The sequence below is a fragment of the Mesoplodon densirostris genome, chromosome 5 (genome assembly GCF_025265405.1).
Source record: "Mesoplodon densirostris isolate mMesDen1 chromosome 5, mMesDen1 primary haplotype, whole genome shotgun sequence".
NCBI lineage: Eukaryota > Metazoa > Chordata > Mammalia > Artiodactyla > Ziphiidae > Mesoplodon > Mesoplodon densirostris.
This window is the reverse complement of record NC_082665.1, coordinates 30,199,927-30,272,015: the sequence shown is the minus strand read 5'-3', so window position 1 is coordinate 30,272,015 and position 72,089 is coordinate 30,199,927.

The following is a 72,089-nucleotide window of genomic DNA, read 5'->3' as shown; positions in this document are numbered from 1 at the left end:
GCAATCATGATTTACCTACATCATTAAAAGCCAAAATCCAGGGCTTTTGCTATATCTGTTGTGTTTTTTAATATTACTCTCCTTTTTTTCTCAGATGATTTAGAGATGAATCTCATGGCTGCTATTCAGCCACATGTGATATTAGTACAATTATATAAACTTTCTGTGCTTCAATTTCTTTTTCTATAAAAAGTGCTCACACCACATACATCATTATTTTATTGTGAGGATTGAGGGAAAATTCCTGTGAACAGGCTTGGTAAAATTGAAAGACCTATGCAGTCATAAGTAGTTATGATTATTGATTCATAATAGAATACTGAAGTTAAAAATATATGCCAACTCCATTCATAGTTCCAAGATATATCCTTACGTGCCCCTCCTATGGTCCTTTTAAGAAAGCTATCTCATCAGCGTTCTTACTTGTTTCACTTAAGCCTTGTCTGATTTCTCTTTGGCTTTGGACAGTAAGTCATTATTTTCAACTCTTTTTATCTTTAAGCATACTTATTTTAAATATTTTATAAAAATATAAGCCCCCATTAAAATAATTAATGCTTTCAGGCTTCTATGGTATCTATCAAATTCCAAAACATTAATAATTATACTAAATATATGATAATATTGGTATTTATATTGAACATTATTGAACAGCAAGAGAAAGTCAATTTGAATTCATAAAGCTAGTTGAAACTCAGCAATGCTGGTATAAGTCTCATTATAAAATATTGCATAGTTTATAATGGAAATGGAGTAGTCTTTCTCAACAAGGGAAAATGTCAGTTACAACTGGAGATTTATTTCAAAGTCCAAAGCCTGAGTCTCCACTAAGGTGTATGTGTTATTCCCTCTGTGTTGAAAAGATGAAGAAAAGGAAAGGGGACATACTAGTTGGGGAAAACAAATATAAACAATCCAGTATGAATACAACACAAAGTAAAACAATTACTTTTTGTTGTGATTGGCAAAAAAAAAAAAATCCTAAGAAAAGTTTAAATCTTAAATTCACTCCTAAATGTATTACTAATTGTAACATTTTTATGATATTCCCATTGTTAATGGGGTACAAAACTTTATTAGGAGACAATTCTCCATGTTCTGTCATGTTTCTGCACATCTATGAGGAGAGGCCTGATGTTGTTTGTCTCAGAATATCTTTTCAGAATATTTGTATACTGAGCAACCTTGGAAGGAAGAAATGTAGTCTCTCCCTCTGAGCAAAGGGCAGATTAAGTTACAGCCTTTGAAATTAGAGATAGTCTCTCCCTTTGGAGCAATGAGCAGGCACACTTACTGTCCATTATGAGCACAGAATTTCTCTTCTGTAAAGCAGTCCATCAAATGTGCAGGTGTCCCCTGAATCTCTTCATGTCGTCCTGTGAAAATTGGTCCAAAAAAACTGACACAAGAAAAATGATGATGTCCTTGCTACTGCTATTGCTCTGGGTAAGAAAATATCCTTTGTCTCTGACCCAGGAGTCTCATGCCTTCCACCATGAAACTGTGGCAAGGCTAACTTGTTAGCCTGCAACTAGGATAAAATCTTGGAACCTTCTCAGTTCTTGACACATTTTCCAGATAAATGGAACTTGATGCCTTAGGCACACTTAAATAAATCTGATGCTCATACCTCTAAAGTAATGTTTCCTAAGTTTAAATTCAGGCTTTGTTAACTATTATCTGTATGGTCTTGGAAATGTCACATAATCTCTACAGGACTCAGTTTCATCATCTGCAAAATAAGGATAATGATGTTTTTCCTGTCTCTTAGGATTGTTGTGATGAGTTGAACAAATATGTGTAAAGTACTTAGAATAGTGTCTCACATTTAATAGATGTTTAATTATTGCTTATTTTTATTACTTATTATTTTTATATAATTTGGGGGGATAGAAATATGAAGAAGAAGTCCATAAGTTCATCAACTGTATAGGTTGTTATCATTTAGATACTCTTTCTGTTGTAGTTTTTTTTTTGATATTTATTTCCATAATTGTTAGCATGCCTAGAACCATTCTTTGAAGAAAATCTTTTAAAAATATATTACACAGGTTTTATTTAGGCACTTTTCGTTGCAAAGAATAGAAACACATATAGTTTAAATCCTGGCTCTGCCTCTTACAAACGGAACAAAGATCTTGGACAGTAAGATCATCAGAATGGTCCAAAGGAACTAGAAATTTAGAGAAAGATGCCATGTGTACTTGGTTTATTAAGGAATTTCAACTCTTTGAAATATAAACACAGAGCTGCGACTTAGGTTGCTTTTTTTTCAAAATAAGTTTTTACATTCTTTTAAAAAATATTTATTTATTTAATTTATTTTTTTGGCTGTTGCGGCATGCAGGGTCTTTATTGAGGCATCAGGCTTCTCTCTAGTTGTGGTGTGCGGGTTTTCTCTTCTCTAGTTGTGGCTCATGAGCTCCAGGGCGCACGGGCTCTGTAGTTTGTGACACGCGGGCTCTCTTTGAGGCGTGCGAGCTCAGTAGTTGGTGTCACTGGACCACCAGGGAAGCCCTTTAAGTTGCTTTTAATCGTGATATAATAAAGTCCCCTTTTCATTATTGGTGACATTTCACGAGATTCCATACGTTTTTTGCACACTTAAATAACATTACCCAATAATATAGCTGGTTCAAAGTCTTCCCTATCCATGCTTCATAGCAATTTATATTTGTAGTTAGATGGAATTGGATGAAGAGAGGAACAGCTGAGCTGTGCTACACTTTTTTTTTTTGTGGACAAATTCCACCAGTGGTGAAAGCAGAGAAAAGAAATGAAGAGGCAGGTATAGTACATAACTGGTTGCCTGTGGATGTGGGATGTGACCCTGTTTTCTAATTTAGTCTGGTTTACCCTGGTACTAATAGGCTCCCCATAGTTTGCATGCATGGTGTTCTTGGGGGTAATTTAAAGCTTTACTCTTGCTTTTCCTGATGCTCAGGAACCCTCTTAGAGAGAAGTATACTGATTTCCCTTCAATTTTTCCATTCAGAGAAGGCCTCCAATTCTCCTTTCTGCATGGTGGTGAAGTCTTGTCAAATTCTGTATCTTAACCTATGTACTTGAGATGTTAATTCAGATGTCAATTTTTCCCTACGTAAGGTAACATCTAAGAAAAATTCCTCAAAGACAGCACCCCACCTCCCCAACCTGACCAGAGCATTTCCAGCCAGGTAGATAGATTCTCTCCTAATTACTGTCCTCACAACAAGGTGCACTCAGTTTTCTTTCTTCCTCAGTCTTCTTAAATAGACTGATAGTCGACTGTGTAGGGTGTCATGGGTGAGTAGTGGTTGGGCAGATTCTGCAAGTGTCTGAAATCTCAAGGGTGGCAGTTTGTAGCATGTGGGTAGTTTATTGCTTTTCGGTGTTAGCTTTCTTCATCTGTCATTCTTGAACACTTGGAAGAGTCCAACTTAACATCCTCATACAATTGTACATTATCAGAGATATAATAAACACTATTTTAAACATTAGATTATTTCGTATGCAGTATGAATTTTGGGCCTACTTTCAGAAAAATATAAATCCAAAAGTATTATATTACAAAAATGATTTCCTAGTAATTGATTTTCTAGAATTTCCCTGCAATCAATGACCTATTTTTTGTTCGGTACTTCCCTACTTGGTTCCATTCCATGTGCCTAGGACAGGATGGGGCGTGACAAACACTTTTGTTTACCTTGTTTGCTTACTAATTGCTGTTATTTTATTTTTTTAAGTTTAATAGCAATAATAGCACATTTATTAAGCATTTGCTATGTCCTAACAGCTATAATAAATATTTTTAATACATACCTCATTTAGTCTTCATGCTAATCCTGGATGTTATTTTTTCATTATTTCCAGCTTTCTGAAGATATAACTGACATGTAACATTGCTTAAGCTTAAAATGTATCACATGATGATTTGATATACATGTATATTGTGAAATGATTACCATAAAATGGTTAGCTGACACTTCCATCACCTCACATAGCTACCATTTTTTATTGTTGTTGCTGATGATTGTTGTTATTTTAAATACACAACTCTTTGAAAATTATAAAATGATCTTTGGTAAAATAGAGTAGAGCAATATCACACTGAGTACATCAGTTTAGAACAGCAGCTTTGACCATAACAGGCAAAGTTCAAGGACAGAATTCCATTGTTCTGAACTTCTAAATCACATTTACAAACCAGTTTTAAATTCGTAATTTTTAAATAAGTATCTCTCATAATTCAAAAGTGGAAATGCTCACGCGCTTCTACACACACACTAATGACACAACATAAAATGTCAAAAAAACTTTGTAAACACTTTATGCCAAACATAAATAGAATGAATAATCCTTTTCCATGAAGTAAAAATGTCCTTGTCACAATTTTTTTGTCTGCTCTTCAGTACCTAAGGCAGCATTAACTAATAAATCCTGAGGTCAAAGAAGTAGATTCTCTGCCTTAGAGTTAAGAAACATGGAAGGTGATAGGAAGGTGGGTACAGCGAAAAATATATATCAGAATATGAATTGGTACTTCGGTAGTAGGTCTTCCAGTTATTTTCCTGAAAACAAATCTAATTCCCAGCAAGAGCTGTTAATCGTAAAAAGACATAATCCATTTTTTAAAAAAAATTTTGTTTGAATGGTATTTCTCCATAGGTGTTCAGCCACAAAGAGTTATGAACCTTTGCTTCCAATGTATCCATAGCCTTCCTCAAGCTGTGCCTGCATGGATCAGACTGCATCAGCCTCACTTTAGGGAGTATATCATTATGCTTTTATTCCCAATTGATGCAAAGTGGCTCTGTTATAACAGGAAGTCTCACAGGGAGTTTACAGAGTAATCTCCTTTGCTTTCATGTTGTCACTCCGTGAGTGTATCAGGCAAATTCTTGCCTTTCATACTGGTGAAGAGATGGGTAAAATCTCAAACTTCTTAGATCCCTTAGGATGATGTAAAATGTAAGGTAAATTCTCATAATACGATTGACTTGGAAAAGTTATCTGCAAATCTCAGTGGAGAAAACATGATGAATGATTGTCTGGGCAACATGAAATGGTTCCTAGCCATCTGATAGCTCTGGACAACAAAATATGTCTTCTTGATAGACACTGCCCACATTTCTAACTGTTATATTTTGCAACTGTCGACTCATGTCATTAGACATGATTTTGAAGGCCAAAGGAGTAATATTTCATAGAACCAAAAATCAGAAAGTGATTTAAAAGTCAATAACTCCCATCCTGAGAAAGATCTTGACCTCAGTTTCCAAAAGTAAATACAAGGAATAACATAGACTTACCTCCAATGCACCCATGTAAGAGTTACTAACGATAATTATTTGTTGTTTTTTCAATATTTGTAAAAATCTTCTTTGTGAATTATAAAAGTTTGTTGGTGTTAGTGACTTGGGAGAACTAACATTCTTTCATTAGAGATTGCTAAATTCTTAATGAAAAATAAGAAACTAAAGAAAGCTTCTTTTAGAGGTCCCAAAGGGGAAGCTTCCAGAAGGACAAAGCTGATCTTTAGTTTCTCTTTTTGTGTGATCAAAGCCTGAGCTAATTGGCCTGTAAGGACAAAATCTGATCCAATTTAGGACCCCCATAGAGCAGCCTTATAGAGGACAGGGAGTAGATTAAAGACAAACTAAGATCACTTGGGAATAGAGAGTGACTGTTTGAAAGCAGCACTTTTACATTTCAAATAATAAAGTACCTGACAATACAAACTTAGAGTTAGCTATACTTTGAAGTAGAAATGTTAAAGCAAATAAAATTGAATCACAAAGAGTTATAGAAAAAAAACTGTATGAAAGGAAATTTCATAAATAAAACTTTTAGCAATTAAATGATTTAAACTAAAGTAGGAAAAGGAGACATATACTGAAAACTTGTTTTTTTGCTCTAATACTACCATTCACTGTGATGTTCTCTTAGGCTCTAGGAATTATTTTTGGTGTTAACCTCAGGGCAACTTTTCAGACTCTGTAAGTTCTTTTTTCTTATGAAAACTAGGAAGGCTTAAATTTATTTTAGTCTTCAGATATGTTTTACAGCAAAATTCTGAAAACATTTAATCGGATCACGTCTAGGAGCCCAATGCAAATTTCAGCACCCACAATAATTTGCTGTAATTCAACAGTACTTAATTTTATTGGAAATATTTCCTCTGTGCTGAAAAATGATTCTCTGCCCATCTTGATACACACTCACATACTTATACACAAACATGCACACACCTCATTTCACACTCACACATTTTGGAGAGCCTGGTTATACAGAGTGGAGAAAAAAGTTTGCTATAGAAAGAACTGCCCTCCCTGGGCTTCATACAGGCCTGTCCCAAGCCTTGGAGCTCCTGAGGTTCACAGGAGAGCTTTGTTCCTGTTTGAGTTTCTATCTTGGCCTCATTCACATGGGCATTCCTTCCCCTACACACCTCCTTGTATCTTAAGTTCCTTTCTCTGTTTTCTTCAAGCCCTTGCTCATTGTCTCTGATTTTCACTTCATTCAAAATTTAAACCATTATCATAAGAGATAGGAATGCTTGGGAGTTAAGAATATGCAGCCTTCACAGTTATACAGATAAAGGTTGAAATCCAAGTCTAGAGAAATTGAGCAGTAATTATTAAATTATTTAGCCTCACAAATGATCAATTTCATATATATGTAAGTATCTAAATATGAATATGAGTATACATATGAAAATATATTTGTATGAATACCTACCACATTAGGTTTAAATGATTAAAAATAGTAATGTATATTAAACTCCTAGCATAGAATCTAAAATATAAGCAATCATAAATAGTCACTGCTATTAACATATCTAGATGTCTCCCAAATCATTGACTTTAACATTTCTCTCAACCCATTTTTAACTGCCCAATGGGACACTTTAACTCAGACTGAGCACATCATTTCCTAAACTACATTCACCTCCACATATTCAGCCTAAACCTTGAAAGCATCTTTTCCTCATCCTTTCATCCTTCATTCCTTCTATTTAATCAGTGACCAAGTCATAGTGCATTTACTGAAACAGGTCCACATGTCACACACACTACAAGTGTCTCCTACCTGAACTTCAGATTTTTAGAAGTACTTTTAATCTTCAGAAGTACAGCTCAAAGAATATTACTATCTTGGTTGAAAAGTTCTGGTGACCACAATACCTGCTAGTTTTGAACAGAGTGGAATTTCATCTACGTCGTTAAGGTCTTCACAAAATCTTTCCTTACACTTTATATTCTAAGCAGATAGAATCACTTCCTCACGTTTAAAAATTTGTTTGTATCACACCTTCATTTGTTATATGATTTGTTTATTTGTATTCAGAAATATTTGGTGAATCAAATTCCATCATAAAAAGCTGAATTCTGAACACTCCTGGATGCAAAAGGTAATCTAGAATATCAGTCTGTCAAATTTTAAAAGGTTCTTTTCTTACAGCCCATTGTTTTAAGTCAAACAAATCAATTCTCTTCCAAGATAATTCTCTTAAAAGCTAAAGTAGGAAATTGATTTTTTAAAAATGCTTAACAATTTACTCACATATATAGCTAAAATTAATAGAATTCACTGACACATTCTTATACAAAAGAAAGGAAATAGCTAGAAAAGGATGGGGAAAAAAGCCCAATTCTGAAAATAGGTTTAAGGTATATCAAAATGCTAAGAAGTGAAAATCTAAATTTGCTCAGGTTTAAGCAGCCTTTGGGCACAATGAGATCAGAATAGAAGTAATGAATAAGATTTTGCATCCTCATTTTCCTGAAGTGATTGATACAAAACTGCACCTTCCTCAAATGTCTCTAGAGGTCTCAAGGGCTTTCTCATTTGTGCTTACCACAAAAATCCATTTCCACAGACTCTCTACTGCCCTGCTCGGCACAGCACTTTCCTCGAGGTCCGTTCCACTTCCAAAGGCCCCTGAGACCTCACCACACCAATATCACATGGTACCATGATTTCCTGACCTGTGTCTTGCTTTGCCACTTAAATATCTCTTCAACAATAAGCACGGCAATGTTTTCGAACGAATTTAAAGAGGGATTATGCAGGGGTCACAATGCCTAGCTTTCTAAAGCATCTCTCTTTCCCTTTGACTTTTAGGTTACAGTATATTCTGCAAGTTCTCATGTGCAAGACTTTATTCTAGAAGGTCTCCATCCTGCGTGCAAATCAGCTCATGCCTGTGGACACCTGTGTGCAGCCAGTCACTAATTTACTAGACAAATATTGAATTCTCCTTTGCACTCAACTGGGAATATCTGGCTACAGATGAAAGCATCCAGCATTTTTATCATTTGAAGCCAAGAAAAATGGAAGAATTATGCTTGTAACACAGCAGATATGTTGTTTTCATTTTGCTTCTTCTTGGATAGTGAGCACCAATATAGATCATTCTGTATGTGAGAGTTTTATTGAGTCAGTATACCATACCACAAGTAGTGATTTGCAACCTTAGCTGAATTCCAGCTTGAAACACGTCTGCAAGTTAGAATTCTAAATTAGGGAAGAGTTTCTGGTAATTGATTACAAATTATATTCACTGAGAAAGACTTATATATGTTTATCTGTGGGATATTTGGATACCATTCAATAAAATTTGAGTCACAACTATGGCTGTTTACAAGGCAAACAACCTAATTACATGTTAAAACTATGTAAATCAATTTTAGTGAAATCTAATCATTCTGCACTGACATAAAGACGGTCTGGCAAACAACCATGTCAATACTAGAAATCATGATTTCAGTTTTCTCCCATAAACAGCAAGTATAGATTTTAATTAAACTACCCATACCTTCTATTAAATGTGCTTCCAATACAGACCTGTATATTGCTAGACAAATTTTGAAAATATAACAATCTAATGATAATAATACTGGAGAAAAGTTCTCTGTGACTCTTTTGAGATTTTACCTGTCCTGCCAGTGTGGCATTGACTGCCCTTAATTCTAGACTGTATTCATGAGGATGTTTGCAGGGTGAACAGCCTTGGAATATAGAGATAGTGTTTTTCTTCAGTGTAAAGGATGTGTTTGCTTACTGCCTGTTTCCTTCTAAAGCTAAGAGCAGGAATGCTTATATATAGAAGACTCAGTTTCCCTAAGCTCACAGTTCTCCTGAAATGCCAGCCATTCACCTGGTCCCATCTGTGTCACTCCCATAGGACTTAGGTTCAAGGGAATTTGATGCACACATACACATTTTCATGATGCTTATGGTGCTGTGAGTAACAAAGTTCTTTGTCTCTGACCCAAGAGTCATGTATCTTCTGCCAGAATCCATGAAATTATAAAAATCTAAGAACCTTCATAGTTCATGATGGTTTTGGGGGATGGGACTGTGATGCTGACAGAGACAGTCCAAACAAAGCCCTCATAGGCTGAATAACAAGATTTGAGGGAAGTCCATGGGGATCAAGAGTGATTATTGGGTTACATTAATTAAAAAAGAAGACCATTAGTTCATGATGGCTCTAATGCCATGGTGGTCTAAATAAGCAAACCAAAACCTAAACCTGTAAAGGTTTCAAGGTTACAAAATCAAAATGCTAAGGACAGCTAATCAAAGACAGACAACTAGGCTTTAAGCTATAGCCAGTTAAATAATTTCCTTTCTTTACTTCTGTACTTTCTCTATATAAGTCTTTTCCCTGGTTCCTTTTGGCAGGTAACTCCTAACTGCTTCCAGTTGGTTCTGCCCAATTTGAATCCATTTTTGCTCAAATAAACTTAAAATTTTTAACATGCCTCAGTTTGTCTTTTAACAATATTAAAGCAAATTGTATGGTCAAACAGACAATAAATAGTCTTATACTTTATTGCCTGTAAACAAAGAGGAATTGAGAGGTGGTTTTAGGCCTAGTAGAGCAGAGTAGGTTCAAAGATAGCTGCTAAAAATAGTGCACCAAACTACTGATTTATGTTGCATGCCCTTGACTGACTGTAAGTGGATGGGGAATTATTTATTCACCTGGATTACTGGAAAGAGAGGAGAACAGCAGAGACTAGAAGTGTCCACCATAATGAAATGTTCATTCCAAAATTTCTCTTTCAAAATACATAACACTGCTGCATCTGTTGCAGGCGGTCATTTTGTTAGTCACATTATAAATATGACAGAGGCTAACTAGTTATTTGTCAGACTATTTTCCCTTTCCTCTTGAGCATCTAGCTCAACGATGTCTCCTAGTTTTCCTTTTGGTTGGGTCTGGCCAAGTAACTGAGTTCTGAACAATGGAATACTGGTGAAAAGGAGAGATACAATCTGCAAGTCCACAGAAATTTCTGGTGAATTTCCCAGGCATTTTCTCTCTGCTCAGGGCAGCTGGCCTGATGCAAATAATCCAGTGGAGGACTCCAAAGCACTCAGGAAGGGATCAGTACATTTTTTATGGAAAGGGCCAGGTAGTCATTATTATAGGCTTTGCAGGACACATAAGGCCTCTAACACATACTATTCTTTCCTTATTTTTCACAGCCCTCTAAACTAGTGAAGAACCCAAGGCAGGTGACGAGAGAGGCACAGAGGGAAGGAAGCTGCATCACTGCAGGGAGCAGAGACCTCCAGTATTAGTATATGATATGAGCAGGTGATTCCTTGAGATTTTGAAATTATTGCTTTTTTTTTCTTGTAATGGTCTACCTAATACTACTCTGAAAATATTTCTGACAAGTTCAATCTGATGATAAATTTCCTCAGATCATGAATAATTTGTTTAATTGAAGGGGAACATAAATTAAATTTATACTAATTCTGACCTTTAGAAAACACAGCAATACCAGATAAAGAACAGGTAACAATCTTTAAGGAGATAGAAAACACCTAAAAGATTCACAGACAACCAAGATAAATTGATCTATTTGTCTTTATTTTACTGTCAGTTCGCAAACAGCAGATTTGCCCTCAAGTATTTGTATTAAACTAACATATTGTAATATATGTGGCAGGTTATATTAACTCTGATAGTTGCTTCTTTAGTATTTAGAACATGAGCAATGCATTTTTTAGAAATTAAAAAAAAATCCCATTTTATTTGAAAAGTTGACATCTTTTCTATCCATCTGCTAAAGGTAAGAATCACTTTCAATGAATAACTAGTTGCCTGCTCTCCTAACCATTAAACCAGTGTCCTTCCAAAAGTGGCAAATATATAATACTTTAAAATCCTAATATGCTTTGTGACCTAAGATGTGATTTCTCCAAAAGTTAAATGCTTATAAAATGTCAATATACTCCATTAAGCTCTAAATCACGTGTACTGTAAAGCAGTATAAATCCATTCAGGGCTTCAATACTTTAGACTTCACATTACATATACTTTTATACTCAAATTATTCTGGTTAGAAATAAGTCAGTTAGAGTGATAGGCTGACATTGAGCATAGGCTAAAATATTACGCTCAAGACAAACAAGCTTTCTTAAATGTGGTCAAGGAGGTGAAATGTTTGGGTACTGTTCTACCCCACAAGGTTACGGTAACTTGGAAGATAAATGAAATTATCTTGACTGAAGGCTGAGGGAGAGCAAAAGGACAGCTTGCCAGCATGAATCTTCTCATTAGAATGATATGCAATTGCTTTGAATTCAGCTTTGTATTTTTCATCATGTCCATACCATAACTAACAAAATTAATGGTCGGAGTTATTGTGCAATTACCTAGCTTTTGACTACACAACTGCATTTAGATACACAACTTTAGTTTTTTTCTTCTTCTTTTCTGATTTTTTTTCTTTGTAATTAGTTGACTTCTGTTAGAATTTGCATCTAGTTGTTTATACAGTAGTTTCAAGAAGAACTTGGGTGGCATTAAATAACCAATGATTATAATAAAGATGGATAATATCTAGATGTCAAATTTTGGCAATTTTTTCTAGGTCATGTATAGGAAAAATGTTTCTTGAAGAATTACACATATATACATTAATATATGCACAACATACACAAATTCTACAAGTTTGAATTTTCCATGGATTAACAACCTTAGAGATATGAACATGTAATAATATCATTGTGACTTAACAAATATATACACTCAAAAAAGGAGATAACATGAGCCCAAATCAGGCTTATGTTAAAAGTGAGGCCACACATAGCACGTCTTACACAGTCTTAGAATTTAGGAGTGGCCTGGAATTTCAGATAAAATAACACAGACTGCAATTTGCAAGGAGAATAACCAACTATGAGTAAAATTTACACATATATTAAAAGGATGAAGAAATTAACACACAGAGATTAGGTGTCTTCCTCAAGTTCAGAATTCATCGACGTGAAGGACAAACTCCCAAATAATCAATCTATTGTCTGGCAATACCTCACATGTCCAGAACAGGTGACATATCTGGAAACAGTATGTGGCTTCAAGTGTATCTTACTGCTAATGTTTCACTGGAATATGTATCACAAGCTCTAAATGTATTTTGTGGGTAAAATGGAAACTCTTTAGCAAACATTTAAAACATATCATTTAAATAGAATCTATTGCCTAAGTAGCTGCTTTGAAAAAGTAACTACAATCTGAGTCATCAGTATTTACTCTCAACTTTTATTAATAAATAAAAGTTGCTATTAGAAATACAGCATTCATGTAATAAAAATTCTAAAGAGTCCTGTTGAAATGCTGTACTTAAATGAGCTCAAAGAACATTTAAAATGTCATATATAGAAGAGTTTGAAATTTTAAAAAAATATTATTAACTAAGAAATATTTAGTAATAGATTAAAATGCAAAATTCGGTTTTTAAACATCATTTGCACAATTAGGTTTTATAAAACTGCAAAAGATTTCCAGATTTAAGTCACAAAAGCATCCTTATTTAAGATAAAAATATCAGCAGGTCTATTATGATCAGCTTGTCTAAAAATTTTTCTAAATAAAATTCTTAGTTTTCTCTTCATCCTTCCAGATTTTAGCAGAGTGGTTCTACATTGGTAAAATTAACATCAGAAAGAAAAACCAATTTGTAAAATAGCTGTCAAATTGCTTGACGACTAAACAAAATAAATGTGGGCATTACATGAGCAAAAAAATTAAAGGTAAGAACTTGAACATCAAGTTGAAACTCCAAACTATCTATTGCAGAGGTATGGAAAGGAGTGCAAGAGATGATGTCTGCTAAGTTGATACTTGTACGTGAAAAAGGGTAAAGGCATGAATTCACACTCTATTCCATTGAGTGGGTGGAATGAAGTTTAATATGTACAGGTCTGAGGAGGGACCTCCATTCACCACAGTGAAGTGCTTAAAGTCTCAAAAATGTCTACAAATAGCTATTGGGTTTCCTTCTTCCCTTATCTTCCTCTTGAAGTACCATGGAATGAATTGTAACCATCACATATTGTGGGGAGGAAAATGCAGGTAATGTCTATCACAGAAGAGCATATGCTCATTTTTACTGATATTAAGGCAGTGCTCCTAGTTCTACCGAAGTTTTAATAATAAATGAAAAAAAAAAATCTCCTATGGGTAAGTTTCTCTCAAACTTCATTATTTAGTTAATCTTGAACTTTGTGTTTTTTAACAAAACTTTTGCAAATAATGACAACAGACTAATATTGGAGTAAATATAGCAAATTAGATCCCAAGTTATTTCTCTCTATATAGCTAATCAAAAATTGAATTAAAACTATCCAAAATAGCATTGTTTTTTAAGAAATAAGGAATGGATTTTGTTCCCACCTCTACCCTTCACATTCTTTATTGCTAGTCCTCTTTCTTTTTTTTCTCTTTTTCTGCTTCCACTTTCTTCCTCCATATACTAATCATTAGATCCATGACTTACTAGGTATACAGTGTGTACCAAGGCTTTTCATATTGTATAGCAAATTTCACAACACAGATACAGTGTGATGCCCAAGAATGCCATAACCAAGAAAGAGAAAAGATTTGTTTTGTCATCAAAGGTAAATTTTCTCTAAGCAAAAGAAAGTCAATTCTTCTTATCTAATAAATCTCCTTATCTTCAGCTGCAGCCCATTTATTTTACCCCTTCTATGGACCTAGAAATTGGGTTCAAAATTATTCCAAAAATCTTTACATGTTGTCACAACAGGGAAGAGTTCTTTAATGTTTTCTGGTATATGCAGAAAATTTTACTCTATTTCACTGAAGATTCTGCCATCTGTTACTGAGAATTTGTGGTGGGTCAAGAGGGGGTTGATTAGGGAAAATGTCAGGTATTGACCATACTTTCATGTTAACATCCTGAAAAAAACAAACGTTTAAAAATGAAAATTCAAAAAGACATTGAGGGACCTTAAATGCATACTATTATGTGAAAGAAGCCAGTCTGAAAAGGCTACATACTGTGTGATTCCAACTATTACATTCTGGAAAAGGCAAAACTATAGGTACAGTAAAAAGATCAGTGGTTACCAGGGGTTGGGGGTCAGGCATCTAAACTCAAAGAAATTCTGGCTTAAAATAATTTAAACAATGTCACAGACCAGAGTTCTCTGTTAAATATTATGTCTCTCATTGCATTTTTCACAGATCAAGAATTAATTATTTAACTAAATATTTAAAAGTATATCATTGAAACAAAATAGGAGATACATTTTGAATTGGACCATCATAGTGTTCTTCAAAAGCAAATTTAATAATGCCTGAAATGCAATGGTTCCCACAAGATATCTCTAGACAAGTGGCATTGCTGGGATGAGAAACTTGACTATGCAGAGCAGAAACTGCTATTTATCTACCACTCTCCATTCTATCATTTTTCCACTGACAGCATTTTAGCTAAGCATTTCATCCCCACCCCACTCCAAAAAAAGACTGCATTTCCCCACTTCCCTTACTAGGGTGGTTATATGAATGTCTTACAGGAAATGAATGAAAATGTGCAGCTGTGCAGAATTTCTGCATGAAACCATTACCTTCCCATGTTAATCCTGATCTATCATGGACCATTTTGGACCAGGTCCAGGAGGGTAACTTTCCATGTCACTGTTTACCAGTAACACAGAAGGAGCTTGAACCCATGATGACTTTCAGGATGCAGCTAATTATTCGTTCAAACTCTTTAACAAAAGGTATAAATATCTATCTTATTTTCAGCTATGGCTTTCAGTGTCTGTTACACACAACCAAGGAATTTCCTACCTACCTAACAATATGAATATATCCTACTCCATCTAGGTATGCAATGTTAAGTATTCAAGAGGAAAATATTAAGCATAGTGTCCCCATAAAATGGAGTATTACGTGGCCATTACAAACCATATCTTGGAAGATGAGAACACCTCATTATAATTGAAATAAAAACATAAGATTTATTTAATTTTATAATGTGATTTCAAATGTAAAAATGCACAGGAAAAAATAGTATGGAAGGAATGTATGCAAACTATCAATTACATATTTTTACATATGAAAGTTTTAGAGTAAATATTCCAAATAAACCCCAATATATAAGGAGCAGGAATTATTTTCATAATAGGAAAAATTAACCTTTTAAAAATTATATTATGCCTTTTCCCTCAGGTGTCTCTCATCTTTATTATGTCATTAATTTTCCGAATATTGCCACAAGATTAAAGTCTACTTCTTTCTCTTTAGAGTCACCAAAAAGAGCTTCTACATGCTATACTCAGACATTTAGTTTAGGTCAACAATTCTACAGTTACCAGAAATACCTACACTAAGATGTCAACTGATCATTTCCCCTCATTCTTCAATTTTTCTCCATTGGTTAGAGGCTGATACACTCTTCCTGTAATGCTGATGTGACTCTTACTCCCACTTCCCTTTGTGTCTCTCAAAATAACCAGGCTGCTTATAGATCATTAGCATAGGTTCTTACACTTTCCTCTCAATGTCCTAACACTTAGCGTTTTCCTCAACTTGAGTTGCCTTTTCCCTACTTGGGTGCCTGGTTCAAAAGCTTCCACCCCTGTGAAAACTAAGGAGATTTTTCTCAACAGACTTCCATGTATTCATTTGCTCCATAATACACATTTATCACCATCTATTCCAAACATTTCAGAGGGCTGGTATTCAATGATAAATAAAAGAGATCAGACCCTTTCTTTCTCATAGTTAAATACAAAAGAGAAAACAAAAACAATTTTGAATAAACAAGATGACTGAATAAAATAGAGTTTTTAGACCAAAAACCTGAGGCTGTGGGTGATGGGAGTAGGCTTCTTTAGATTGGGTGCTTAGTGGAGAGGGATTCCTCTTTGAGAAGATAAGATTTGGGCTGAAAATTGAATAAAACTGAAAATTGAATAAAAAAAGGAAGCTACTCTGGTTATATGCCTTCTTTTATAAACAACTCATTATAGCAACTATTGAACTGGACTTAAAGATTCTCAACATCAGTGGCCAGGTCTTCTCATTATTATATTCTCAACAACTAGAGCAATATTTGCTCTATACGAGGTAATCAGTGATGTTTACTGAATACCTCACACATGACTAAGTAATTTTTCTTACTCGACTGAAAGCTAGACAAACAGAAGAAATCAAGGAATGTTTTTCTGCTCATCTACTCAGCAAAGAATCATGACTTACACAGGAACACATCTTCAGAAAAGAGAGTTAAAACTCATTGAACAGAGCATATGTGCTACATACTGCTGCTGGCATTTTATATACAGTATCTCAATGACCACAACCACCTTCTCAGGCAGGTAGCATGGTTCCAATTTTACAAACTTTGAAACACTGATTCCAGAGAGATCATAAAAGCTATCCAAGGTCACAGGGCTATTACGTGGTAATGCCTGGATTTTAAATAAGACTTCTTACTCTAAACACCAACTCCAATATACTACTGGTTTTAAAAGTGTGGCCCCAGAACCAACAGCATCAGTATCACCTGTAAATTTGTTATTAAAGCAAACTCGTGGATCTCACCTCCGACCTACTGAATCAGAAACTCTGGGGGTGGAACCCAGCAGTCTGTTTTACCAAGCTCTCCAAATGATCTGAATGTGCACTGAAGTTGGAAAACGGTTTCACTCTATAACAACAGCAACAAAATAACCCACAGAATTTCCTACTCTGCTCAGAACTTTCTTCTATTGCATAACTTATTTTGATATCCAATGAAAGTTTTACCATGCTCACCACAGAAAAATCATCTGGAATGCACTAAGTGTATTTTCAAGGAAAAAATCTATTTTTATGTGGGCATAAAGAGGTGGAAAGTACTAAATTATGCTCCTTGGCTAAGGTAAAGATTTTCTCCTGTCTCCATTCAAAGACTGAATTAATGTGAAACAGTTTCAAAAATTTGTCAATAGTGTTTACCCATCAAGATTATACTGTCTATGAGAAAAAAAAGATGCGGAAGATATTTCTTAAGGTATGAACGAGAGATAAATCCCAGGAGGCTGAACAGAAATGTGATTAAATGGAATTTAGCAGTCTTAAAAATATGAGGGCAAACACATTTGAAATTTTTGATAATGTCTCCCTCAAAATTTTGTATTATTAATCAAACGAAAATTTTAGAGCAATTTGTACTGATTTAAAAAAATGCTGTTTTGTTCAGAAAAAAATGAACAGATGTGGAATGGTCTTAAATTCTGGATCATAAAACACCTTGCTTTATATGTACAATTTGTAGAAAATATAAAGCAAACCTGTATTAAACAGTATTATCACAGGCTCTTTCCCTGCCTGAAACCATGAGTCTCGTTTCATGTGACCTTAGGCAAGGGACAAAGGAGTCATTCATCTCAAAATTTCTTCATGCATGAAACACAAAGATGACTTCTAGTTTTGCCTTTCACACTAGAAATTAATGAATCAAAATATCACATCTGTGCTTCCTATTTTTATTTTTGTAGTAATTAAGATAGTCTCAAGAGTTTTCTTAGTCCAGGTAATGTATTAATGACAGAAAATATTCTATTCATTTAAATAACCTAGGTATTATTTAAATAGAACAAAAATATAGGATGTTAGTGTTTCCCTAGATGTGGGATTGTAGAAGGGACTTTGATGTGGGATGGTTGATGAAGAGATGCCTGGATATCCATAAACATTGATCATGGGCTGAGAACATCAAATCATGGGGTTAAAACCAAGCGACAAAGAATCTTGAGCCATAAAGGAAATAAGAACCAGATAGGCTGAAAGACTTTAAGGAAGAAAATGAAATGGGATCAAGGTTAGACTTAGCAGCAATGAAGGAAGGTAATATATAAAAAACAGAAGCTTGTGGTTGAAAGACAAGTTTCAGAGTCAAAGTTGCTCGAGTGGCTATACGTGAAAAATAAGTTTTCCTAAAAGCTAGAAGCAAGTTACCTCGTGTGATTTTCACAAATGATAAATATTTTTAAATTGCTCTGTATTTTAATTATTTTCCCAAGAACATGTACTATAAATATACAATTTGTATGTTTAGAAACAGAAAAAAAGTTACAAAACCACTTTTATCTTTATTCTTCAAGATAACTTGCTTAGTATTTACTTTATGACTGAATTCTTGGTATGTTACCACCCATGGGCTCCAAACACTCAAAAATCTATATCTTACTTATTCCATTTAAAGTGGTGGAAAGGTGCAAAATGATAAATCCTACTGAAGGCAACTGTAAACAATATTTGATTCGTATATACTGAAACTTGTTATAAGTAACAAATGATTTAGATAGAGCACATTTAACACTGTCGAGCAATGAACATTTATTATGGGAATATCACAGCAGCTGAGGCTGTGGTAGATAGTAAACCATCAATCAGATGTGACCTCACAACAAATTGTACCTCATCAACTGCTTTAATATGTCATGAAGCTTCCAAACAGACATCACTGAACCATTTGTTAAGCCCAAACTACTTTTTCACTGACAAAGCTAAAGACATTTGGTATTTTCATTCATATGTAATATCAAAGTGAATCGATGGGATCTAGTCAACCAAAATAGAATTTCTATAAGGATGGGCCATTGAAATTCAGACCTTAGCTCCTCTACACAAATTACCTTAATGATGGTCTTTTATTCTATTTTTTACAAATGTTGTAAGAATGAGGATTATACTTAGATTCTGAAACTCTAAAAAAGTCAACATTATTATTATATTACTTACAAAGATATGTTTTTTGCTTACGTACACTGGAAGGAAAATGTCCTTTTCACTTATATTCCTGTTACAAACCTAAGTGTTAAGATATTCCCAAATAACACTGCAAGAAGAGCAAACATAAAAATCGCATAGTTGAAGGCTCATATACTCATACAGGCATGATAATCACACCATCAAGAAATGTTTCTTTGTGGTACAAAAAGAACTTATTGCAAAAGATGGTAGTCAAGCTTAGCTTTCTGATATTAAAGAATCCCCTTTATTCCTTTTGACACGTTGATTACTTATGAACTTTGTTTACCTCTGCAATTAATTGGGTTTATTTCTCTCTCTCTTGCAAACATATTGATACATAGTTCTGTTTTATTTTGTGTTCTTCCTTAGACTGTAAGGTGCTTGAAGGTATAGAGAATCTACCTCATTTAGTTTCCGCTCCATAGGGCCCCTCTCAGTTGAATGTACATTTCTTATACGTGTTCTACTGCTTTATAATCATCTCCCAAACGTGGGCTTTAAAAAACGTACATAGATATAAGAAAATGATACTAATATTTATTTGAAAGAACTGTGTTTTCACATTCTAGTATTCAGATAAATGCCTTGGAGGTATATTATGTATTTTGCATGATAAACTGGATACCTGAAAGCCAGATTCTCTTGCTAGTTAGGCCTCTGAAAATGTTCTGGTGTAGCCACAAGGAAGACTGAGTTACAAGATGTCTTAAGGAAATGTACTGCTGCTCCTGAGAAAGTAAATCAAAGGGACTTTGCAGAGGATTTGGAAAAAGGGGCTCCAGAGTGGATTTATGTTTTCACTCCAACTAGAAATAAATGTTTAACGTGAGGAAAATTGCCTTTAAAGTTTCTATTAATTTTTAGACAATAGTCTACTATGAACTCCATTGCTTGCAAGTTCCTGCTGTATGCCAAGCCACAAAGCAAGGCTGCCCCCTGACTCTGAGCTGTTCCTGCACCAGGTCATGTAGGCAACTAAGGAGACCAAGGAGACTACCTTTGCACTACTTATTCCCCCTGGTAGGGAAATTGGATGTTTTCTGTTTTCTATAAAAGATGTTGAGGCCCTGGCCCTGGGTTCCTTTGCAATAGCACCATCTTGCCCTGTTGTGTCACCCTGTGAGACTTGAGGGCAGGGGAAATGGAGCTATCACACTGATGCTCCTGCTGTTTACCATACTGTGCTGTGAGTGTACAGTTTGTTCACTGGTTTGCTCTGACTCATTGAGCCTTCCTGTCTACTTTTGGGGACTACAAATTCTGGCAAGCCAACCTGCTTGCTGACATAGTCATTTCTTTTAGAGTCTTGTTACTCATCACCATTCTTTGTGAGGTTGGGGATCTCCCATGACAATTAAGACCATATCTTATAAAAAAAATACACCTTATATTAGGAAATTAAATACTAATTTAGAGAAAATTTCTCAAAGAGAATTTTGAAAAATATATGATGCTGAAGTGTTATCAAATTTTCCAGTCACTACAATTAAAACTTCTGGAAATGATTTAACAACATATTCAATGAGATTCTGTTTTATTTTCATTTTATATAACCATACAATCTGACAATTGAATGGGAACATAGAGAGAATCTTTCTTAGCAGATAGCCATGCATGATTCCCTCAACCATCTCGTGATAACACATATCAACAGCCATAAGATATACATGTGATTTTCAGACGATTATAGTCATTAGGGCATTATATATGAATAATCTGAAATCAGAGTTTCCTTAAAGTATCAATTAATTTAGCTAAGCTTTATTTTCCTTTCTTTATTCTTCCTTTCCTCTTTTTTTTTTTTTTTTCTTTTGGTGGAACATACATTTAAGCATCTAGGGCAACTCTTTCCTTTCTCTTTGAAGCATCAGACCATCTTTTTCCATCTTTCCACATGACTGTAAAAAGTTATCTGAGTCCCCATTTTCCAAGGTAATCTGCATGTAACTTTTTTTTTTTTTTTTTTTTTTTTTTTTTTTTTTGCGGTACGCGGGCCTCTCACTGCTGCGGCCTCTCCCGTTGTGGGGCACAGGCTCCAGACGCGCAGGCTCAGTGGCCATGGCTCACGGGCCCAGCCGCTCCGCAGCATGTGCGATCTTCCTGGTCTGGGGCACGAACCCGTGTCCCCTTCATCGGCAGGTGGACTCTCAACCACTGCGCCACCAGGGAAACCGTACTTTTATTTTTTTAACATTCTTTATAAGAAAAGTGTTCCAAACTACTCAACACCCTATCCATCATTGACTGTACATTCTATTCCACTGTTTTAAAAAGCATAGCATCTAGACTATTTCCTTCCTAAAATCTGCATATTGTATCAATATAGCCAAAATGTGGATTTACCTACATTTTCTAACATTCACATCACATCGCCTGCTTAAATTAGGATATTTTTCACATGAAGTTATTTTAAGTCATTAAAAACATGTGTGGTTTGAAGTCATTCAGAATTCATCTAGGGATGCGGCAGCACCTCTTTCTCGTGTTTTCTTATCCCCCACCATTTCCCCTTCCTTTTTTCCTCCCTTTCCCCCAGTCTCCCCCCTTTCACCATTTCCCCTCAGAGGAACTTCCCCCGGTCAGGGGCAGAGCCGGTCTCACCCCCGACCCCCGCCTCTCTCCGCCCCCGCCACCCCCAGGGACAAGCGGCAGCGGCTGGAAGAGCGGACGGGCCATGGCCTCAGGTCCAGGGGTGCCATGGAACTAGTTCGCTGACCGACCCACAGGCCGCAGCCATGCGTCGCGCTCAAGCGCTAGACCCTGCGCCCTCCGGCCCGGTTCCCCCTCTTCTCCCTCCTCAGTCGGCCCCGTCGCCGTGTGCTGAGGAAAGCGAGGTGGTAACGGCCCCCGATGACCCCGGTCACCACTGTGAGGCCTACAGCTCTGCGGGGGAGGGGGGAAGGGAGGGGGAGGGGGAGGGGAGGGAGGAGGGAGGAGGGGAGGAGGGGGTGAGTAGAAGGTAGCTACATCAAGCTGGGTGGCAGGCAGATCCAAAGGATAGCATGAAGTTTCCAGGGCCTTTGGAAAACCAGAGATTGTCTTTCCTGTTGGAAAAATCAATCTCCAGGGACGCCCAGATGTGGAAAGTGAATGTGCCAAAAATGCCTACAAATCAGGATCTTGAACCACTGGGCTACTAGGTGTATGAGAATTACCCAGGAGGCTTCCTACGGATTCCAGGCCCCTCCCAGACCTACTTTGCTTGTGGTGACAACTATGGAATTTGTATTTTTAAAAAACTTCATAGTTTTATTGATATGCTTTAGGTTTGGGAAACACTGATTTAGTCTAACCACAAAATTTAAAAAAAAAAAAGTTCTGACATCTCTGATAAGTGATCCTCTACTTTGGATACTTTGTCCATTCCACCATAGAAAAGCTCTACCAATTATTGGAAAGTTTTTCCTGAATTGAACCTGAAAACTGCTTCTTTCTAGTGGCTACTTCCTGGTTCTAGTTCTCTCTGCTGGAGCAGTACAAAATAAATTCATTTTATATTTTAAATGATACTCCTCCCTTTATCTACTTACAGTCAGGTGTTAAGCTCACAAAGTCATCTCTTCTCCTGGTTGAATATCCTTTGTTCTTTAACCATTTTTCATTTAACAAGATTGCGCCTTTTACCATCTCAGTTTTTCTTTTTCTACATATACTCTTTTTTTTTTTTTTTTTTTTTTTGCGGTACGCGGGTCTCTCACTGTTGTGGCCTCTCCCGCTGTGGAGCACAGGCTCTGGACACGCAGGCTCAGCGGCCATGGCTCACGGGCCCAGCCGCTCTGCGGCATGTGGGATCTTCCCCAACCGGGGCATGAACCCGCATCCCCTGCATCGGCAGGCGGATTCAACCACTGGGCCACCAGGGAATCCCTAAATATACTCTTTAATTTACTGTGTTTCTTAAATCATGACATTTGAGTTGTGGTCATTAATGAGCAATAAAGTGAAACTATTACCTCAAAAAAAAATTAACCTAAAATATTTATATGTATGCAGCTAGATTTTATCATGAGCTCTAACCATCATCATTCAACTGGAATATATAAAAAAATTCTTATTAAATACTGGTATGTAGAATCAAAAATGATTTTTAAATGAGGTTCTACTTCCTGTGATATTTGAACTGTGACACTGCTGACCACCATTCTTAAATTTGAAAACATGTTTTTTCCTGTAATTAAATAAAAAGAAGATTAAAATATGTGTTTCAAATATTAAATTAGAAAGAAATTCATAAAATGTAAGCTATGCATAGCTAATAAACAAATATATGTGTGTATATATATTCAAGTATGCTACTAATAAAATAAATTTAAATTTAAATAAGGGAATACCATATTTGTATATCAAATTTTAAAAAATAAATGATATTTTTCTATACTTTTAAAAGCACATTCCATAAGGCTGAATGCAGTTTGGGTCAACATGTAAATTTATACTCCTTTATGCAATGTTTTTTGGCATTTTGAGTCAAGAGCCTTAAAATGATCATACCTTTTGAGGCAATAATTTCACTTCTAGAAACCGTCAAGGGAACAATCAGATTTGTGCTCTAAGATATGTACAGCAGAATAATAGTATAAAATTGGACATAGAAAAAAGTTAAGTAAAAGAAAAATAAGAAAAAATTACACTGTAAGAAAACAATAATTTTGTATACATATACTCTAAATTATATATATGTGCGTTATGTAATGTAATATACATATGTACTAGTATGTGCATGTATGTGTGTGTGGATGCCCATATACAGCTTTTATATTTTTTTCTTGGTGTTCATATACTTTTTTCTTGGTGTTCACATGCATATATGGGCAGTTTTAAATATGGGAAATATGGAAAATAAATATATGGGGAAAATACTAGATGGGGTTGAAGTGATTATCCTTAGGGGGTAGGATAAGGTGACTATTCTTTTGGGGAGGGGTTATGGCAAGTTGGGTTCTCTTTAAGATTTTTCCTGTATTTCCAGCATTTCTACATTGACCATGAGCTATTGTTTAAATGAAAAATAAATTGATCTGAGCCTTTAAGCTTACTTAGGATCTATCATCTGCTAACATGCTATGATAATTACTAAAATTTGTAAACAACTCCTATTTGCCAGACTAGGGGTCTCCAAAACATGCAGAATAAAACATCCAGGGGCACCAAAATTTCAGTACTAAAATATTCTTCCATGTTTTCCAACATGCTTCGTTCTTGTTACCTAATGTTCCTGCAATTATCTTTAAAGACACAAGGTTCAGGGACTTCCCTAGCAGTCCAGTGGTTAAGACTTCACGCCCCCAATGCAGGGGGTCTGGGTTCAATCCCTGGTAAGGGAACTAGATCTGGCATGCCACAACTAAAGATCCTGCATGGCACAAGGAAGACACGGTGCAGCCAAATAGAAAAAAAAAAGACACAAGGTTCATTTCTCAACTAGTTAGACATATATTTTCTACAATACTCTCAGACTCAGAATAATTGAATCTTGAATAATACTCTGATCACTCTCATTTAAATCCACACAGCTTTTGTCACTGTAGTTATTTAAGCTAATGCCATTCCTTTTGGATCAAGGAACAGTTATGCTTCCTCCCCAGCTCCTTTCGAAATGTTTTAGTATCAAATTAACTCACAGGAAAGCTTGATTAATAATAATGTCTTCACACCTCAAGTGGAATTCTTCGATAAGAAAACAAGAAACTTATTCAACATTAACTGCTTTGGCCTATAGACTGACTAAAAGGCAGACAAAGGTATATAATTCAAGCTATACCCAACCTCCACTTATGAATATAACCTGATACCCAACACTCCCAAACATTTAGAAGGTAGTATTTAAATTACTTTTTAATTTAAATGAAGGGACATGTTGAGTCAGAATGATATAATCAGACTTGCTTCTGAACATATTCATGATTTTATTAACTTAATTATTTCCATATCTAGAAATGCATATCTAGGAAACAATAAACTCAGTTTAATCTACAATATATTGACTGTGAACTTCTGCTAACTGGTTCTTTTTTTTGCTTTAGTACCATAATAGTGGACAGTTATAATGAGGACCCTGACCCACTGTGATATCCTGAAATATGAAAATATACAAGAGTTTGCAGTGTAATATTAAACACAATGTTGTGTCTAAGAGTATTTTAGGTTATTTCATAGGCATTCCTTTTAGGACTGATTGATCTGTTTGTAATATTTCTATTAACACTAAAACTTCATTTATCAGAAAACCATATTCTCAGATCATAGCAGATAATAGGAAATTTGCATTTGTGAGGAGTTTTGTTTTGTTTTTTCTTCCTCAAGTAGATGGGGGAAAAACAAGCATTTGGGGGAGAAAAAGTCTCACTTAAAATCAGATTTTATTTTACCCATCAATAAAATACTCCTCTTCTCATATACTTTTTTAAAATGTCCAGATTCACCTGGACATTTAAGCATGATTTTAAATCTACAAAATCTATGTAAATTATTTTTACATAGCCCCAAATAATTATCACATAGCAAACATGCTATTAGGCAATTTAAAGGATGAAGGCAATTGTCAACTGGTTAAATGACAGGGAATATCCCTGTCTACTTTTCTGCCCTATCAACTTTCCAAACATCCATTTACAGAGACATTTAGAAAACATCCCAACTTAGTAGTTGTACATTTTTCTGAATAATGAATTTTATTGTCTATTTAAGCTACATATAAGCAACACCATTAACTGAGTCCTGACTAGAAAAGAGCACAAAACTTCACTTCAAGGAGAGCATCACACGCCATGTCTCAGTAGCGTTTTATTCATGCCTTGTGTTTTTTGAGGCCAGAGAAATTACTTTTTTCCTTTCTTAGTGTTGAACTCTTGACACCTCAAAGTACTTCCGTAAGCACCCATGTTTTCTCTTTCAGTTTCTTCCTTTAAATTGGGTTCTGATGGGCGGGGAAAACATAAGACATTGATACTGACTATTTAGTATGATCCAAGGTTCACTCTATACCAAACTTATCGATTGTGATAATGACAGACAATTTTATTCAAGCTATGCTACAATCCTCAGTAGAACTTCCCCTATGTCTCCATGTTTATGTATTATTCAGACTAATAGTGACCCTGAAGTAGAAAAAGCTTCTTGTCTCTTAAAACTTTTATTTAGAGGAGTTCAAAATACACACAGCTGAGTGCTCTTCTGTGTGCATTTAATGTAGAGTGAAAAGCTGTTTGGTGCTCATTTTAGATTTCACTGGCAACAAGACAGATGAAAAAGTGTGTGCTAGGAGTCAGGAAGATATATACGAAAAATTAAAAGTTTAAAATTAATTTGAACTTATAATGTAATACACCATGTAGAAATCTAAAAATCAATTTCCAAATGGAACAGCTTGAAACTTTTTCTTGCCATCTGGTTTTGGACCTGGCTCATTCAATTCCAATTTTGCCCTTGTGAATACTCCAATTTTATATATACTACATGGGAACGATAATCTTCATGCCACCTAAGCATATCTTGTTTGATTTCCTAAAAATATAGTTTTTGTTTTTCTTTTCTACACTACCAATATTTCCCAAGTGCCCTCTTAATCATGGACACACTTGTCTTTATTTTAAATTAGATGTGCTATTAGTATTTGATTTATTAGCATATTGAATAGCAATTGCATTTTATTGCTAAAATTTTTTAAATGCATGTAACATTTGTACATCTTTAATGAGCCTAAAATACAGACTGATGAATTCAAATGAAGAGGGGGAAGAAAATAAAGATTTGGCTATTTGAGTTGTAAAGTAAGAGAAAAAGTAAGGCCTGATATATAGACAGAAGATTAAATAAAATTATGTATGGCACGCATTGACACAAGGCTGACATACAAGAAGTCCTCAGGAAATGTTAGCAGTTAAATTTTAGTTTGTGTGTGTGTGTGTGTGTGTGTGTGTGTGCGCACGTGTGCTAATAATAGTAAGTAAAAGGTTTGAGTATATTTAATTTTTTGAAGAAAATGTTTATTGAAAAACCACTGTTAGTTACATTATATACACTATTTCATTTGTTCCACACAAAATAACATTGTGAGAATGCTGAGAATTACAGACGAGATCGGGCGCATTCAGGGTAGTATGGCCGTAGATGAGAATGCTGAGAATTACAGGAGTCAAATAGCTCGCCTTAGAGTGTACAGCTAGTATATGCAGAGATGTAAGCAGAAATTGGATGTCTCTATTGTTCGTGGATGACACGCTCAAAGAAGTTTAGCAAGTGTGAGCTACCACACCACATTATTTAATTAGCTTTAAATGTATCTGTAAAATATTGAAGCCAAAATGTTTGTAATCAAAATTGTAAGGATATGAGCTACGATAGGATATGTAAGAGAGCATCTTCTCAGTACATCTACCGATCAGTTTATTTCTTAATAATCCAAGGTCTAGTTGAAAGTGAATGACAGTTACAAGTAAAACTGACTTCGTTGAAAGTGAATGACAGTTACAAGTAAAACTGACTTCTAATGATTTCATCACATGCTTTTAAACTTAATAACTGTAAGTTAAAATTTTGCTTTGGAAAAATATGCTACCACTTCCTAATTACTTAACTCATATACCCATCCACTTGCCTAGATTCTTCAAACAGATGAATAAAATCATACTTTTATATATACATAAAGTATTTAAAATTATAGCAGTATATCTTAAAGATCATCCAATAATGTAATTATGATATGAAGAACTCTTTTTAGAACATATACTGAGGCTTCAAGCAACATGTTTATATCTCTTTGAAACTTCTATAAAAATGTATTGGGGCTTCCCTGGTGGCGAAGTGGTTGAGGGTCTGCCTGCCAATGCAGCGGACATGGGTTCGAGCCCTGGTCTGGGAGGATCCAACATGCCATGGAGCAACTGGGCCCGTGAGCCACAACTACTGAGCCTGCGCGTCTGGAATCTGTGCTCCGCAACGAGAGGCCGCGACAGTGAGAGGCCCGCGCACAGTGAGGAAGAGCGGCCCCTGCCCGCCGCAACTGGAGAAAGCCCTCGCACAGAAACGAAGACCCAACACAGCCAAAATAAATAAGTAAATAAATAAATAAATAAACATTTTAAAAAAATGTATTGTATAACATAACTTATAAATAGCTGATAAATGTCATAACCACATAATTTACACTCACATAGTTAAATGCAGCAACTATAAAATATGGACTATTTATACATAGAATATATTCATATATACATTTATATACTAATTTATATACACACACAAACTAATTTATTGCCATGGTAACACAAAACCACTTAATAGTTTTCATGCAAATTATTTGGCACTGTCAAATAAACCACTTCACAAGATGCTTTGCCCAACACACATTATATTGATATAAGGCAAATAGTTTTCAATAACAGTGACATTGTTAAACTCTTCACAGTGAGAGAAGATCAAATCACAACTTGGACTTTTATTCTAACACAGAATTTGGTGTCACTGCTTTTGTTTTTAAGCTACGAAAACGTACATCTTGCAAAGTTAATGAGTCAGGAATACTACAGAGATCTACAGTATGATGGGTATCCGCAAAATTACCCAGGTAATTGGCACCATGTTTTGTTCCCTAAATATTGCAGTCATCATATGACTTATCTTACCAAGACCTGCAATAGCCACTTGTTTCCAATTCTATAAATTCTAGTTCACTCTCTGCCCGACTCTCAAAGCTATCCTTAACTGATTCTGTTGCTATTACCCCTAATTCTCAACATGCTGCCCATTGGAATCAGATTGGTTACTTGACTGACCCCCAGATGTAGCATACTGTTGGCCTGGATCGGTGTCTGGCTCCAAAGTATACTACTTGATAACTTTAGTCAAGTTGTTACTGTCATATGACAAATGAGGATGATAAGAATAACAAAAACTTTTGGATAGGGTTGACGCAAGCATTAAGTTACAGAGATCAAAGAAATTAACATAACACCGAGCCTGGCACAGAGAATGTCCTTAAAAAAAAAAAAAAGGAAAAAAAAAAAAAACCTTGCTCAGCTGTATATAGCATATAGCTCTATATTTCCCTGTTCTCATTATTCTGGCTATTATCATTTGAAAAAATTTTCCCTTTTATATTTACTTATTTATTCAAAGCCTTAAAAAACTATATACACATAATCTACAGCTCATTTATTTTACTGGTTGTTTTTCCAAATGTTCCTTTATGCCTATCTTCTCTGATCATTTAAATTGTTTCTCTTGAGAGTATTCAATAAATATTTGTTTGAATGAATGAATGTATGTATTTTAGGTTTCCTACTATACTATATAAGCACAGTATATGCATATAGTAGATGGACATAAAAATAGTTTACTAATAGTACAGTACATGTTGGTCTACCTTGAATGTACAAATTACCAACATAACATCTTTGGGGACCCTGAGTGGAAATGCACGATTAGCAAAACTCTCTGTCTAACAGTGAGTCAAATTTAACTCATTTGGCAATCAACAAGCTCAGCCCCAAATCCCTGCATGTGTCTCTGCAGTGGTCCATGCAATCCCTAAACAGGAATGGGACATTGTGTTAGATAAATGAAAATTCATACTAGTTAGCCAGAAGCAATTCTCAGTCCCCTATGGATTCTAGAAGGCACTTCAGTTACATTCTTGCTTGCCCTAAAATAAATTCTTTATTAGCTGCCAACTATTACATTAGAGATTTCATGATGTGCTCCTGTCTCCAGAACACATTCTTGGACTTTGCCCAGCTTGATAACTACTTCTTTGATGACAGAGCTTTTGACATTGATATGAAAGGGATTCTACCAAGCATATGTAGAGTCTATCTTAATAGTCTATGTGGTGAACTCTTCATACATCGACAGAAGGAACGGATTTCTATACTCATCCTGGCAACATGTCAAGAGCTATAAATTGGCAGTACTGAATTAGCTCATTAAACCTTTATATTTTCCTGAGTAATAATACCAGGCAAAATTTTTCTAATGTGAGAATATAGGCTTATTCATTTGGCATTTTGTATAGAGACAGAATTCAAGGTGTAGCCATTCAAATAAATATTATTCATAAATGCATACAGTTTTTTTGTTGTGTCTGCATACTATTAATTGGACAACATCCCACTTATTTCTACAAAAAATTCCATTACATAGTGGAATCTGAAGCATATATGCTAGGCTTAATTTGATGTATAGATTTTTTTTAACAGAATTTGGATTAGATTTCAAACTGAATCTGTTAAGTATAAACCACATACTGCCTAGAAAGTAAAGGGTTCACAACTACTTTCTCCCTATTATCAAGTACAGCTGTTTTCCCCTTCTAATCCTAGGATATAGATTCTTTCCATGACCATATCACCATGCCTTTCTACACACCAAAGTTCCGAAATCGATTATTTAAAGTTTATATATATATATTTTTTTTTTTTAATTTTTTTTTTTTTTCCTTTTTGCGGTATGTGGGCCTCTCACTGTTGTGGCCTCTCCCGTTGCGGAGCACAGGCTCCGGATGCGCAGGCCCAGCGGCCATGGCTCACGGGCCCAGCCGCTCCGCGGCATATGGGATCCTCCCAGACCGGGGCACGAACCCGTATCCCCTGCATCGGCAGGCGGACTCTCAACCACTGCGCCACCAGGGAGGCCCTAAAGTTTATATTTTAAGGTGAGTTGTCTCAGCTATTCAATAGCTAAAGACACTTTGAGACAGCCAGTTGCTTTCTCATTTTAAGAAGGGGGTCACAAATGGAAAAGACAAAGTAAAGAAACATAAAAATCAGTATAAATCATCCAGAAGTTAATAAGTGGTTTGTAGAACAGATTGAATGCTGGAGCTGAGCTCAACCAGTTTTACCCTAAATTGTGGTTTTGATATAATATCAAGAAGAGAGTAAGTTCAGATTATAATTTGGATATTTGTAGTTTTACTCCCTGCTACCCCTCCCAAATGGCACCAAGTCCAACCTTAGTTTAGTTTTGTTGTTTTGTTTTTAACATCACAGTCACCTTATTTGAAGACATACCACTTAAAGGGAAAGAGAATTCCTCCCCTCACTCTCCAACCCTGCCAAAAAAGTAAAGTCTTAAGAATCATAAATTACAAGTTTCTAGAGGGTAGAAATCTGTATGTATGTGTATATATGTATACATGTATATACCATATATATATGTTTTTTTAGTGTTTTTGATAGATCAAGTTTTGAATACCTATTGAATATTTAATAAATAGCTTTCAAAAACCCAATGTGGAGTGAGTATAGAAACCCCTTTTTAGTGTGTGAAGTTGTATATCTTTTTTAAGGTACCAGTTCAGGACTTTGGATCTTTGATTTGATTTCTACATTATAACTCTAGAATTGTCATCTTTCAGTTATTTTTCTTAAATTCTACTCCTGGACAAAGGTAACCGTAAGGACCAGCGAGGTTAAATGGCTGAAGCACACTATTAGATGAGGCCATAGGCCCTGATGTATGCTCTGGTCTCTGAAAATGCAACGACCTTAAGATGTAATGTGTTTATTTTCTTTCCTTTTCAGGAATATTATCTCTTGTTTGGATGACCTTGGTTTCTTAACCAAACAAAAGTCTTTAACATATAAAAGATCCCCAGTCTTAACTGATCAAGGTCACTATTTGATTCACATAATCTTTAATTTACTTAAGCAAACAGACCTTATTGTAAAGTCTCATCATTTTCTGAATTTCTATTTTGAAATTTTAATTCTTTGTCAAGTAACAAAGCCTGTGACCATAGCTATATTTTACTTTTTTTTTTCCTTTTTTTTATACTCCATTAATTTTGAAGGTTGAAGGTTTGAATTTGAAAACTAAGAAGACAAAATTGCTCTCAGATGGAGGCCTAATGTTAGCCATGATCCATCTTGAAGCAAAAATTTTATGGTTCAGTTGTAAACCCTTTGAAAATGTAGCTTATAATGTAAGCGTTGACACCATCTTAACAATGGATTCACGAACCCCTATACTAAGATATCTAAGGTATTTCATTACTGTCAATTTATCTCACTTTTTAAAATTAAATAACCTATTCAAAAATCCTTATTTCTTTTTTAAGTTCCTGAACAAAATTTTCTTTGTGGAATTTGGCTAATGAATCTTCTCCTTGGAGTGGAGAGAGGTAGGAACTAATGGATACACGCATACAGAAACTTGCACTCATACCTGATCAGGGTGGTGTGAGTCCATATATTTTCAGATCACACTTTTCACAGGTATATCCTGACTTTATAAAGGATATACAGCTCCTAAAACTATATGCTTTAAAATGGATCAGCACTCTGCTTCCTGGGCAGTAGTTTTCCCCATTTTGATAAAACTGTGTATTCTATTTGTAAGTTAAATATAAACAACTTCTTTCTACCTATTTTCTAACATAAAGAACACTTCAAAGGAGATATGGGGATGTATGTCTATGTATGGCTGATTCACTTTGTTGTAGGGCAGAGGCTAGCATACCATCGTGGAGCAGTTGTACTCCAGTAAAGATATTAAAAATAAATAAATAAATAACCCACAATCGCTGAGCTGTAAAAAAAAAAGAACACTTCAGGGCTTCCCTGGTGGCGCAGTGGTTGAGAGTCTGCCTGCCGATGCAGGGGATGCAGGTTCTTGCCCCAGTCTGGGAAGATCCCACATGACGCGAAACGGCTGGGCCCGTGAGCCATGGCCGCTGAGCTTGCGCGTCTGGAGCCTGTGCTCCGCAACGGGAGAGGCCACAACAGTGAGAGGCCCGCGTCCCACAAAAAAAAAAAAAAAAAAAAAAAAAAAAAAAAAAAGAATAAAGAACACATCAAAACTCTTTCCAATTCCGCCCCATTTATCATCCAATACAAAATGCATTTTAGTAAGTATTATGTGAATTTTCAAAATCACATGGCAACAAATATGTTACATTAATAATAAATAGGTAAGTAAAATAAAATTTTGAGGTTAAAAGTGAAACAGTAAATTAGAATGGAAGTTAGACCAAAATGACTGTGGATAAGATATACTCAGGTCATAATTTCTAAGACTAAGAAAAGTCTATCATGCTCAAGCATCAAGTTATTCTTATAAAGTTCTCACATATACTTTGCTGATTTTCTCAAATGCTGTTTTTCAAACAGCACTAGAGAACATAAACAAAATTTTCAACAGATCTTAGTATGGTTGTTAAGCATACTCTTTGATTTCTGTATCTAAAAAATACTCTCATTATCTTTTGAATTTATTGGAAAAAACACACTCATTTCAGGCTTAGCTTTGGAATTTACTCTTTAGTTGTAGGGAAGATAAGGTATTAAATCTATTTATTGCATACAGATGGAAATTAAATAATTTAAACAAATGAAAAACAGAAGTGATTATACACAGTACAAAGAACACTCTACATTTTGCATGAATATTCATATTGTTCAGTTTCCAGATTCACAATCTCACATTATAAATTACTTTTGAACAACAACGTTGCTTTCTTTTTTCCTTACTGCACTACTTCCTACATGAGTCTGCCACAATTTTCCAAGTTTTAAAATACTATAAATACATTCATATTTTTCTACAACTAAAACTGAAATTTAAATGATATAGTAAAAGTAGAGTGATAAAAATGATTTCCCAACATTAGAAAGATAAGATATAGCACCAATTAAAAAAAAAAAGTGTAACACCTAAAGTCATAGAATATTTTATTCCCAGTCTAATTTTTCAGGTACTTTGCTTATTCATCAAATAATATTTATTGAGCATCTATTAGGAGCAAGATTGCATGTTAACAAATATGAATCAAAGACAAAATTTCTCTTCAAATAACTTACAAAGTGGCAAACAGACATATATATACGTAAAAACTGATAAATGCCTTCTAATCTAAAGAAAATGCCCTAGCATTCAAAATATGAAATATTACTTTCAGTACGTGGTTGAGGGGCATTTGAACTGGTGGTCAGGGCTTCAGAAGCAATATCATAAAAATGGGCTTATAGGTATTAGGCACCAGCACATAGTTAATTTTCTTTTTAACTTTTAAGGTCTAAAAAAAAAAAAAAACAACCTACCTCAAATTCCAAAAAACGTCTAAATAACTGTCAATATATTATACAGGTCCATGCAAAAAGTCAATAATATCTAAAATAGCACCCTATGAATATTCCTATGTCACTGCTTCAATGCACCATAAAGTAAAATAACATAATGCCATAGAATGCTCATAATACATTCTAACCCTTCACAGAGAGCAGGGGAGATAACTGCCAGAGGGGTTTTCTTTGCTTAGCAAAAACAGACACGGACAACCAGCTGCTGTAATTTATAAAAGGAAGCAAGTATGAACGTTCTGTGAAAGAATCTTTTGAACTGTCAAAAGTTTTGATAACTTCATGCTCTGTTGCCATAGTTTAACTCGTATCATAACTGAGATGCCTGAGTGAACTTGACAGACTCTGGGGAGATTTAAATGGAGTCAAGGTGAACGAGTTGGGTGGGCCTTAATGACAGTCAGGGTTGGCTCCTCCCCTTAGCTTGATCAGCCGTTGCTCTGATTGGCCAGTGTTTCTGTTGGGCCAGGGGTTTGTTTTGACAACCCCCTTTTGCCCTAGCTTCACCCATTTACAACTTTTACACTCATTCTTCTATTTATACATATTTACCTCCCATTTTCACCTTTGAGAGTAGCTATAAAAATAAAAATTTAGCTTAAAGTCTAATTTCCAATAGCAAAATATTTTTTAAAAACGATATAATTTTAAATTCCCTTTATGTTACATATATTGACGATCTACAATGTAAACTTCTCTGTAAAGTTATGCTCACTGGAATGGAGCTGTTTACATCTTTTAGACTTTCTTCCTAGTGAGAGTAATTGAATGCAAAATAATTAGGTCCTTTAACCCTAATGAAGGTGATGCCAGCAGCGTATTTAGGATTTCTGGTTAGTTTATCATGAATGCAAACTTATGATCACTTATGCTATGCTCTGACGAATCAGATGAGACATCCACCTTCCCCTGAGGAGTTCATATATTGTGATTAAATAGAAAAGCATGTGCCTGAGGGAAAACCTGCTGGCCTACTAACCTATATTTGAGATTCATGTTCATTGATGAGCTTAAAAATCCCTTGGTAGCCAACAATAATCAGCATTTTTTTTCCAATTGTTCTAAGTCAGCTTACAAATACCTGTTTTGAGCTGCCAGGCTACATGCTGTCTGTTCCACTCCTCACAGGCCACAGTTATTCACTGATCTAGGATGCTCCTCCCTGGCCCTGGCCCCCTAACCCCTTCTCTCAGAACGGTGGACTCTGTTAATACAACAAAAATTGAAATTGTCACCGTAGGCAGGTTGCCATATGGAGGTTGACAGCTGCTCAATCAGATTAAGACAAATGCACCTAGGCAATGTGAGTGCAAATGATAATAATCATAATAATAATTTCAGAAGAAAACTCTGTTGTTTTGTTATTATTACTTTTCCCAGGATTTTTAGAAACAGAACATTACTTTTGAAGATTGTTCTGTAACGCAGATAAGCTTGAATCAGTATTGATATAAAGCAAGTTTTAAAAGGTAAAGAAACCATCTTTAAAATTTTGTTTTGAACCTTGATCCTCTTTGCTTCTGGCCATAGTTTAATTTAAGAAGCCTCATTCTCCCTTTCCACCCCACCCAATGTATACATATACTTCTCCTAGGTATTCTACAAAATAATAAAACCGCTACTTCTAGAAAGAAAATAATGCTGAACAATTGTAAACTAATGCTTTAAAATACTGCAGAATATGCCAAGAGGAAAGTTAACAGAGTTGTGCAACTGACACAACCATCGGTAGCCAAGCTCATGAATAAATAAATATTTACAACATGTACATATGCATATCAAGGTAAAGCTACTTTGCAGGAACTCAGAATCTGCTGAAAATATTCATGCAATGCATAGACAGTGACAAAAAGAGTCAGTAAAAAAAAAGAAAAAAAATTTAAAGAACAGTCAACATGTTTAAAGTTATTCAGCAACTTGCCTGATCTTAAAATACACAAGACTCTTTTAACAATAAATAAAAAATGTTGCTATGATTGCTTGTTCCTAACTTGACTGAGTCATATCATCATTGCACAGCAGAGCTAGCAAATTTCTAGCTGAGATAGTGTACATTGGAAAAAGCAGTAATATGTTCAAAGATGAAACATTTCAGACCTGATTTACAAATGAAATCCAGTGCATCTGTATTTAAGGCAGTGTGCCATGAATAAATGCCTAGGAACACATGCCCTTTGAAATAAAACTTTCTGACTAGGTTAACAATTTTTCTACAACCTTCCAGCTATCTTTCTCACTGGGTAGCTAAGGCTCCAAAGCCTACTGCTGAAGTTTGTCACAGGAAATGATACTTTTACATGGTAGAACTCCCTACTGTCTTTGAAAAATGTATATAGGAAGTACAAGTTAACACTCCTGACATCCCCTAGAATTGATAACAACATACATCTCTAGATCCCAAGCCAGCAAAAAGCTGCCATGCAGGCTAACATAAATAACAGCTTGCAGTTTGCAAGGAAAAAAATCCATTGATAACATCAGGAAATACAGTAATGTGATGATACAACTTACAAGGCCCAAAGATCACTTGCAGCTCGCACTCCTTGGGGCTGCATCTGCACTAACCCATCGAAGCTAAGTGCCTGTTGGAACTTTTCCCTCAAAGGTACAGTAGGTGGAAGATTTGTAATATCTTTAATGCAACCAAAGGAGACACAGAAAGGTCAAACTGAAGGGTCTCATGTATTTAGAAAATCCTGCTGAAATGCTGTGATAAATTATTAAAACTTCTTGTTAATGTTCATGCTTCTCTTTAACTTCACATTGGAACATGGACAGCCAAGCAAAGGTGGGCAGACCCAGAAAACATTTCTAGAACTGAGATAAAAATATTAGGTGAAAAGGATGTTTCTGCAAAGCAAAATCCTCAGATATCTCTCATCAAGATTCTCCCCCAAAACATGTACACACTGTCTGGAAAGTCTCTCCTGAGATATTTCTGCAGTATCATTTTGGCTTAGAGCATTCACAGAACAGGTACCCTGATAACTTGTGTTTACTATAAACAAATGGCACTCAGGTAAAGCAGAATCAACTGAACTTTATAAAAAAGCAGGTCCAAAGTCTCACAAATTCTCTCTCACCTCATAATTTTTCAACTGCAGGAGAAAATGGATTACAACACTCTGAAGTATTGAAAGGCTTGTTCTCGTTCAGCTGATGTTTTTTTCAATAAAGTTAATGCAATTTATCTTTATTAATACATCAACACTGATGGAGTCAGCTAGAAAATTAGTGTTGGCAGCACCGCATTTCAAAACATCCCTCTGATCATTTCACAGAATCTGCTAACAATTCAGGGATCTGACATAGAACCCATTTCTTTTCTAAAATAATGAAGCTTCCTAAGGATAACACATATATCCTTGCACTAGGGCAACATGCATCTGGCTCTATATGCTCCCTGCTGCAAACAATCCTCGTAATGCTTTGCAAGCCCACAAAACCAAAATTTCCCAAAATATATTTATAACAATAACAGAGAAAAACTCTTCTTCCTAGCCACCTACAACACACATCTTCTTTCTGGAAATAAAAATCTGAATCCGAACAGAAGCAGTTCCTCTACCTTTTAGCTGTCTTCAAGTTCCCATTGACTAGCCTTGCTAACTCCATTTAGATCTTTAACACAAAACTTTCATCACTTACCCCCTTTCCAAGGTTTTCCTTTCCAGGGGGTCCGAGTCAGCTTGCTCAGAGTTGGTCCAGAGAAAAAGAGCATCAAAATGAAGAGAAGTTCAAGCCTAGTAATTTTCCCCACTTTCTCTGATGATAACATTTCCACAAGTTAATGTCACAAAATTCCTCACATCCTCTTCCCTCCCAGTTATTAAAATAGCATTAATCATTGAAAAACCTGAGGTAGGTGTTGTTTTGCCATCTTTAACAGCTGAAGTAGCAGCTCCCTGCTGTAGCCCTGAGCCAAGCTACATTTCTCACGATCCAGCTCTTTCAGCCCGCAGTCAGCACTTCTCCTGCTCCAGGAGCTATAAAATAATTTCTGATCTCCACTTTGCTTTCAGTGGGAATATATTCCTCAGCGTTCTGGGAGAGGCTTGATTGAAAATGATAAAAACAGTAATGTTTGCGTCCAGCAGAAAAGAGAAGAGATGTCAGGATTGTGTGAAAAAGATGAGAAGCAGTTGCACTGACAGCTTTCAGGCTGCTGTGTGATCCTAATAGCCGTGCAACCAACCAAATTGCTCTTTTAAGAGTAATAAGGCTTCAGTGAAAGCCGATGTCACTACCACTTGGGTGGGTAGTGCTGGGCTTGAAAATCACCCAGGAACCACCACAGATAACGACTGCTTCAGTCCCGCTTCAGAATATCAAGGGCTGAGCAAAATATAGTATGCACAGAGGGTAGTTAATCTATTGTGTGAATACAGGAGGATTCCAGCAATGTAGCAGGGAAAGACGCTGAACTTAAAATCTATTTAATTTTTCCTTCATTTCACCTCGTGACATTAAAAGGGGATTGCATCTGCACTAATTACTAATAAAAAGTCTGAAATATTTATTAGAAGGGCATAAGTGTATGATTTTTATCCCAACAATAAAACCGACAGGGCAAGTTCTCAATAGTTTCAGTTCTTTTCTGTATTAACGTCAGTTTATTTGGGCATTTCTGTGTCACCCAAATGAACCCACCATGAATGCTGTAAGCAAACTTTTGGAAATACCAACACAGACACTCTCAGGGCTGTGCTAATCACACTTTCAAGGAAACATTTTTTGTTTGTTTGTTTGTGTACATCACCATGGAAATACAGAAAGCTCTCCAAGTCTCTCAGTCTTTTGTAATTATATTTGTGAAAACATTACTGATCACAAGGTGGGGTTATAATTAACATCCAGGCACCTGACTATGCCCTCAATAAAGAGGTGGGTGAAGGCAAATCAAATAAAAGAAATTTCGTCTGTACTGACTGAAGTGAATTAGCATGATCGAGACATTCTGGCCAATATTTGAAATCTGTCTTAGTGTTATCTATATGGTCACTTATTCCTTTAATCAGTGAGCCACAAGGCATGAATTATGCATTTATGTACTTTAAGGTAATCAATTGCTATATAATGATAACTGCCAATTTTATGACGTTACCACTTTCAAACTGGGTAATAAATTGCCATTTCCAAATCATGTTATTGGAACAGGTACTTTTAGAAGAATAATTTATCTTGGTAAGATTAGCTATATTAAATTTGAAATTACAGTTATTAAAATTTGCTTTTATATACAGGAAACAATGTTTGTCAAAGATATTATACGGGATGCACACAAAAAATTCTCAGATTATTCCTTAGTTTAAAAACAATAATCAATTTATATTCAACTTTTAATTAATTTGAAAACTTCTGAGGGAAGTGAGAAAAGTTCATATGCTTATTTTATAAACAGTGAATTTAAATTTTTATGTCTCTGTATACTTTAAAATGGTAAGTTTAAATTTAAGTTGGAAATCTATTTTCTCTTTACCAGTCATTCTTAATTTTTTTTAACCTGATTCTTTCCTCTGTCCTCATAAGCATGTAAACAGATGTTGCAGATGTTGGTAAAATGATTTGGCCAACTCCCTCACCGTCACTTTCTGAGGAAGATTCTAGACCCAAACTTATTTACTGTCTACTGGCTCCATTCCTCTTGAAAGAAAGAACATAACATTTCATAATTAATGAGTTCTTTATTTTTCAATTACCTGGGCCTTAGGTTGAACAGGAAAATATCAAATGGGTTTAAATATGATAAAAAAGTTAGGAGAGATGTACAATATTTCAGAAGGGCCTGACCAGAATGAGGTTAATAGGAAAAGCATTCTTTCTTCAATATGTGATATAGTTGGCTGGGTTGACCCTAAGAAAATGTCAAGGTTAGATTTTCAAAATTTGCTTCCTTCTTGGTGACCCCCGGTCAACACCAGCTCACAGCTCTCTCTGGTGGAGAAATTAAAGTGGGATTGGAGGAACCAAATCACCATTGCTCACGGAGGGAAAGCCATTCCCCTCTAGAACTCATCTGGCTGACGTGTGAAGTACTACTCAAGCTTTCTACACACTAGAATGAATAAGAGGAAACCTCAAACGGGTGGGAGTACCAAAGAGAATGAACAGGTGTGCAGTTTGAAGAAAAAGAAATATTGAGTGGAAGGGCCAGTTCACATGAGACAAACTTCTACACAGGTGTGAGTGTCAAAATACCTTAAGTTACTATTAATACTAAATTAGCTAACTTATTACAAGTTCTAAGTACTTTACATGAATTAACTCATTTAATTCTTACAAAAACCTAATGAAGTAGGACTAACGATCTCCATTTAAGTACACTAAAGAAACTGAGGCACAGAGAAATTAAGTCACTTGTTTGAACTCAAACAGCTCAGCTCCGAGCCTTTCGAAATCCCCGTGCTATGCTCTCTGCTAAACTGCACTCTCTGTACTCTTAACCCTTTTGAACTAGGTGGCTCTGAAGTTACATCTTTATATAAAAGAAGAGCAAATAATGATTGACCACTCAACATATGCCAAGTTCTATGTGTAAGGCACTAATTACATGCTTTACAGGTTTTAGTTGTTTCATCTTCACAACAACCTTGTGAGATGAACCCATTATTCATACTTTACAGATGATTACTTGTTCAGTATCACATAATGAGTGAAAGACAGAGCCAGAATTGAATACTGCGTGGTCTCAGAGTTTGCCATTCTGCCTCTGTTTTCCAAAGTCTGGTGCATGGGTCTGGGGAAACCATATAGGACCCCAGAGAGGCTGGGGAATGAGAGAACTGAGGGGGCTCTTATGGCATCTGTGACATGGAATCTTCCATGGGTTGTTGGCAGCTGCAGAGAGGTCTAGGATTGAGAAGGTTCCAGAGAAAGTCCCCTGAGAGAGGCAAAAAGAATAAACTTCCTCACCACCTGCATGTTCTCTATGGAAGACACGAGGAAAAAGAAAACCCCAGGGAGACCTGACTTATGGACAGTTACGATAAAACCTAATAAATGTTTTAGTGTAGGCCATAAAAAAATTGTCAGGAAAACTGCAGAGAGAGAGAGTTCTGTAAAGGTGGTATATACAGTAGTCCCTCTTATCCACAGGGGATGTGTTCCAAGTCCCCCGGTGGATGCCTGAAACCAGGATAGTACTCTACCCTATATATGCTATGTTTTTCTTTCCTATACATACATACCTGTGATAAAGTTTAATTTATAAATTAGGTATGTTAAGAGATTAAGAGTAATAACTAATAATAAATAGAACAATTATAAAAAATATGCTATAATAAAATTTATATAATTATGGTCTCTCACAATTTAAAACTTATGAATTGCTTATTTCTGGAATTTTCCATTTAAAAATTTTGGACCAGAGTTGACCACTGGTAGCTGAAACCTCAGAAAATGAAAACATAGATAAGGGGTGGGGATGATACTCTATTAAAACAAAGTGCAGGGAAAGATGGAAGAAAGACTTGATTCAGCAAGGATATTCCAGGCAGAGAAGTTGGCCTTTTGACTGAGAATCAAGTGATAAGCATATATTTTAGAAGTAGGTCAGGGCAGGCAAGAAGCAGAGCATAATCCAGGCTGAGGGAATAACATGAGTATGGTCACAGAGATGCAAGAAAGCCTGAATACTTCCAAGAATTGCCAGGAAGACAGCATGGCTGGAATATCTGAGCATATGAGTGAGTAGTGGGAGATGGGGTAGGAGCTAGATTAAAATTTTTAAATATGCTTACTACCAAAGGTCTTAGGCTTTTCCCTCAGTGATAGCAAGTCAATAATGCATTTAAATCAAGGAAATTACATAAACCAAAATGAATTTTCAAAAAAAAAAAAAATCTCTTTGGCTGCAGTATGGTGGAGAGTGAAATTGGAAGCAGAAAAACCACTCCAAGCAAGATATATTTTCAAACTGAACTAAACCAGTGGGACTAAATAGGAAGAGACTAATCTGAAATAAACTATAAGATTTAGTATCATAATTCATTAATTCAACAAACATTTAATAACCACATATTCTGAGCCAGGCAAAATGCTAGATATTTTAAGATGAATAAGACAAAGGTTAATAAGACCCTATTACCAAGATGCTTATAACCTTAAGAATTTGGGGACTAAATAAACACAGGGAGGAATGGAACACTGGTCCAGTGTCTCTCTCTTCTTTGGATATGTCTTTATAGGTTAGATTTTGTCTGACCTACTAACATTTGCTCCAACTTGGACAGTATTAAGCAAGACTTAGTTATCTTAGCAATTACATTTATTTTTATTCTAATACAACTATTCGTTCTATTCTAATAATATTCCCTAACTTCTTGATATTTATGCTCAACAAATACCATCTTATCTTTTATTTATTTTCTTAACAAGGATATAATCTCACTAATCTCTGATACTAGGTAATAATGGTGTAATGTCAGCTGTCCTGCTATGTTTTAAATTACTGAAAATGTATAAAATCTTTCCTACTGAGTTCGCAGCCAAAAAGTATTACTAAGCATTGGAAAAGAATTAGTGGATTTTTGTGTCAACATATTTTCTTAATCTCACAGATTATACTCTCTCCATGAGATGTGACTGCAGATCAAGCAGGTCATGTTTCCGAAAATTCTGTGAGTTTGGCCACTAGGTAACTAGGGGGTTCTTAATGCAGGGCAATTATACCTTTTCCCCAGGGTACATCTGGTAGTGTCTGGAGTCATGTGTTGGTTCTCACAAGGAGGGGGTGAGAGGATGTTACTAGCCTATGATGGCTAGAGGCCAGGTGTGCTGCCACTATCCTATGATGCACAAGACAGTCCCCGCAACAGAGAACGACCTGGCCAAAAATGTCAATAGTGCCAAAACCGAAAAACTCTGAGGTACCCTCAGCTTGTCTGACCACAAGGTAATGATTCTTCTAGCCACTTGTTTTGCTTAAGTATATTCAGAACAAATGTTCTTCTTTTTTTTTTTTTCTTTGCGGTACGCGGGCCTCTCACTGTTGTGGCCTCTCCCGTTGCGGAGCACAGGCTCCGGACGCCCAGGCTCAGTGGCCATGGCTCATGGGCCCAGCCGCTCCGTGGCACGTGGGACATGGGATCCTCGTGAACCAGGGCACAAACCCGTGTCCCCTGCATCGGCAGGCGGACTCTCAACCACTGCACCACCAGGGAAGCCCAAAAAACATCTGTTTTCACCGCTCTTAAGAAATCTTTCGAAAGATTTTCATTCCTTTTTTGTTTGCCAGTGGTTTCTGCAGAGTGAATATCTCTGAATCCCTCTGATTTAAGATCCTGCGGTACCCAAGGATCAATGGGCTGCAGGAACATCGGTTATGCTATTAGCCCGCAATTATAAGAGATGACAAAGTAGGGTTGACTCTGTAAAGAGATCAGAGCAAAGTGATCTTTCAAACTTTCAAATGAACTCCTAATACTGCACTTTGTCTTTGTTATTGTTTCTTTTCATTTAAAAATTCAAGTGGAGACTTATATGTCTTTATTTAAGGGTTCTAGTTGTGGTTTTACTACATAATATGCTCTTAAAAACTTCAACTGAGAAAGTCAGCTTGATATTTTGCTGTACATAAGCTCGTTTTGAAGAGTGATTCTCTTTTTATTTTTTAAATAGCTCCCAGTAGTTGAGTGTGTGCCAAGACTTGTCAGCATCCCAAAGGGGAGGATCTCCATCAACACCTAGATTTAGGCTAATTGGAAGCCCTGAAGAGTGATTCTAAATGTTGGTGGGTCCATTTGAGTCATCTGGAGACATTATGTGGCCAAAGCTAACTACAAACAAAGTAGTTTTCATTCTGGGTAGACATGTGAGTAGCCAAAATTTGGGGGTTACATTCTTTTTAGAAAAGGGGAGTTTATTAGGCCACAACTCTGTGGTTTTAATTCAGTAAGCTATGTGTGGGAGCTGGGCACATGTGTTTTGAAAAAAATCTCCTCCATGTATCTCTGATATGCTACTCCAGTGTTCAACAACTATCTTGAAAAGAAAAGTCTATCTATGCTTGCTACCCAGTCCATTATGTTTATATACATTTTGATAAAAGGAAATTAGAGTCAAATTTAAAATTTAATGTGTTTGGGGAATTTTAAGAAAAATTAATTTCCAGACTATGTTAACTCATATTTAACCTAAATTGCAAATGATTACATGTCTGTTCTGTAAAGAAGGTGGACTATGGGTCCTGGAGAGGCATCCTAGTGATTGTCTAGAGAATAAGTCTTGGAATCTAGTCAAACATGCCTGAACCTATAATATATACTTTTTCTTCATCTGAGGTATTTTCTTGGGCTTATGTAAAGTTCATTAAAAGGACAGTGCTAGAAAGCTTGCCATGGTCCATTGGCTATGCTACATCTATCACATAAAACGTTTCATATCTATAGGAGATATCAACAGGGTGTTTTTAAAAGAAATATTATTGCTTTTTAATATTTGTACAATAAATTTACTCTAACACGAGATAGTCTTTCCCTCAAAAATATAAAATCAAAATAGTCTTTCTAGATGAACAGCTAGAAAGTCACTAAATCACAGTGTTGCCAAGTCCCATGAGGATATCAGTGGAGTATGTATTAATATATATGGCTGAATCTGCTCTGGCTCTCCCCAGAGTGTTCTTGAGACTCCAGGAATACTATAATGTTGGTTTAATTTCAAGTTAAATGGTAGAGCTCCCGAGAATAAGTGTCTATGTGTGAATGTTGAATATGCCAGATTTAACTGTCACAGAACTAACTTTGATTTTTTGAAAAAAGCAAATAAACTGCAATTCTCATGTCATTTACAAGTTGAAAAATGGTGTAAATTTTAAACAAATTGAAAGTAATATTCAAGAGATGTAAAACTGAATATTTTTGCAATGTCTAACTACCTGCTATGACAAATTCCTATTATCAATTAGGAATTGCTGAGGGATTAGCTGTAGGTTTATCATACAGTTATATATCAGTATAGAGTTACATTTTAATTGTCACAGACAAAAAAAATGACAGTCATATAAAAAATAATTTATTTTTTTCTCATGAAAAAGTCTGGATACAGACAACTGAGTGTTGCTCGAAGAAGTTCTGAGACATTCAGGCTCCTTTTACCTTTTTTATCTAACTTTACTGAGGGAGAGTTGACAATTAAAATTGTATATTTTTAAGGTGTACAACTTGAGGATTTGATATATGTATACATTGTAAAATATTCACCATGAGCAAGGTAATTAACATATCTATCACATTACAGTTATTTTTTTGTGTGTGTATGTGGTTAGAACGCTTAAAATGTATCCCCCTATCTTGTTTCTCCAACAAGTATGGTTTCCATTTTCAAGAAAACTCAGAATTCAAGAAGTTCTCTCCATCTGCAGCTATTAAGTCAGCAGGAAGGAGGACTAGGTAAAGGATGGGGGGAACTGACAGAGGCGGAAGCAACTATCTCAGAGAATGATTTAGGAAAATGGCCACATGCCACTTTTGCTTACCATACACTGGCCATTTTTCTGTTTAAACTAGCTCTAAAGGAAGCTGCAAAGTGAATTCTCTATTCTGGCTGCCATGTTACCAGCTACAATTTGGGGTTCCATCACTTTCAGAAAATTGGAGAATAGGTTTTGGGGAAAAACAATTGTTTTTCTCTGATGTGGGCCTCTAGCATGAGATATTATGACAGATGATAGATCTTCAAAAAAACTTTTTAGTATTAGCTTTTTTCTACTAACCCAATGACCCTTATTATTTTAGAGGCTTGAAATACCACATGTAATGAGATCAAGTCTATAATAAAACTAGCTTATAGTTTATAAACTTACAGCTTATAGACCCATAGAATCTCAGAGTCAGATTAGGCTGAAAACCCACCTAGTTTGTAAAGAACAAAGTGCAAACATTCTACACCAGTGGTGTCTTAGTTTTTGCTTAAATACTTCAAGAAAAAAATATATATATTTTTAAAGACCATTCCTGCATTGATCTCAAATGTTTTAGATGCTCTTAATTTCTAATCATTCATTCTAATACTACCCTTCAACACAATGCCAAAAAATATTTCTTTTGTTAATTAAGACAATTCTTTGAATATTAGGGAAGAGCTGCTTCTTTCCCTTGAGTCTCAATCCCACAATCACTTTCAGGCCAAATGACCTGTTTTTCATGAACACACATTTCAGACTCATTATCATCTAAGTAATCTCCTTCCTTTGGATTTCTGGATGCTATTAAGTCAATCTTAACATCTGATTCAACAGTATGCATTCATACTAAAGCACAAGACATTCTTCATTTCTTCTTTCTTTCTAATTCAAGTTGAACTAGACATAACAGAAGTGGTCTGTCAGCTGTTCCCAGTACTCTTCCCCTTCCTGTCCCCACCCACCAAGTTCCCTTTGCTTAGATGGAGAGCATGTCATATGACAAAAACATGGCTCCCAATTACTTCTACAGTCCATTTGTCCTGTATCCTCTAGCATTAAGCCTAATGATTTTGACAAGAAAACCATCACCTGGCTCTATTTCCTTTTCTGTTGCATTTCAATTTAACATGACCATGGGGACTATTCATCAGCCTCTGAAATTTCTAGGAAGAGGCTTTCATTTTTTGCTTTTACTTTAAGTCATGTAAACTGTTTTAAAACAACTGAAAATAATATTTTAAATAATTATGCTTAATAGTAAAATTTATATACACATATTGATGTATTAATATACATATATATGATATGTGAATACATAAGCACTAAGGCCTAAGTGGGAGAATTTGTTAACTAATCACCCTTAACAGCAAAATAGGTTGCCATTAGTCAAGCCTCAGGTTAATTAATTCACCAGATAATGAATGATATAAGTCCTAGCACTTCCTTCCTAACTGCTTATTATTCCATCCAGAAGACATGTTCTCACTGAGCAGCCTGGTTTCTGCTTCTGTGGATGCTGAATTTTAGCACTAGATCTGATAACCATTTTCTGGGAATAAAAGATATGGAATGTAATTTTTCTTTGACATAGACCTATTTAAAGTTGGTTAGAATAGTGGGACCACTTAGGATTGAACAAATGAACAATTTAGGGAGCAGCTACAGCCTGCCATCAAGGCTGAAGTAGATTTATTCTAAGTAATAGCAACTAAACATTCTAGGCAGTAAAATCTGTATCACTGCAAGCATGACATTCTCATCAGATCCACCTGATGAAATGAGTCACTGAAATGTTTCTTTTAGGTAATGTGAATGTCTGACCTTGTGTCAGTAGCTCCATTTGTGCCCTTGGCTAAGTGTCATTTAGCAACTCACTCCCAACTGCTTAAGGAGCATGTAGGGAAGACAGAAATCCAAACTTTAAACACCAACTTTCAAATATAGCTGGCATCTTGTCCCCAGACTCCAGACTGATATATCCAACTGCTTATTCAACATCTACACTTGGATGTGATAACAGTGAGAATTTAGGATGATTCCCATGAATTTCACCCTTTCATCTTCTCCTACTCCCAATATTACTCTTCTGATGCTGTTCTTGTATTATAAAAAGAAAAAATCTATGAGTGAAACTAATCAAATCACAAGAGATCTTTAAAAGCATAGAGCTTTCTCAAGCTGGCAGCAGAAGAGGAATGCAGATGGTGAACTCAGAGAGATCTGAGTCAAGAGAAGAATTTGATGGAGCATTACTGTGATGAAGATGGAAGGACCATGAACAATGACTAGACAGTGACCCCTCTCATAACAACCAGCAAGAATATAGGGACCTCAGTCCTACAACCACAAGGAACTGAGTTTTGCCAACAATCTGAATGAAACTGGAAATGGATTCTTTCCCAGATTGTACAAATAAGAGCCCAGTTTGGATAGATCCTTGATTTTGGCATTGTGAAACCCTAAGCACAGAACCCATCTGGACTTCTGACCTAGAGAAATGTGAGCTAATAATTGGGTGCTATTTTAAGCTGCTAGGATAGTGGTAATTTGTCATGCATTAATAGACAAGTAATACAGAAGTCTACTAAGTATCTCAAATTCAACCTGTTGAAAAAACAGCTCCTGATATTTCCTCTTAGTCATGTTTCTGTAGGCTTCTCCTTGTATTTAATAGCAACTTCATACTTCCAGTTGTTCAGGCAAGAAAACCTGGAGTCATTCTCAAATCCTCTCTTTCTCTCAAATCCATTATGAAATCCATCTCAAATTTGTTGAATCAATGTCTATAAAATATCCAGAATCTAATTAGTTCCTGGTCTTTTCCACTACTCCCACCTTCACCTGAGACATTAACATCTTTCACCTTTCATTGCACGAGTCAAATAACAAGTCTTCCTACCTCAACCCTACCACACCTTCTTCCTACATATTTTGTCAACACAGGTGACAGAATAATCATTTAAAAACCTTAGTCATATCACATCTTTTCCCAAAATTCTGCATAATCTCCCCATTTAACTCAGAGTAAAAGCCAAAGCGCAGGCGATGACCTGGAACATCTTTCATGATCTGTCCTTCCCCTGTCCAGTTTGAGCTCATCTTTTCCTATTCTCCTTTTCACTAACACTGCATCAGCCATCTGGCTTTGTTAACAGTTAAAGGATCATGTCAAAGACGACGTTTTTGCCTTAGACAGTTTGTTCTAATTGCCCCTATATCTGTAACTTCAGCTTCATCAAATCCCTCATTTGCTTCAGGTTTTTGCTTAGATTGTGCCTTCTCAATGACAGGTATGCCTACCACCCTTGATGATGATCACCATTCTCACTCCAAGCACTCTAGATCTCTCTTTTGCTACTCAGATTTGTTTTTTTTTTTAATTTTCCCATAACACTCATTAATTTTCAACATGCTATTTACTTTACTTCTTTACTGTGTTTTGTATTTGTTTTCCATCTCCCTCTAAATAGAATGTAAGCTCCTTGACAACAGGGATTTTTGTTAGTTTTGTTCACTGATATGTCTAAAGCACCTGAATATTTACTTAGCATACAAAAGAAACTCAGTAAATATTTGTTAAATGAAAGAATGAACTGCAAGCACTTTGGGACACTGATGAAAGAATATCATCTATATATCTGAGGCTCTAGGTTGCCCCTGGCAGAGGAATGTTCAAAGGGACACTGAATAATTATAATGAAACAGAGTTGCCTTGAACACATTAATCTAGCCATAAACCTAATTTAAACAATAATAACAAAGTTTGATACTGCATCTCTCTGGGAATTTTCATGATAGGATAGAAAGAATATGTATTCCTGGCTCTACTACTTATCAGCAGTGAGACTTTGATTAAAATTTTAATCATTCTGTGTCTAATATTCTTCATTTAAAAAATCAAGATAACAATATATATCTTAGAGGGTTATTTTGAAGTTAAAAGAGACCACAGATTAAAAGTGCCTGGCAAGGCATATATAGTCTAAGAATATTAGGTTTCCCCCATTCTGTGCATTCGTTAACTTCAGATTGTTGAACAACTGCCAAGGGGTTGAATTCACCTAAATGATACCATCTGGGTCTTCCCTGGTGGCACAGTGGTTAAGAGTCTGCCTGCCAATGCAGGGGACACGGGTTCGAGCCCTGGTCCGCAAAGATCCCACATGCCGTGGAGCAAATAAGCCTGTTTGTCACAACTACTGAGCCTGCGCTCTAGAGCCCATGAGCCACAACTACTGAGCCCACGTGCCACAACTATTGAAGCCTGCACACCTACAGCCTGTGCTCCACAACAAGAGAAGCCACGGCAATGAGAAGCTGGCACACCGCAATGAAGAGTAGCCCCCGCTCGCTGCAACTAGAGAAAGCACGAGCGCAGCAACGACGACCCAATGCAGCCCCCCAAAAAAGATACCATCTGAGTCCATGTCATTTATTTAAGAGAGCTTTTAAAATACTTTCCCTCATCCTGATTCCAGAATGGGACTCAGAATAATATTCCTAGAGACATAATTTAGAGACCTCACCCCTACTTCCAGAGTCTTAGTTTGGAACCTCAATTTCCCTGGGTCTATACTTGATCCAAACTTATATGACATACTTCCCTCTAATCTCCATTGACTTCTCTCCCACTCCATTTTCCCTCTTCTCTTTACTTCCTCCCCTACCCTTGTACAATCCAACCTAAGTCATCTTTGAAACTCCTATACAGAACCTGGACTAGGTGTTTGCATAGAGCATTATTCACTTAGGAAGTGACCCACACTTCCAGGTCCTCTGTGATGGCATGTCTTGGAGAATACTCTATTATCCCAGGGATTTTATTCCTATGTTTCAGGTCTGGGATTAGTGAGGATTTTTTCCAGCGAGCATTAACTCCAGTCTCTGATGGTCTCCACCTGGGGTCAGTACTTTAGGTACATCTTAAACCACAGTTGCCCTGTGGGAAAAAAGTCAGATAATCTATGTGACTATCTGTGCTCCTTGTATCTGCTCTTCTTTTATGATTATTATCCTTTTAAAAAGTATATGTTAGGGCTTCCCTAGTGGCGCAGTGGTTGAGAGTCCCCTTGTCGATGCAGGGGACACGGGTTCGTGCCCCAGTCCAGGAAGATCCCACATACCGTGGAGCAGCTGGGCCCGTGAGCCATGGCCACTGAGCCTGCGCGTCCGGAGACTGTGTTCCACAACGGGAGAGGCCAAAACAGTGAGAGGCCCACATACCGCAAAAACTAAAAAAAAATAAAATAAATAAAAAATAAAAAAGTATATGTTATAGCATTCAGAAAGAAATTGGAGTCCTACCTTGAAACGCAATTGCTCTTCTAAACACACTCCTTCATTTGCTTATGTTTTTCTCACAAGATCCCTTTGGGAATTAAATTTTTCTTTTTAACATTTGTCTTAAGTGGGATATTTTTTAAAAGGTAAGAAATTGCTTTCTTCTCTCTAAATCACTTTGATCTTTTTTTCTAAGTACAATTCCTAAAGCTGAAGTTATAAACATCATTTCCCTCCCTGAAGAAAGATAATTAGGCATCATTTTAAAAAGAGTACAAGTATGCAGTAAGTGACATACCTTGACACATGGGTATAGTTCTAGGCATATGGCACTCTGCTATGGCATAATTATACAATGAGGAATTTCCATATGATAAAAATTAACAATTGGGTGGGCCAATAATGTCTCTATCTGGGTTTACAGAGGTTGTCAGGGAGATGGAGTGTTCAGTACAAGTGTGGCACGACTATAAAAGGCATTTTTAAATAAATTTATTTATTTATGGCTGCCTTGGGTCTTCGTTGCTGCGCACGGGTTTTCTCTAGTTGTGGCGAGCGGGGGCTACTCTTTGTTGCAGTGCACGGGCTTCTCATTGTGGTGGCTTCTCTTGTTGCGGAGCACGGGCTCTAGGCCCACGGGCTTCAGTAGTTGTGGCCCACGGGCTCAGTAGTTGTGGCTCACAGGCTCTAGAGCGCAGGCTCAGTAGTCATGGTGCACAGGCTTAGCTGCTCCGCGGCATGTGGGATCTTCCTGTGCCAGGGCTCGAACCCTTGTCCCCTACATTGGCAGGCGGATTCTTAACCACTGCGCCACCAGAGAAGCCCTAGAAGGCAATTTTTAGAAGAGGATTTAGGGTGGGCAGCCTCCCCAGTTTGGTGCATTAACCTCTCGTTTTACAGACGATGAAATCCAGTTTCAGAGAGGCAATGGCTTGCTCTCAAAAATTAGGTGGATGGGGCTTCCCTGGTGGAGCAGTGGTTGAGAGTCCACCTGCCGATGCAGGGGATATGGGTTCGTGCCCCGGTCCGGGAAGATCCCACATGCCATGGAGCGGATGGGCCCGTGATCCATGCCCGCTGAGCCTGCGTGTCCGGAGCCTGTGCTCTGCAACGGGAGAGGCCACAGCAGTGAGAGGTCCGCGTACCACAAAAAAAAAAAAAAAAAAAAAAAAAATTAGGTGGCTATTTGCAGCCTTAACTTCCTCATCTATAAGTGGAGAATTTTCTGCATTTTCTGCATAGCATTAGAAAACATAAAAATTTGGGTTCTTGCACCTAAGATCATCCCATCTACCTACCATCCCACGTACACTGTATGTTAGACAATTGCCTCTGTGAACTGACTGAAGGATTCAAGGAGATATGCCGGTTACTCTGGGGCCTCAACTTCTGCTACTGGAGATATATTCCTTGATATCAAGTTTCACATCTCACATCCCCCCACTTTTTTGTTTGTTTATTTGTTTTTGTTTTTGTTTTTGCGGTACGTGGGCCTCTCACTGCTGTGGCCTCTCCCGTTGTGGAGCACAGGCTCCAGACGTGCAGGCTCAGCAGCCATGGCTCACAGGCCCAGCCGCTCCACAGCATGTGGGATTCTCCGGGACTGGGGCACGAACCCGTGTCCCCTGCATCGGCAGGCGAACTCTCAACCACTGCGCCACCAGGGAAGCCCTCCCCCACATTTTAATATTATTAAATATTTTATTTTCCAAGCAGTTTTATGTTCTCAGCCTATCTGAGAGGAAGGTACAGATATTTCCTACATGCCTCCTGCCCCACACATGCATAGCCCCCCATTAACAACATACCCACCAGAGGGGTACCCTTACTATAACCACGAACCTACATTGACACATCATTATCACTGAAAGTCCAAGGTGGTCTTCCCTGATGGCTCAGTGGTCGAGAGTCCGCCTGCTGATGCAGGGGACACGGGTTAGTGCCACGGTCAGGGAGGACCCCACATGCCGCAGAGCAACTGGGCCCGTGGGCCATGGCCGCTGAGCCTGCGCGTCCGAAGCCTGTGCTCCACAATGGCAGAGGCCACAACAGTGAGAGGCCCACGTACCACAAAAAAAAAAAAAAAAAAAAAAAAAAAAAGTTCAAGGCTTAGAGTATACACTTGGTATTGTATGTTCTAAAAGTCTGGACAAACATATAATGATATATTATCATATCATATACCATATTATCATATAGATTACTTTCACTGCCTTAAACATCTTCTGTGTTCCACCCTTAATCCCTGGCAACCATCTTTTTACTGTCCCCATAGTTTCACCTTTCCCAGAATGTCATATAGTTGGAATCATACAATATGTAGTCCAGAACCTTTTTTAATATACCCCGTATGATGTAAATAAATAAAAATAATGTGGCAATTGGTTTTTAAAGACATGTAGTTAATTAATGAGATATTAATGTAACTGCAGTATTTAAAGTTGCTTTTTAACCTTCTCTCTTTTCTTGTAACTGCTATTCCAACAAGTCATCCACTCACCTATTTTTAAGACACTGAATACATAAAGTGACTTCCAAGAAAGCAGCCAAATATTCTATTTGGGAGGTTAGGCACTGGCACTTTATGTAATTCCTCAAAGAATGGCCCTAATCCAGCATTACTGAGTCACAGTCCCATAGCTACATAGGAAATATTTACACAGTGCTGACTCTATTCCAGTAATCATGTAGGTACTGAGGCAGGATAGAAAGATAACTATTGGAATATAATAAGTGTTTTGACAGACACATAAATAAAATACCATAGGAGAAAGAGGAAGGTGAGACTGATCCTTATTGCATGGGGTGGGAAGAAACAAAAGACTTTAACTAAGAAGGTGCTACTGAAACAGGTCCTCTGAGGGTAGGAAGGATTCTAATTTTTATTAATGGAGGAAGGGAAGCAGGAATTAATTGAGCAAAGGTACAGAAATTGTGTATTAATTTCCTGTGGTTGCTTAACAAATTACCACAAATTTCGTGGCTTAACACAATGGAAACTTACTCTTCTCACAGTTCTAGAGGCCAGAAGTCTGAAATCAGTCAAGGTACCAGGGCAGGGGGCCATCCTCCCTCTGCAGGCTATAGGGAGAAGTCCTTCTTGCCCTTTTCACCTCCTGGGGGCTGTCCACATTTCTTGGCTTCCTTGGTTTATGGCCACATCTCTCCAGTCTCGGCCTTCATCACCTCATCATTTTGTCCTCTGTGTGTCATCTGTTCTCCTCAGTATGTGTCTCATAAGGACACTTGTCATTGAATTCAGGGCCAACCCAGCTAACCCAGGTTGATCTCAGCTCCAGGTCTTTAACAATTACATCTGCCAAGACCCTTTATCCAAATAAGGTATCATTGACAGGTTTAAGGGATTTTAGGTTAATATCTTTGGGGGGAACATTTTCGAGTCCACAACAAATGGGAATGCGCTTTATGAACAGCTGTGTACTGTCTTTTTGTTGGGGGTTGATGCATGGAGTTGGGTTCATGGTCAGTAAGGGCAAGTTATTCCTTGAAACACCTTGGGAGTCCAGTATTACACTAGCATTCCTTACCGTGATCCTGTTTTGAAAATCACTAGTTTTTAAGCTAAAGAAGTGTGGCTATTGTAGAAACTCAACACTTCTTTCTTCTTTTTTTTAATGAGGTAATAGGCTCAGGAGGGTTAGACAATTTAGACAAAGTCACATCAGCAATTAAGGGCACCTTAAGTGGCAAATCCAGATGCAAATATAGTCAGTCAACTTTTAATGTCTTCTGGATAAGAGCTTTTAAACTGCATTTTTCCTTTCCCCCCAGATTATTGAAGACAAACCACACACACACACAAAATTCAAACAGAATGGTGTATACCTCACTTTCATCAATGAGTCCTTAAAAGGCCAGTCATAAAGAATATTCTTTTATAACTCTGAGACAGGAAGGAAGGAGGCAGGGCACAACATTAAAAGAACGGCACAATCTTAGTAACAGGATATGACATAAACCTGTTAGAACCAACTAGGCCCAAGATGGTGGAAGACTTGACTTACCAGTAGACCTCGAGCCTCATTATACGCTCATTGTAATATATTAGCATGCTAAATGACACACCCACAGGTGCTGTGACAATTCCGAAGCTGATTATAAAAGGACAGAAAGTGGATGGTGCCCCAGTTCATGGAAATCCCACCCCTTCCCCAAGAATATTCCCCCCACTTGCTAGCCTATGAAATTACCCTGCCCTTAAAACCTGATCATGACCCCACGGTCTGGGGCCCCTCTCGCCTTCTGAGGTGGCCCACACTCTGTCTACAGAGCGCGCATCTCTCTAAACTTGCTTTCACTTTACTATGGCTTGCCCTTGAATTCTTTCCTGTGCAAAGCCAAGGACCCCCACTTGGCGTTCCATACTAGGGACTCACTCAAGACCTGGAACATGACCATCCTCTTGTGCCCCATTTTTCCTACAACAACTCCACTATGCAATGGAGACTTTTTCACCAGTGGAAAACAAGGATGTACATATACTGTAATATTTACAGCAACATATTGTAATTCCTTGTTTACATAACTGCTTCACAGAAATAAAAACTTCTTGAGGGCAGAGACTGCCCAGCGGTAGTGACAAGTTTTGCCTCCAAATCCACATCCCTTTTAAGAGATTCTTCATGAACCTGGTTTTGGTAGCCATTAGCACCATGTGACTACACTCCCAGCCCAAATACCACAAGAAAATTACTCTATGGGTTGAGATACACTTTTTTCAATAAGCAATTGTTATTGGTGGAGTACATAGGTCAAAGGCCATTAATTCTTGTTTTGAGATCCTATTGGCTGCCCCCAAGTATCTTTCCTAAGTGCCTCTTAACCTGAGCTAGTAACAAACTTGACCTTATTGACAGAACATCTCTGCATGAGCTGAATGAGAACATCCTATCTGGGTTAATGGCCTCCTGAAACTCACCTCTGATCTTCATCAAGAGAGAAGTTTGGGAAATGTTACCTGCCTATAAATAAAAGGTCTTAGGGGCACCAACACTCATTTGAGGAATAGGGAAAAAACCACTTTTCATCAAGACACTTTTTCACCTTTATGTTATCCTTTACCAAAGAATCAAATTCATAATCAGAGTGCAAATGCTTTTGCCCAGATCCAACTGACCACTGGCTATTACTTGCAAGGCTAATGACCAGGTGAAAATTCAACGAAGGTATTTCTAAATCTCTGTATATTTTACAGACAAATATTCCACCTGTCACAACATGCCACTTTTGAAAAACAAAACGGATTCTATCTCTTCAGTTGCTGATCAATATGGTGAAGTATCACACCCTTGTGTATTAGAGCAGGCATGGAATTACTGACTCTAGTGTGCAAAAGGAAAATACAAAAATCACAAAAAAGGCATAGGAGGAAATGATATACATGGGAAGTGACATCTGGCTAAAAATTGGACAATGGCTCATTGGGGCCATATAAAGAGAGGAAAGCCATCAGCTCAGCGATGGCCCCCTTCAAGCTACAACATCAAACAGATGCACTGTATCACATATAACTTGCTTAGAGTCTCTTCTCAGAAAAACCTGGTCCTCCCCATGAGGCAGAGACAGTAATGTTTACCAAATATTTCACTTGTTCCCTACATTTTTTAGGCTTTTGGAAGTAGAGTGGAGCTGTATGACTAGAAATGACCAATGCAATGTGAGCTAAAGTGATGGGTATCAATTCTGGACTAAGCAGTCAAATGCATGTATGGAATTCTCCACTGTCTTCTCTTGCCACAGGGCAAGTGGAGGACTAGTGCTTTACAGAGAATAGCTCTGGGGTGATGGAGCTTCAGCCATATCAGATCCCTGAGTGATTTACGAAGTAGAGCCATCTGCATCCCCTCTGCTCATCTCTTACTCATGTGCCATAAGCAAGAAATAGACTTTTATTTTTTGAGATTTTGAGGGCCTTTCTTCTAAACTCTCTGAGTCGAATATGTGAAAGAAAAGCCAAGTCATGGTAAAAGGAAAACTGGGAGTAATAGAAAGAATAGGAACTCAAAAGAAAAGCCATGTGTTCTTGACCTTGCAAATCCAAGGAACCTCTAACCCTACCAAAGCTTGGAAAGGTGATCCTGAGGCTATAGAGTATTTCTTGAAATCCTGGCACTTTTAGCAGAGGCACCACGGTGAATGTTCACATTCCACAAAAGCAACACCAGCCTGCTAAGTATCCTCTAGCCAATGAATCAGGATCAATCAGACCAGCGCTCTTTTCTCTTCCTCTCTGATTTTAACATGCTCTTTTCCCCTTCTCATCCTTTTGGACTCAAAAACCGTGCAACAACTTGAATGGTTGCCTCTATTCCCTCTTGCATAGAACATCTTTCTGACTCACCTCCTGGCATATGGGCCTGCAGAGTTTCTGGTTCAGTCTGGCCCCTTTGGCCTCTAGTGTCATTTCTGCTTAGCAAGGGAGGGGCTCCCTGCCTGTGCAGCTTGCTCATTTGAGGGAGTAGATTTAGCTACTTGACGAAAATGTTTGATTTTTCTGAGCATTTATTTTGCCCTTTCCAAGGGCACCCTTTCTAATTCCCATAACAACAGAGGCTAGCGGACAAGAAGCCAGCTTCAGGTCTCAGTGGATTCTAGCTTGTGTGTTATTGCTATCCCTGATTGCCTGCAGTTTAATAGCCTTGTATAGTTTCCTTTTCTCTGGTGAGAGAACTGTAATACCTAGGGAGATTATTTTTCTTCATTAAAATTTTTTTTTTTTTGTAAAGATGCCTTTTAAAAATTCAGTGTTATAAAAAACCAAAACCAAATATTATCTGGGGAAAAAAATCGAGCACTTTGTGACCTATGACATTCAGAAATCTCATCTTCTAAAAATCATTAAATAGTGCTGCTATTTACCGTGGTAACAGGTAACACGGTAGGCTAATCAGATCTCTACAATAATGCAAACTGAAATAAAAACATGATGTTAAGCTTGCTTTGATATTGGGGAAAAATAGAGAAATTGAGGGAATTATATGCATTATTATACTTTAAAATAATTTAAAATTATCTTCCTCCATTCAGCAAAAATTTCTCCAAACTTCATGAAGATCTTTTCCTTTCTTGTTTAGAATGTGTGATTAATTTGTCATTCTTTGTGACTTCATATTTCCCTGGACTGTATTTTTAGAGCAGACCAATTAAAAAATATGGATGCAATGTTTTCTGGTGGTTCTAAATTTGGATTATGAGGAAGGAAGACAGAAATGTAGAGAGAAGCATCTGCAATTTAGAGACTTTTTAATAAACTATTATTATTAGCAGAAGAACCATTTTCAAATAGCAACAGCTAACGCTTGAGTACTTTTGTTGTGGCAGAGACTATTCTAATGTCTTTTTATATATTAACTCATTTAACACCCACAACCTAAGAGGTAGTTTTATAATGATCCCATTTTACATATGCAAAATATCAGGGTACCTAGCTAATTAATAGTGGGGTGGAATATGACTCCAGCAAACATGGCTCTGGTCCTCTTAATTACTATGCTACACTCCATCACACATAGAACATATATATATATATAAAGCAGAACTTTGTTGATTGAAGTAGGAGATCTCAAGCCTAGAGATCTGTGTGCTCCTTCTGTAGTGGAAGTATCAAACTTAGCAGAGCTGACTTTGATAACCGGCTCTAGACCAGAACACTGGCCCTCCCCAGAGACAAACAGCATTGCAGAGAGATGTGAGCAGCCAATGGTCAATACCAGAAATTTAGAGAACTGGGCTCTCCAATCAAAGAAAGAAATTGAACAATAACTTAGAAAACATTCAGTATTTTTCCAGAGCATGCTACACTAATAGGTTCTTCCTTATTTTAGGTGGTCATTTAGCAATTTTATACTTCTTGGATCAAACTGTATTTTCAAAGAATTGTTAGTCTTGAAATAATTCTTCCACATCTCATAAAGACTGGGTGTGTATATTACTAGGATCGATAAATCAAACTTTAAGATACATTTTTTCGTATTTAAGTGATGTAAGTTCACTTTGAAGTAAATTATAAAAATTATTTTCAATAATTTGAGCAGTTTTCCTCAAAAGATAAGACTAGAAATCTTTTTCTTCATTGTTTTTTCTTATAGCCTTAGTGGGAAGTGAAATATCTTACATGTATACCTACCTTCATTTTCCACCTGCTTTCTGAATGGACCTAATTATGTGTACAAAAATAGTAACAATAGGGATTCCCTGGTGGTGCAGTGGTTGAGAGTCCACCTGCCAATGCAGGGGACATGGGTTTGTGCCCCGGTCTGGGAAGATCCCACATGCCGCAGAGCAGCTGGGCCTGTGAGCCATTGCTGCTGAGCCTGCATGTCCGGAACCTGTGCTCCGCAATGGGAGAGGCCACAACAGTGAGAGGCCCGTGTACCACAAAAAAAAAAAAAAAAAAAAAAAATAGTAACAATAACATTACCGAACACTTACTACAAGCCAGAATTCTCTAAGTGCAGATATACGTCTTAAATTATTTAGTTCTCACAGCAACCTTATGAGCTACATTGTTTGATCATCCTTATTTTACAGATGAGGAAACTGAAGTATGAAAATGTTGAGATAAAAGATCAGGGAATCTAACAAAGGCAGTGTGGTTTTAGAGAACACACCTTTAACCACTATGCAGTGCCACCTCTCAACTTTAAGCCACCAACAAAAGAACAATCAATTAATACATAAAATAATGAAATGGAAATATGTCTTGAGAGTTCCCTAGTGCAATAAATATAAGGGCCTTCTCAAGACCCAGTCTCAACCTGTCCAAAACTGAATTAATCATATTCTCTCCAAAGCTTCCTTTTTTATGTTATATTCCTCTGTATCAGTCAGGATAGATTAGGTTATGGTACAGTAACAAATGATCCTGTTAGCTCCGTGGCTTAGAGGAAGAAGCTATATTTTCAACCAGTAAGGGCTTTGTGGCATGTCGTCTTGCTTCTGGGACCTAGATGGATTGACTAATGTCCATTTGGAACATTGCCAGTCTCATGGCAGAAGGAAAAGAAAACAATGTGAATCAAGTGACTGCTCTTAAAGGTTTCTCGGTGCAGAGAAACATGGCACTCCCAAAGGAGGTCACATGGTCACAAGTGAATCAACAGGTAAGGGATGTAAATTTATTCCAGAGAAAAGAACAAATTTTAGTGAGCAAAATATATTCAACTAAAGTTTCCATCTTACTTTATTAGCACCGCCACTCATATAAGCTAGAAACCTGGAATTTATTCCTCCATTTTATTTCTTCATCACCTTCCACAAGCAAACAACACTTAAGACATATGTAGTCCTCATTCTAAACACTTCTCTCAATCATTCATTTGCCTCCATTCCCAGTGCTCTCTCAGACCTCAAATTCTTCCTCACAATCTTGGCAATAGCTGACTAACAGATTTCTCGACCTCTGTTCAGCCTCATCCCCTTTTGATCATCATCCACACTGTCACCAAAATGATGTTGATAAATTAATTTTTCTCCCTTGATTACAATTCTTTGATACTTTTATCCTCTACAGAATTGATATAAAAAGCATCCCCCTGCCAAGTTTGTTGTCATACCACAAGCCAACCCCCATGAACAGTTATGCAGCAGTCCTCCACCTAAGTCTTTGCAATTCATTGAGCATACCATGACATTTTATGTTTCTTATCCTTAAATGAGGCTATTTTGTCTATAGAGTTGCCTACATCCTGTGTCTGCCAAGCAAAAATCCACTTCAATAAATATCACTTCTTTTGTGAAAAGCTTTCTCTTCTCTTCTAATGGTTATTCCCAACTCTGCACGACAGTGCATTCTGTATGGAAAGTGACATGAATTCTGTCCGTTCATTCTGTTCATTATTTTACATATACATTATATAACAATTATGTCTTTGTGTTCCTAGAACTTCTATTGCTGTGAACTATTTGAGGGAAATATTTCTGTGTTATTCATTTTTGCATCTGCAGTGCCTACCCCAGTGCCCAGAATACAACTACTCGGTAAATCTTGAACCATTAATGAGTTCTCGTTAAATAGTAATGGGAGAGAATTGAGAGTGTGGGTGAAGATATTCTAAGTCAGAGAGGAATGTACACAAGTAAATGGAAAACATGGCAGGGAGTGAGCTTAATGAGGCAGAGAATAAAAATCTGAGAAGATTCTGCTAAGATATGCAAACAAGAAAAGAGGAAAAGAAAAGGGAATTTGGGAGAAAGGTTAAGTTCAGTGTTTGATTAGACTAGAGACTCAATTGTGAGAGTCTACAAGTTTACATTCTAACTTTAACTTTCTTATACAACATGACAATTAGTGTTTCTGTCTTTTAGCAAAAGGCAATCTTTCATTGCCATGCCCTTTCTTTTAAAATTAATTTGACACAAAGGGCAGTAATATTTGATTTAGAGTGAAAATGACCTGCTTCTCTGGAATTTTATTTTCTTCAAGCTCCTGAGGTCTTTAACATCAAAATATTGCATAGATGTTTATAATAACATTTAAATGTTTATATGTTAAATGTTAAATATTTATAGTAATAAAATATATTGAATTTTCAACTTTTGGACTTTATCTCTTCCATTTCCTGTTCTGCTGATGATAAAGAATTTTGAGGAGTTCTTCCTCTTAGAGATACATAAAAATAAAAATTTTCACTACTCTTGATATAGCCTGGTACCAGAGCACCACCATGGTAATTAAGTTAATGTACTTAAATTAATTATAATTAGATGTTTGCAATCAAATCATTTTTAGACAGAAACCAGAATAAGTGTGGGTGAAAAGGGTTACAACTTAGAAAATCTTCAATATATTATATGTATATAGCACTTATCTAGTGTAGGACTGCTTGGATTTTTCAATCAAATTCAGTGGCAGGAAATAATAAAAATAATATAAAATTGGTCTGTGCAAGGGAAGTTCTCCTTGTCCCACAGGAGTTGAAGTGATCTCTTATTAAGCTTGGATGTTATTTTTCAGTCTTGCCTCTGGACTCAAATATTATTTCTCCAAATGTAATTGTGCAGAAAGCATGATGGAATGAATAGTCTTGTAGGACAAAAATGATTTGCTAAAAGCCTTTGAAAGGATCAACTGAAAAACAAAAGGACCAGTTTCAATGGTGAGATTGGATTGTGGTTTGCTGTGGTTAGAAAGAGTTTAAGCCCTCCAAAAAAAAAAAAAAAAAATTCAGGTATGTCCCTGTAACATAGCTGTGGCAGGTGAGAAAATATGCCAGTTAGAACTCAGGGGAAATGCAACGTGCATGATGAGTTGAAATCAGGTAAAGAATTAAGTGAAGAAAAAGGTCAGACTCCTTTGGACAAAATTAAATGTTGAGGCTAAATTTAAAATGATCAAGAGTTTTCAAGACTGTTTTTTTTACCCACAGGATCTGATGACCAAAATGTATTTTTGAGAAAGCAATTGATGTTATTGCACACTGAGAGAAGCTGTGAGTCAATGACTCAAAAAGGTAGAAAATGAATGGATAATCCTCTGTGACTTCATAAAATGAATGGATTGTATCTATCAAATATACACTGAAAAAAGACAATGGGAGATGCCTTCAGCAGGCTAAGATGATGAAGTTTATCTCAGAACTCCTTATAGCAGTAAATATTCAGTGTTCCCTGGAATGTTCTGTACTCTCAAGGAATGATCAGGAATAACATAAACATCAGGAGAAGACCAGAATCTCATCAGGAGAATTAAAGGTGAAAGAGGTAAACTTCTCAAAAGAAAAGAATCTCTCACTCCAGAAACAGTATTAAGGATTAAGTTTATTGCCAAGGTAAAAAAAATTGTAAAAAAGTTTTTTCTATGTTTATACACCACCTTGTTCTGAAAATGTTTGAAAAGTATCTTAATAGGATAATTTAAAATTCCTATAAATTTATTAAATAACAAAGGAGAAAATATACAGTAAAGAGAAAATAAGGACAAGGATATAAAATTGAATCTGGAATGAAGCTCATATAAACCAAAGAGCTGATTCATTTATTTGGTTTTAAGTTTTCTAACAGTCAGTGCAAAAAGTGGGAAACAGTCATTATGAAATTCAGCTTCCATAAAATAAAATCTGAGCAATTGCTCATAGGAACTGATCCTAAGACAAGAAAGGTACTTCTTTTTAAGATTTTCATAAAGATGATCACATGTAATAAATGAAAAAAAAAATCTAGACATCCTTAAAGCCAACACAATCAAGTTTCATAGGGCTGTTTTTTTACATTTTAAAATGACCGTAAACTGAGGATGATGGCATTGTAGAAAACTGTTTTTCAGTGATACTGAGACCGGAAATACATTTTAGCATTCTGTGTTTTAGCATTTCTTGAGGAATAGGTGAACTTCATATCCTCCAGGAACTCTGTCATAAATGCTGCTTCTGTGTATTAAATTTTAAACGGGGATCAGGTGACAAGAAATTCAGGAATGTACTCTTGAAAGCATCTCAAGTGTAGCTATTCTCTTCTGTTAGATGAGTGAAGATCCATATATTATGAGTAAAAACATATGTTTTAGGGCTGAACTTATTTAGAAAAGTTCATTGTTTTTTATTGAAGTTGGGACATCAAAATGTGCCAGGGCCTAAGAGACAACTAGAGAAACCAAGGTTTTTTTTTTTTTTTTTTTTTTTTTTAGTATTTCCATTAAACTAGAGTTTGGAGAATAGCCCATACATATAAAATTGTTAGGACAAATAATTGTTTCCTGGGATAATTCTTAAAAGGGTAGGTAACAAATCCCAATGGATTTGTCCCTTAATGAACTTCTAATTAATCTACTAATAAAACAGGCTAAATATGTCTGAATGAATTATTGCAATCTATTACCATCTACTAACAAGGGTACTATTCTGGGTGTCAGAACCCGCAATTTTTTTTTTTTAATTGAGAAGGCTGTTTTAAGATTTGTAATGAAACAACTTAGCTCAGATTTTTTTTCACAAATATGTCTCAATCAGGATTCTTTTCAATAAAATAAAACCATAAAAGCTAGACTTCTACCTTATTATCTTCTCACCCTAAGGCTGACAGTAAAGGTGGTACTAGAAGCATAGGAATGTATGCTTTCTTACTGAGAGTTCTGAGAATTACAGCGTGCACTTAAGCTAGAAATGTGAAATAATCTACAATGTGATTGCTCACTGCTACTGCCATGAGGTTTGAAAACTAACATGGAATTTGATACGCAGCAAGAACTATCACTCATCAAGGAAGACTCATTAACTGGTATTAAAATATTTTTTAAAGTTTAAGAGTTCCCAAATTACTTAAAAAATTGTTTTAAATGAAAGTGCTAGAAATGATTTATCAGCACAGAATTTTAAAATTCCAATGGGCAAGAAGATACTCATAGTAATAATCATAAAATGTAAAGTAAACCTAAACCAATTACAGTTATCAACATTACACTTTACCAGTTTTTCTTAAAGGAAAATAAAAACAATATCATAGCATTATTGGCTTTCATATTTCCTTGAATTCACCCAAGAGAATTTTGACAATTTGCTATAATTCTTAAGTGAATCAGCCAACTGGACTGTGCCACTCTCAAAAACTGAGAATAATAGTCTAACAATGCAAAACTTATTATTTTTCATTTAATACCTTCATGACTGATACATTAAATGCCAGATATATTTTCTAAAAATTAAAAATACAGGACCACAGGGGCTTCCCTGGTGGTGCAGTGGTTGAGAGTCTGCCTGCCGATGCAGGGGACGTGGGTTCGTGCTCCGGTCCGGGAAGATCCCACATGCCGCGGAGCGGCTGGGCCCGTGAGCCATGGCCGCTGAGCCTGTGCATCCGGAGCTTGTGCTCCACAGCGGGAGAGGCCACAACAGTGAGAGGCCCGCATACCACAAAAAATAATATATATACACAGGACCACATCATTACATATTATTATAAAATACAGAACAGGTTGGCTGTAGTCTTGGGAATAAACGATAGTTGGACATGCAACTATGGTTCCTGTGTAGGCAAACAGACTCTAATCAATATGCCAAAATGATTTCTGAAGCACTCATGAAGAATTCATAACACTCTTCTTACTATAAATTGAATGCAACAAAAATGAAGATTAAAGATGTCAAGGCTTGCAACAAAAAGAATAAAATACCTAGGAATAAACTTACCTAAGGAGGCAAAATACCTGTACTCAGAAAACTATAAAACACTGATGAAAAAAGTTAAAGATGACATAAATATATGGAGAAATATACCATGTTCTTGGATTGGAAAAATCAATATTGTGAAAATGACTATACTACCCAAATCAATCTACAGATTCAACACAATCCCTATGAAACTACCACTGGCATTTTTCACAGAAATAGAACAAAAAATTTCACAATTTGTATGGAAACACAAAAGACCCTGAACAGCCAAAGCAATCTTGAGAAGGAAAAATGGAGCTGGAGGAATAAGGCTCCCCGACTTCAAACTATACTACAAAGCTACAGTAATCAAGACAGTATGGTACTGGCACAAAAACAGAAATATAGATCAATGGTCCAGTATAGAAAGCCCAGAGATAAACCCACACACATATGGTTACTTCATTTATGACAAGGGAGGCAAGAACATGCAATGGAGAAAAGACAGCCTTTTTAATAAGTGGTGCTGGGAAAACTGGACAGCTACATGTAAAAGAATGAAATTAGAACACTCCTTAACACCATACACAAAAATAAACTCAAAATGGATTAAAGACATTTTTATAGGTATACATATAGCTGACTCACTTCATTGTACAGCAGAAACTAACACAACATTGTAAAGCAATTATACCCCAATTAAAAAAAATATCAAGGCTCTATCCATGAATGTTCACTACACAATGTAACTTTAAAGGCTGGTCTTGAAGAGCTTTCCAACAGTTCATTCAATTAAATATTTATTGAGTGATCTCTAGGGTTTGGCATTAGGTGAGCTCCAGAGGGGCACAGACAAGAGAACATATAATCTTTGAATTTTTGGATCAGCCTAAGAAACAATTCTTTGTACTAACAATCTCATACACAGTAGGAAGGATCTTTTCATACCCTCCTTATTGTATGTGAACAATGTTTGATACTACAATAAAGTGGCTCTCTAAAATGTATCATAAAAAAGGAAGCATACTTTTTGAGATCAGAACATTTTTGCAGAGAATATTACTTGTGCGTGCGATTTGGATAATGGGAGGAATATAGTCTGTTATATAAGAAAATGTGCTGTTTTCCAGCAAAGAGAAACAATGTAAGCATAGTGAGACATAGGATAAATTAGAACTCAGAGCAAAAAACTTCGGCATAATAAGTAGATTACTCTGACTGCAGTAGTAGGCAAATAAATCTGGCAGTGTATCAAGTACTGTGAAGTCTCCTGTCAACATTCTTAGTACATAATATTGATGGTTTTAACTCTATAAGTAAGATATCTTTATTTTAAATTAGTTGGAAAAGAGAGAAAAGCTTAAAGATGAAAAAATCATTATTGTTAAAATTTGTTGTGTTTTACCTATAAATACTCACAAACATACATACCCTATAGTTGCAGAATCATAACCGTAGAGTACTAGTATGCATGCTTGTTTCTGTATCATCAGAATTTCCCCAGATCATTAAAAAATTTTGTAAATATTCTCTTAGTGGTTTCATAGTATTCCATCATGCAGATTGTCACAGCTTCACTGGCTTTTCTCAATGGATGGATTTGCTGCTTGATTTATTATTTTTGGTATGACAAACATTCTTTACTAGAAAATCTTCTTGGTGTCATTGACTTAGAGGCTCTTTTGCTAACGGTACAAACTGTCAAACCTCTCCAGAAGGGCTAGACCGGTATAAACGTATACAGCAGAACATATGAAAATCCCCTGTATACCCAGGAGTGTGTTGTAATGTGTCATTAAAGAATGTTTTGCTAGATTGATAGAGGAAATGGCATCTGTTTAAATATGCACTGACTTGATAGGATTTTGAACCAGATGCTAAGGAAAGAGAAACAATTTGAGGAAGAACTTAAAGTAAATACAAGTGCCTGCTATCTTAGGTAAAGATCTTTGAGAAATAAACCTGTTTCTTAAATGAAATAAAAGTGATCACTTAAAACAGACCATTTGGGAGAGAAGGGTTGGAAACAAGACTTGGAAAAGGAAGCGTAGTAGTCAGCTCCAGCTGCCATAACAAAATGCCACAGACTGGGATGCTTAAACAACAGAAATGTATTTCTTTCAGTTGTCAGGCAGGTAATAACCAAATGTATTGCTAAAACTAATCCAGAAAGAGTGATTAGAAGAAAGGAGGCACATTGTAGTAGGGCTCAAAGACAAGATTAAAATGTCAAATTTATGAAACTTTGTTGTCATCTTTTAAAAAAATCTTTATATTCCTGTTCAAATGAGAGAATAATTTTGCCACGTCTAAGCATTAGTTTATTGAGTCTAAAACAGAAACTACTGACACTTTCAGGACATTAACTTATTAAAACATTATATAATTCTTCAGTAAATTACAGGCTCTTCAATTTTGTTGTGGTTTTATTTGTGGAATTCCTTATTTACTTACAATAGAAAGAAAACCCTCCTGCTTCACATGTGTGTAAATATCAAACGCTATATTCTAGGAAGATGAAGAATAAGCCTTTTGTTCATCAACTATATAAGGCACCTATATAAGGTCATTTCTGAGATTTGATCAAAATTTACCTTCCACTTTTCACTTGTCATAGTGGTGGAAAGTCCAGTGCCAGGGACAAACTAGAGGACTATTTCAATAAGAAAGTTTGAGGAAAGAATCTTGGTATGTAGAATCATTTGGAGCAATATTTTCAGAACATGATTCAAGAAATTAAAGACTGAAGAGTATCCCATAGTAGAGTGTTTTAAGGTGATACAACGGAATTGAGCTCCTGTAGAAAGAAAAGTACATCATAATGGAGAAATGAATACCAAAACTATACTTGGATAACTGATCTACATAAGCTCAACTTATTTTGAAATTTTCTCCAAAGTCAATCTATGTAATTAAGTAGAGGCTTGCAGAAAATTTTCCAAAATAAGGTAAGCTTGAAACGATCACCCTACACACACACACAAACACACACATACAGACATATGCATTATATATGCATATATATATACATATCCGTATATCTATATCTATATATCTAGAAGTATATCACATATATGTGTATACATACAAAATTAAATTATATATTTAGACTTTCTATACTACATGTATTAGCTGCAATAAAATTATTAATTTTTAAATGTACTGTTGGAAAAGAGTGAAAACAAATTTTTCCACCTTGTTGTCAGCAAGCCCATAGCCTACCGACACCCAGTAGCATCATCTTTATTGTCTAAGTCGTTGGGTAAGAAGGGGATAGTGCCTTACAGTGAGGAAGAGGATATATATATATGATAACAGCTCAAGCAATAAACCTAAAAAAGGAGGACTTGTGGCATTTGCATTCTCTCCAAAATAAATGGGTGGATTTTCCTCCTAATCCTGAAACCCCATACCTCTCCCAAATTCTCCCCCTACAATATCTCATGACAGTCAGATCATGAACACAGAACTATTGCTGTTTCTGACACATACATGTGTCTCCTTGTTCAGACCTATCATCACAAAATGACAGGTTCCAGATGCTTTCTACTGTTTACTTTGGGGGAAATCTTTTAAAATAAATGCCAGGACAAACTTGTATTTCTCTCCCACTGTTCTGTTATTTTTATTGGCTTCTCAAAACCTTCTGTCTTCATGTCAACTGACTTGACAAGATGAGATGAAACTTAGTAGTATCTCAGAGTATTAGAAGATATTTATTTGGGGGCAAATTTATGAAAATTCTGTTTCAGGAACAATGATTTATACACATATAATTGCTGTTATACACAAACACCACTCAATACAGTAAGTTATATAGAAATATACTTGTGGTTTTCCAGTTTATTAGAATGCAAAAATGCAATTATTCAAGGTGTCTAAAATGTTATGAGTACTGTGATTAAAATACTAGAATCTACTCTTACTAAAAATGAAGAACTTTTGGAAGTTGATCTTTAGGTACATCTCAAGTCAATCACAATGTTGTTCCTCATTTTTGAGGCTCAATTCTAGTTGATTTCAATTCCTACTTTTTTCATGCAATTATTCTTGCTCTGTGGCAGATTTTATTAAACCATAATAGTTTGACTTTCTCATTAATTAGATGGAGAGCCTGACAATAATGCATTTTACTTTTTATCTCTTAATGATGATTAAGATAAGCTATGCTTTGTTCCAGTAATTTCTGTACAGTACCAAGAAAGGACTGCACAACACTAGGTTACTGAGTGGTAACACTGGGATCCAATGAGTTTCCTGTTAAAAGAAAATGTACCTTTAAACCTGAAAGAGTATAAAATGACTTGGACTTATTATTTATTTACATATAGATGGGGGTCACAGATACAGAATATTCATCCCAAGAAAGCTTTTCTTATATAGCTATTAGTTGGCTTATATGTGACAATAAAAACAATCCTACAAAAATAAAAGTCCTTCACCTCAGGCATTTCATGATTTGACTGAAGGTTATTTGCTTCCAGGGTAAGACATATCATTATATATACTAAGAACATTGCTAATTTTATTTTAATTGAAACATAGTTGACATACAATATTATGTTAGTTTCAGGTGTACTACATAGTGATTTGATATTTGCATACTTCATGAAAGGATCACCACAATGAGTCTAGTAACCATCTGCCCCCATACAAAGTTATTGCAATTTTTTTTTTTTTTTTTTTTTTTTTTTTTTGCGGTACGCGGGCCTCTCACTGCCGTGGCCTCTCCCGTTGCGGAGCACAGGCTCTGGACGTGCAGGATCAGTGGCCACGGCTCATGGTCCTAGCTGTTCTGTGGCATGTTGTATCTTCCTGGACTGGGGCATGAACCCGTGTCCCCTGCATCAGCAGGTGGACTCTCAACCACTGCGCCACCAGGGAAGCCCTATTGCAATCTTATTGACCACATTCCTTATACTGTATATTACATCCTTGTGACTTATTATATAACTGGAGATTTATACCTCTTAATCCCCCTCCTCTATTTTGCCAACCCCCCACTCCCCTCCCTTCTGTCAACCACCTGTTTGTTCTCTGTATCTATGAGTGTGTTTTTCTTTTGTTTTGTTTTATAGATTCCACATATAAGGGAGATCAAGCAATATTTGTCTTTCTTTGTCTTATTTCACTCAGCAAAATACTCTCTAGGTCAATCCGTGTTGTTGCAAATGACAAGATTTCATTTTTTATGGCTGAATAATATTCCATTGTATATATGCACCACATCTTCTTTATCCATTCATATATCAATGAACATTTTGGTTGCCTACATATCTTAGCTATTCTAAATAATGTTGCATTGCTAATCTTGTCATGATTTTATTACTGATGAACATAACATTGGCTTTTGGTAACAGCATCCAAGGGCAATTTCTTGATGACTTTGTAGTCCTCTAATATTTCACCTATTTACAGTGGTTTTGTCTACTCCTTGCATCTTTCATTTCATACCATTGGCCCTTTATTTCCACTCCTTACCAACTAAGATGTGGTTAGATTTTAATTTAAGCACAATAGACAGCAATTTCACTAAGGGTATGAAACTGTCTTGCTTCCCTTGGATTAGTTTTGGCCATGCCCAGAGGGCAATCTCCAACTTTATGGAATACTTCTTGCAATTCCTTAGCCATCCCTTATTCTCATACTTGTTCTCACTCTGTTACACACACACACACATACACAACTACTGAAGCCTGCGTGCCTAGAGCCCATGCTCTGTAACAAGAGAAGCCACCACAGTGAGCAGCCTGCAAACAGCAATGAAGAGTAGCCCCTGCTCACTGCAACTAGAGAAAGCCCGCGCACAGCAATGAAGACCCAACAGAGCCGTAAATAAAGAAGTAAAGAAAAGAACGACTCTAGACTATCATGGTCCGATAGAATATTCTTCATGAATGGAAATGTTTTATATATTTGCTCTTCAGTAGAGTAGTTACAAACTATGTGTGGCTATTTAAACACATGAAATACAGTTAGAGTGACTGGTGAAATTCTCAGTTTAATTCATTTAAATTTAAACAGCCACATGTGGCTAATATTTATTGTATTGGACATTGTACCTTTAGACAAAAAGGTAATTTCTGCCCTATAGCTAGCAATGCTGAATTTCAAGTAAATGTATCTTAACATGCCATGTTGAGAATATTTCTGTCTCACCTAAGTCATCAATAACTAAAATGTAAAGTTTAACAAACTTAGAATGGTTCAAACACTTTAGAAATACCTCACCTACTGGCTGTTTAAGAGTTTTTTTCTTTTGAAATAAAGACATGCATAGTTAAGTTACCAGCGAGATCTACTTATATGTTAATTATCTGATATCAGCATCCCTTCATGTAGTTAAACTATACATGTTTGATTTTTAATTAAAATGAGAACATCCATTAAAAAACAATTTAAAAAATCCTCCCAAGTTCTCTTTTGTTTGTTTTTACATTTTATAAGCACACTGCTTTTGAAACTCTATGTGAGTGATTAATTCAGGATAACCCAAACCTCTGCAAGTCCTTTACATGGGGACTTTACTGTGTAAAAACAATTTCTGATTTAGGGATATGCAAAATGAATTGTGTATTTAAAATGCTAAACCCCATTATTCTGATTTGTTTCCTGCAGAATGTCCAAAAAAAAAAAAAACAGGTCTTTAAAGAGCAGGATGTAATTAACATTCAGTTTCATGTGCTTTAATTATGAGCTAATATCTGATTGAATAGGTAACACTTCTACCTGTGGTTTCCATCCAGGGAGGTATTAGGATCATAGAATCTTAGAGCTGGCAAATCTTGTTCAATTTTTTTTTTCATTTTGTAGATTGGAAATATTAGTCACAGGGTAAAATGACCTTGTGAAAGTTACAGTTACATAGCAGAGACTGAGATGCAGACTATTTGATTTTTAAGCACTGGTGGGTAACTAGTGTCTTTAAAAATTTTATCATTTCTTTTGAAAGGTGTCTATGTAACATATCTGCAGTCCATGACCCAGGAATGCCCCACATCTATTTGATCACAGCAGAAAGGAAAGAAAACTAACCTTTGCTGCATACCTGCTCTGGCCTGGGCATCATGCCAGTGTTCCCATGCACTGTTACTTCCTGGGATCCTCATATCAACCTTTTAGGAGGCAGGTAAGAAAAGAAGGGCTCTCAGTGGTTAAGGAAG